The sequence below is a fragment of the Eretmochelys imbricata genome, chromosome 24 (genome assembly GCF_965152235.1).
Source record: "Eretmochelys imbricata isolate rEreImb1 chromosome 24, rEreImb1.hap1, whole genome shotgun sequence".
In the NCBI taxonomy this organism is placed as follows: Eukaryota; Metazoa; Chordata; order Testudines; family Cheloniidae; genus Eretmochelys; species Eretmochelys imbricata.
The window spans coordinates 6,150,323-6,207,043 of NC_135595.1; the positions used below are offsets into that span (position 1 = coordinate 6,150,323).

General features: G+C 48.6%; 2 protein-coding genes across 2 annotated transcripts; one reads left to right on the plus strand and one right to left on the minus strand.

Annotated features, from left to right (window-relative positions):
- Nucleotides 1–19,846: 19,846 nt before the first annotated feature.
- PEX11B (peroxisomal biogenesis factor 11 beta) lies at nucleotides 19,847–32,199 on the minus strand. The gene is made up of 4 exons (XM_077841303.1): nucleotides 32,019–32,199; nucleotides 23,394–23,509; nucleotides 22,907–23,108; nucleotides 19,847–21,447 (listed from the first exon to the last, which is right to left on the minus strand). The coding sequence occupies exons 1-4, from the start codon at nucleotides 32,072–32,074 to the stop codon at nucleotides 21,081–21,083; spliced, it is 741 nt and encodes a 246-aa protein (XP_077697429.1). The 5' UTR covers nucleotides 32,075–32,199; the 3' UTR covers nucleotides 19,847–21,080.
- A 4,445-nt stretch (nucleotides 32,200–36,644) lies between these two features.
- On the plus strand, nucleotides 36,645–55,753 carry LIX1L (limb and CNS expressed 1 like). Its single transcript, XM_077841151.1, has 6 exons — nucleotides 36,645–36,942; nucleotides 43,236–43,399; nucleotides 44,536–44,676; nucleotides 47,040–47,135; nucleotides 49,865–49,942; nucleotides 50,157–55,753. Exons 1-6 carry the CDS (start codon nucleotides 36,645–36,647, stop codon nucleotides 50,397–50,399), a joined length of 1,020 nt encoding a protein of 339 aa, XP_077697277.1. The 3' UTR covers nucleotides 50,400–55,753.
- The last annotated feature ends 968 nt before the right edge of the window (nucleotides 55,754–56,721 follow it).

Consider the following 56,721-nt stretch of genomic DNA (forward strand, 5'->3'; position numbering starts at 1 on the left):
CACACACTGACCCCTGATTCCACACACACACACACACGCCATACATTCTCCACACACTGACCCCTGATTCCACACACACACACACGCCATACATTCTCCACACACTGACCCCTGATTCCACACACACACACACGCCTGCCATACATTCTCCACACACTGACCCCTGATTCCACACACACACACACGCCTGCCATACATTCTCCACACACTGACCCCTGATTCCACACACACACACACCTGCCATACATTCTCCACACACTGACCCCTGATTCCACACACACACACACCTGCCATACATTCTCCACACACTGACCCCTGATTCCACACACACACACACACCTGCCATACATTCTCCACACCCTGACCCCTGATTCCACACACACACACACACCTGCCATACATTCTCCACACACTGACCCCTGATTCCACACACACACACACGCCATACATTCTCCACACACTGACCCCTGATTCCACACACACACACCTGCCATACATTCTCCACACACTGACCCCTGATTCCACACACACACACCTGCCATACATTCTCCACACACTGACCGCTGATTCCACACACACACACCTGCCATACATTCTCCACACACTGACCCCTGATTCCACACACACACACACGCCATACATTCTCCACACACTGACCCCTGATTCCACACACACACACCTGCCTGCAGGCTGGCTGACAGGCTGACACACACACAAAGCTCTGAAAACAGGCACATCAATGGTATATCCACAGAGCCACGGAAAATACCCACATGTGTGTTCAACGGCACCATTGCTAGAGGGTTAATCGTTAAGGATGGGCTGAGATTTGCAGTTATAGCTGTGCATGAATCCCCCCGACCAACTCACAGGTGTGCATTCACATGTATGTACACGCTCTCCCTTGCACAGACACGGTGACACACACGCGGACAGGTGGAAATACCCATTCCCCCCCCCCGCCCCCGCCCGTCCTTTCTGGCCGTCAGAGAGTCACAACAAAGCCAGCCTTTCTCCCAGCTCGGCAAGCCACGCCAATCTCACAACCCACTGTGCCAAATTACAGGCAGCGGGCTGCCGTCAAGAGCAGGAACATTACCTGTCATCATCGTGGCACATGGCAAGGCACGGGGCCCTGCCCCCACTCTCCTCCCCCGGCTCCTGGCAATGAGGGCCAGATCCCACCAAGCTGTGCCCCCTGCCGAGCCCCTGAACTTAACAAGGGTGGATCTTTGCTGTCACTTGATCACTGCCTTTCAAAGCGCCTTGCGCTCAGGAAAGGCTCCTGGAGGCGGTAGGGGGATGAAAGCTGCTCGGCTAATCCTTGAGGGGAAATTGCAGGGGAGAGGTATGAGATTCATTATTATTTTCAGGGCGGGGGGAGAAATACTATGTGCATTAAGTGTGAAGGGTCTGGGTTGAGACCCCTGTGGGCTGACATCCTTCATGCTTCATTTCTCGCCAGGGCAGGAAGGACGGTCCAGTGGTTAGGGCGCTAGCCTGCAAGTTTGGAGATCCGGGGGTCAATCCTGTCCTCTGACACAGGCTTCCTATGTGACCTTGGGCTAGTCAGTTAGCCGCTCTGGGCCTCGGCTCCCCATCTGTGCCATGAGGATAACAGCACTGGCCCATAAAGGGTGGGGTGAGAGGATAAATTCATTCAAGAGGGTGCTTACATATTAGAATGCTGGGGGGGCCAGACAAGGCCCGAAGATAGACAGCTAACTCAATCCACAGAGGCAGAGGCCCCCATACACCCATCATGTAGCACCCCACCTGGGCTGGATTGGAACCAGTGGCCAGGAGGACTGGGATCAGAGCTGTGGTCCCTCTCGCCCGCTCTCCTGAGCCCCGCAGCAGCCAGCATCAGCTGCTTCGGAGGCAGGTGCAAGATCCCCTACCGCTCTGGGCTAACATGACTCCAGGCAGGCGGAGAGGGGACTCGTGCCGAGAAGCCAGAGGGTTCACAACGCTGGCTGATATTTACGAGTCTCGCTCTGGGTGGTCTTGTGGATCTGGATATCCTAGTCCCAAGCTCTCAGGACGTCAGGTCTGCTTCATATGAAAGGTGGTCTAGTCCCTGGGCCAGATCCCCACCTAGTGTAAATCAGCCATAGCTCCAGTGGAATCCACCCGGAGGTCCTCTACCCTCATAGCAGGTACAGCATGGGCCGCAGCAGTGTAAGCTCCTCTCCAGCCACAATCGTACGCACTGATCCCTGAACAATCTACCTGCTTTTATGCCCCGCGCACCCCAGCGTCTGAGCACCTTACAGACACCGGCCAGGGAGCCAGGGTGAGGCCCGCCTGAGCCATGGTACGACTACTTTTAAGTGCCAGGTCGCAGCACTGCTCAGGTTTGGCCCGGCTGCTCTTCTGTCTTGACCACGGGAAGGGGGGGGGGGGGGAGTCGGGGCCAAATCTGAGCGAGTGGCGTTGCGACCTGGTGCATGGGGTCACAGCACTGCTCAGGTTTGGCCTGGCCGCTCCTGTCACCGTAGGCAGAATCTGTGGCCCCAGGCACCTGCCTAGTTTGCCTATAGCTAGACAGGCCACAGAGCGGGTACCTGAATAGATTCTCCCTCCCCGCCCCATTCGTCAGCTTTAAATGGCACCCCGCAGCCCCTGCTCACAGACATTAACGAATTCACCACCCCGGGAGCTACGGTGCATCATCCCCACTTTGCAGATGGGAAACTGAGGGAATATCAAGACAAATTCAGATCAGAACTAAGTCACAAATCGTTAGCCTGGAGGGTGAGTAACCACTGGAACCAAGTGCCAGGGAAGTGGTGGATTCCCAATCTCTAGGTGTTTTCAGATCCAGCCTGGATTCCTTTCTGGAAAGGATGCTTGGGTCACACATGAGTTCTTGGGCTCCCTAACTGGATGTAATTCTCTGCTCTGCGTTACACTGGGGGTCAGGCCAGGTGATCGGTCCCTGCTGGCTTTAAACATTGACGTAGCTATAAGTGACTCATGCAAGGTCAGCCAGGGGCAGACCCAGGAATTGAGCCAATCCAGCGCCCCCCACTACCCCCTTCTGCCCACAGCGTAACTCAGTCAGTCTGTGTCCCATTCACACCAGGGCCATTCTATGGTGGGAGGATCCCCCCCGGATCTGAGTCGAGAACCTGCAATCTCGTTTGCCCGCCTGCCAGAGGATGTGAAACAGCCAAGGAGCGTGGGGTGGATGAGACAAGGCCAACCTGCTTCTGTAAGTGCAGAATGTTCAAAGCCCCGCAGAGGAATGTACAGGAGCAGTTGGAATAACGGCAAGCGTCCTAGTGGGGCAGACAAAGGCTTGAAGGCCGATCAAATTGCATTCAGAAAGGGGTTCATTACAGCTCCTATAAATGCTCAACGGCATATTTCCCGCATTAGATCCCCCGGCGAGACGTGCAAGTAATAGCATTATATTCAGCCAGCCAGCCAGCGCTGCCTTGAAAGCCCGGCTGCGACAGGCCTGTTCCTCTCCCTAGCCCAATGCAAAGGCCTCCTCAGGGCTCGAAAGCACTTGAGATTGCAGGACTCAGGTTAGCTCATGCCGGACGCGGAGCAAAGAACCTGCCCCCCCAGATTCAAGCGATTTCTTTGTGAGCCCCTGGGCCAGAACAAGCAGTGTCTGCACAACTCCGACACATGGAACAAGTTGACAGTAGAGAAGCATTGGATTTTTTGGGGGACCTGGCACATTCAGGAGATTTGGTGCGGCCACAAAATTAGCCCCAGCAAACCCAGTGGCAGGGGCTGCGTTACATGAGCCGGGAAGGAGTCAAAGCCTGATTTTGTCAGACCAACGTTAGGAGCAATGAGATCCTGCGGCTGTCCAGCCACCCAGCTTCGTTAGCAGGCTCCGCGCTAATCCAAAGCAACACCCTGGCAGATGTGAAGGGACTGACCTGAAAGAGGTCTATAAAATCATGACTGGTGCAGAGAAAGTAAACAAGGAAGTGTTATTTACTCCTTCTCGTAACACAAGAACTAGGGGTCACCAAATGAAATTAATAGACAGCAGGTTTAAAATAAACAAAAAGAAGTATTTCTTCACACAAAGCACAGTCACCCTGTGGAACTCCTTGCCAGAGGATGTTGTGAAGGCCAAGTCTATAACAGCGTTCAAAAAAAGAGCTAGATAACTTCATGGAGGACAGGTCCATCAATGGCTATAAGCCAGGATTGGCAGGGATGGTGTCCCTAGCCTCTGTTTGCCAGAAGCTGGGAATGGGCGATAGGGGATGGATCACTTGATGATTCCCTGTTCTGTTCATTCCCTCTGGGGCACCTGGCATTGGCCACTGTTGGGAGACAGGATACTGGGCTAGATGGACCTTTGGTTTGACCCAGTCTGGCCGTTCTTATGTTCTTAAAGATTCAAAGGACTGGCTTTTCCCTCCTCTTCCTCATTCTCCAGTTGGGAACACCCCCTTCCCAATGCCAGAGGCTGCAAAGCCGCTTGGATCTCTTTCAGTTCCTCACCCCCACGCCCTGTATCTCGCTGACAGCAAGGCCAGAAACCTGCATCACAGCACCTGGAAGGCAGCCAGGCAAGTTGGGAAGGGCACTGAACTGGGAGACAGGAGACCTGCTGGGTGACCTTGGGCAAGCCCGTGTCGCTCTCCGTGCCTCGGTTTCCCTTTCCACCCTTTGTCTGTCTTGCCGACTATATGCCTGCACAGCACAGGGCTCCGGATCTCTAAGTGCAGCCATAAGACAAATACCCCTAGCTCCTCCATCAGAAGCCGAGAGGTTCCCAGGGGCCTGTTTTGCTAGCAGCTTGCTTGTTGGCTTTTGCTGGTCACGAACCTAACCCATTATGTTCAGCGCCACAGCAGATGAAGGGAAGCAGCACGAAAGGGGCCGTGGCAGAACTGGGGTTCCCGTGTGTCCTGCAGCCATTGGGGATCCCATAGCTAACCCTATGGAATAAATCCATACCATACCGTCACAGCAAACTCCAGTAGCTGGTTCAGGACCCGGCGCATCAAACTCCATAGTCTTTCTGCATACGACCACGCTCTCCGGTTTGCTCGCCTGGCCGAGGTAGCAATCACAAGCTGCAGCCGCCCTGCGAGGGTCCGCTCGCTTTCCAGTCTCTGCTTCATGCCTGTGAGGTTTGGCTCCTGCCTTCCTGTTTTGGGCGGGGAGGGGACACAGGGACAGATGATGGGACAGGAGGTGAGATTGGGTGGAGGGGGCTGGGCAAAAGTACCAAAAGAGGATTGTGCCCCTGAAAATGAGGTACCATCTGCGGGGGGAGGGGAGCATGTGCTCCACTGCCCTCTACTGTAAGGAATCAGAACTGCTCAACTGGGTGTCAGAGAGCTTCACATCTCATGAAGATTCTCCCATAGTTCAGGTGGCAGGGGCAGAAGAGGCTCAAGACAATCAGCCAGTCTAGGCAAAACTTCAGTATGCTTCCCCCAGATTTGGCCCACCTCCCCCATGGCGGAGGGGAGGCCATGATGGAGGTGGGGCAAACTCCTGATCCAACTGGAAGCTGCCTGTAACAGCTGGCCCTTCTGCCTACAAATCTAAATACTAGATCTAGATCCCCCTCCCAGTTTGTTAGGGCTGAAAGTCAGGCTCCAGATCCTGCTCCTCAAATCCCCAGCTTGAGCTAATCCCTAAATTGGGGTGACCCTTGAAGATCTGTCCTGCAAAGGCAGCAAGCAAGGGGTTTCAAAGGGACTGCTGAGATCCCTGTAGAAGCTTGAGCTGGGCTGCCAAGGGGCCTGGCTAACATGGGTTTGCTACACAGCACGGGGAGATTCTCTGATCCCCGTTTGAGACCTTAGCTCAAGGGCAGCGGGAGCTCACTGCAGAGCAACAGCAGGCTTAGGGGAGGCACCGGGCGGGAAGGCCCAGGGACGGGATGTTTAGACAGAGTCGAATGTTGGAGAAATGCTGCCAAGCAGAATTCTGCTCCAGGTCATTGAGCAGCAAAGGCCCAGGCGCGCTGGGGGAGCTCGCGGCAGCTAACAGCCTTTGTCTGCTCAAATCCCCGTGCAAAGCGCCGCAGGGTTTTGTAGAGGCTTTTGATCAGCGCAACGGCTGTAACAATCCCTGTGTGCAGCTCAGTGCTTGTGTGCAGCCCTGCATGGACAAAGCAGTGTGTGCAAAACAGTGCCCATGGGCAACCCTGCAACAATAAACCAGGGTGTGCAGCCTAGCCCCCACGGGCAACCCTACAATAACAAACCAGGGTTTGCAACCCTACAATAACAAACCAGGATGTGTAGCCTAGCCCGTATGGACAATTCTACAATAACAAGCCAAGGTGTGCAGCCTAGCCCCCATGGGCAACCCTACAATAGCAAATCAGGGTGTGCAAACTAGTCTCTATGGGCAACCTTACAATAACAAACCAGGGCGTGCAGCCTAATGCTTACGGACATCTCTGCAATAACAAAGGCTACACAGCCCACCATTCACAAGCAACCCTGGACCAACGAACCCTGTCACAGCGACCTCCTGTTAACAAGCCCGTGCATGCCGCCCAGCGTTCACCAGCCACCCAGCTCGTGCTTTTAGCTCTGGAGGTCCCCGGTTCAATCCCGGGTGCGCCACGCTCGCACAGAAGGCGTGAGGCCTGGCGGCTGGATTCCACCCCGAGGCCCGTGGTGGTGGCGGTGAGCTAAGGGATATCCACCTGCCCGCCAGCGCTCCACAGGTCACGCACGCCACGGGGCTGCTGCACAGACATTGCCAGAACACCAGGCCTGGCAGGCAGTCTACGTGCCAGAGCCCGGGTAGCCTCAGAGGGAGTGTCACTGGAGTGGGTGACACAGCAGCCAGGGGTGTTTGCAGAGCGTCACCAAGTCCAGGGGAAATTGGAAATGACAGCGGTTGAACAGACAGCAGCCCCCTGCCCTCCCCCAGCCGGCACATCAGCACAAGGGACAGCACCAGGGTCCCCTGCAGCTAGGGTGACCAGACAGCAAGTGTGAAAAATCGGGACAGGGGGTGGGGGGTAATAGGAGCCTATATAAGAAAAAGACCCAAAAATTGGGACTGTCCCTATAAAATCGGGACATCTGGTCACCCAACCTGCAGCTCAACAGACAGGCAGAAGGAGGCTGGGGTGCCTGCGGGGGAGGGTAGAGAGGTTAGAGCAGGGGGCTGGGAGTCAGGATGCCTGGGTTCCACGCCTAGCACCAGGAGAGGAGCGTGGGCTAGTGGTTAGCGCGCCAAGTCCCTCCTGAATTGGCTCCGTGTAAAGCCGAGCCGCACGCAGCAGGTGGGCTGCTGCTGGGAATCTGGGCTTTGCCATCCCCTCCCACTCCTGAACACTGGCAGAACCGTGAGTCATGCTGGCCAATGGGAAGTTTGCCAGCAGGCCCCCCTACTGCTGCTAGCGTCCACCTGGGACTGAGGTGGTGATGGGGGTGTGAGAGCGGGAGCAGGGCTGACATCATTCCTCTGGAGACCCCAGCCATGAAGCTGCCAGAGAAGGGAACGCCAATATCTCAGCTAAATGCCAAAGGAAGTCGCTCTATTTTGGCTCATCCCTTTCTGCCACTGCTTCAGTAAACTGTTGCTGTGTGGCTGTTCAAAATCTGCCATGCTTCACTCCAGAGCTGGCTGCATTTCAGCACCAGGTGAGAGATCCCCGTGCAAAGTGGCTAGGTAGCTGTTAACCAGCTGCCACGTTCCACCCCAGAGGTGGCTGCATGTTGGTGGCAAGCGAAGGAATTCCCTCTCATGCTTTGAGATGAGCGGCACTAAAGAAATGAGAGATACTACTATCTACACTCCTATTGAGGGAGTCAGAGTCAGGACTCCTGCGTTCTATTCCTCACTCTGCCACTGGCTCATGGGAGGACCTTAGGCAAGTCACTTTCCTGAGATCTGTGCCTCAGTTTCCCCAGCTGGGAAGTGGGGCTCGTGACACTGACCGCCCCAGGGTCTGCCTGGCATGGCCCTGCTGGCAGGCTGAGGGTATCGCTGTTACTCACTCATTTCTTCCTCTGTGGCAGGGAGATAGCGGTTCGCAATCTGCTCCATGCGGCTCAGAGCTGCCTTGGCCCCAGGCTCCAGCACTTGGCTGATGATGCTGGCATTCAGGACGATGTTCACCCCCAAGGCCACAATGCCCATCACGTCCTCCACCACCCCGCTGGCCCTCTCCGTCAGCCGGCCCACTCGCTCGGCGGTGCTGGACTGCAGCTGCTCCACGCCAGCAGCCAGGCTGTCTCGCAAATTCCCAAGGACCTGGGGGCGACAGGGACGAACTCACATCAAGAGCGGGGCCCACTGACACATCAGTTCTTCACTTGCAGGCAGAGTGCGGGGCAGCACCGTTCCCCAGGGAGGAGGGGGTGGGCAGGTACAAGGTTAAGTGTTGGGCCGTATAAGGAGAGGAGTCCATTCAAAGCCCCTGGTAACATGAGGGGGTACCAGGAAGAATAAGATTAAGGTGTGGGTAAGCGTGAGGGGAAGGTAAATTGTGCAGTAAGTTTGGGGGGCTGGTGGGGGTGCCGGTAAATTTAGGGTGTAAGTTTGGGGGGAGGATAAATTGTGCAGGTAAATTTGGAGGGTGGGGGTAGTTGGCAAGAGTTTCATGTGCAGGGAGGGATCTGAGGAGGGTGAATTCAAGAGCAGGGGGTGGTATGTGGGGCTAGGGGGGTCACAGGAGGGTCGGAGGAGGGGCACAGTGGAGGGCTTGGGGGCAGGGGGAGTTACCCTGCTTGGTGGGGGGGGACATGGCACATGGGCACAGCAGCCTGCTTAGGGGAACCAAGCGCTCTGCTCCGCCTGCAGGGCCAGGCATCTCCCTATCTCCCAGGGCAGCCAGGGGCCAGAGGGAGAGGAGATCTCTGACCGGTAACCCCATCCTTTGCCTCTGGGGTCCTGGAAATGGCTTTCAGCTGCAAAGAGCTGTCTGGTGGCACCCTCTGGTGGCAATGCCATGTATGGCAGGTGTGCATGCCACCAGGATACGTGCTTTTGGGAAAATACCCTGGCACAGTTATCTCCCCCAGAGCTTTATGCCAGAGACGGGGCCATTACAGTCAGGGCAGTCTGTATGGCAGCAGGCTGGCCCGATGCGTATCTGTAATGATGATGCCCACACACTCAAGTCTATCAATAACTTTTTTACGTACATCCAAACCAGGGGTGCAAACAAGAATGAAATTGGCAGCTTCTCCCACCGACTATTCGACAATAATAGGGGGGCCTGCTCTTGGAGCTCCAGAGTACTTTACAAGCAGGAATGAACTGAGGCTCATCAGCTCCCTACAGAGTGGCAAATTATCCCCCTTTTGCAGGTGGGAAAACTGAGTCACGGAGCTGGGACATGAGTCACCCAAGGCTACACAGCTGGGAATAGAAACCAGGAGTCCTGACTTTCAGCCCCACCATTCACTAACCACTAGACCCTACTCTCCGCTCCCAGAATAGAACCCACAAGTTATGACAAGGAAAACGGGATGGTTTTTCGGTTGTTTTCTCAGTCGCAGCATCCACAGCACCTCCGTCAGATCTCAAAGCCTAACCCCACCCCAGCAACGGGCCTTTTACCTCGTCTGCCGCCTGATCCAGAACGGGGAATCTTGCCTCCAGCTCATCCACGCCTCTCAGTGTGAAGCTATTAACCGCAGCTACTGGGCAAGAGAAAGCCATATGCATGTCACAAATGAGCACCCACATCTCAGACTCAGTCGGGTTCTGGCCTACAGGGGATGGGTTGGGGGTGTCTGTGAAGTCTGGATCCAAATCTGGGTTCAGGTTTCAAGTTAGGGCTGTTGAAAACTTTCCGCCAATGGAAACTTGAGTTATTAACTAAACTAAATTTTTCACAATAATTGTTTCTCTCTGTCAGAAAACTTAAATTCTCTGTCAAAAAACCAAATGCCCACAAGACAAAATATTGCAATTTTGAAATGCTGCCAGGGTTTCTCATGGGAGTTGTAGTCTAGGTGCTCCATGCTTCCATTCTCCTATAGGGGGTGGGCTCCCCTGTTGGACTTCATCTCCCATGATGCACTGCCTCTCCTCACCAAGAAGGGATGCTGTGGTGCATCCTGGGATCTGTAATCTGGCCAGGGAGCCCCACCTAAAAGGAGAATGGAGGCATGAGACATCCAAACATTCACTTAAAATGTACTGCTTCCATAAATATTCCTGCCACTAAAAGCTCATCCTGGAGAGGATGAGTGAACACAAAAGGGGCATGGGATCAGGGTAGCTGTGTTGACCTGAAGCACCCTACCTTGGTAGCAGGGTTCTAGTCTATTATGGAAGTGTTAGGAGGGTTTGCTGAGTTGCTGGTGCAGGTAGCTCATTACCCTACTTGGACAGAAGGGAGCTGGGAGCGGCTTTCTGGGGAAAGAGGATCTAGAGTGTGGGCTGAGTAGTCCTGTGGGAGGAACCTTAGGAGCAACCAAGCCTGGGCAGAAGATTTGAGCTGAACTTGATTATCTTGCTGCTGTTTGGTTAGTGAGAGAAGGCCAAGCGCTGGTGAGGGGGGTGGGTTTGGACGCCGTGTGGAGGGTAGACTTCCTTTGTAGAGCAGGTTAGGAATGGTGGCTGGACTCTTGCACCAATGCTTTGGTGCCATTCTGCCTTCGCTCCAGAAATGGAAATATTAAGAAAGGGCAAAGAAAGGGCCATTCCCATGCCATAGCCAGTCTGACCAGTCCTAGCAACGTCACTCATTAAGCCTCGCCCCCCCAGTCATACTCACGTGGCACCTCCAGCCTCTGCATGACCGGAGTGGCTGCCATCACGGCCACCCCCACCACGGTGCTCACGCTGCGCTCTGCCATGCCACAAAAGAAACCCACCACGGGGTGGGCACCCTTTATGTCCGCGTAGGCGAACACAGCGATCTGATAAGCCGAGTTGAACAGAGGGATACTGGCTAGGCGTGCCAAGGTGTTGCCCTAGGGAGGAGGGAAATGGGACTCGCGTGAGTCAGGCTTGCTGGCGAGCATCTTTCAGTGCCGTTGCCTTCCGGCCTGAACAGCAGCTACCTGACCGCATGATGTCACCTGCTAAGCGCAGCCCTTAAAGTCACCCTGCCGTCCTGGAACCCCTCCACTGGCTTCTAGTGCGTCAAGAACAAACCCCTTGTCCTCCCTTTCAAAGCCCGGTGCAGTCTCCCTCCCCACCCACCTAATACAACCTAACGTTCTGGGAGTCACTAGAGGTTTCAGGCAGTCTAACAAGTTCTATTTCACTGAACGTATCAGCGGTTCGATCCTGGATGCAGTTCTGTGTTGACAGTTGCGGTGCAGTTCTTTTTTGACCTCCACCTCCTGCCTAAGTCTCTAGGACTGACCCACATGCTCTACAAATGCCATTTCACTGAATGACTCAATTGTAGGTGCAGAGCCATGCCCGCAAGTTCCACCCACTCCAGCAACCAGGGCCGTCCCTAGCCATTTGGGTGTCCTACGGGGGGCTGTGTGGGGCCTCAGGCCTTCCCTCCACCAGGGTCTGGAAGGCAGGAGCTGTGGGGGGGCACTTTTGGGGGCCCACAGGCCCAGAGTGGCCCAGGGGATGAGCGGGGGGCCAGGAGCAGCCCGCTCCGCTTCCCTCGCCCCAGCCGTGTCACTCAGGGGAGGCGGCTTCGGGGAATGGACCCCCCCACACACACTCGGGTGACCAGATGTCCTGATTTTATAGGGACAGCCCTGATTCTGGGGTCTTTTTCTTATATAGGGTCCTATTATCCCCCACCCCCTGCCCTGATTTTTCACACTTGCTGTCTGGTCACCAGCAGCCCGGCACCAGGCCGCTCTACTCTGCCAGCTCCCAGCTGCAGTGCTCTGCTTCCTGCCACCAGCGAGCGAGCGCGGGGTCGCTGGGGGAAGAGGTGGGATGGGGGCGGGCCGGGGGCAGAGCAGCGGGGAAGGGTAAGAGGGGGGAGGAGGGAGTTATCCGGGACCTTCCCTCCCCAGGGATGGCCCTGCCCCTTGCAGTGGGTGCAGCCTGTGGGGGGCCAGCCGGGGGATAGGGCTGGTCGCCGGGGCTGGTACTTCAGTGTGTGCAGCATGCAAAATTGCCCCAAATTTCATGGTGCCCTACACAGCTGCGTATGCCTAAGGACGGCCCTGCCAGCAACCCCCCCGAAACTTACACACATTGTTGAATACATTCCTTGCACTGGTTTCCTCTCTGCTGCCTGCATTCTTCCCATTCCTTTCTCCTCGCTGCTCCACCTGGGGCAAGTGCCGAAGCCCTCAATCAGGAAAGATTCCCACTGACTTAGTACCTCAAATGATTAGGGCAAGGAGATAAAAATCACAGCCGCCACCCCAGCCTGCTCAAACTCCTGCTGCTCTGCAAGATTTTTGGCTCTTTTTGTTGTTTGCAGCCAGAGCCTCGTCCCCACCTGCCCTTCGGTGAAAGTCTTATCTGTGCCTACTGTGCATCAGCCCCCCTAACTCTGCACCTTCCAGGCCACTGCAGGCCCCGCTCCCTCTACAGTTTAACAAAAGACTCACACCAACCCCGGTGCCCTCAGAGCATTCCCTGTAGCATCCAGCCCCGATCCGGGGCCATGCGGACTATCCAGGCGTGCTGTGCCCAAAGGAACAAAGGATGATGCGGTGCAATCATAACATGTTTCCCAGACCCTAAACTTAACAGCGTAACCCCCCCGTCTAACGATGTTTCTCTGGCCCAGCGTCCTCTTCGGCATTTTCAACCCCGCCTGGCTGAGACCGCCTTTGCACCAAGCCAACTCACTGTCCACTTTCTTCTTCAGCGAAGGGTGCCAGGGGGTCTTCTCCCGCACCCTCCGAACACAGCACCGCAAATCTTTGAAGTGCACTCAAGGTAAGATTTCTCTTTCACGCCCCCCTCCCACCCCTGCTGTTTTTCTCTTCCTGAAGTTTTCACAGTCCTTCCTTTGCATTCAGTTCAGACTGGTGGCAGGTGACTTCTCGTGAACCAGACCATGCTCTGGTTACACAGACAGATGGCAGGATGAAGATCTCACCCTGGTTTTCAGCCACCTGCCCGCCCCAGACACAGATGATCCAAACACTTTTTGCAGTATAGAGACGTGACCTCTCCCCTCACACCCGGAGCCACATTTCACAAGGACACGGGTGACCTGCGTGACACCAGCTTTCATTTGAGACAGGCTCTGGTGAACCAGAACATACATGCCAGACTCAGGAGATTCCCCTAACCCGCCTGCAGGCCTCTGTGCCCGTTCCAGGTGGCACTGAGATGGTCCTGGGTCACACTGGTGTCGTTGATTCTTTCCATTAAAACAAAAGCCCAAAAGTGTCTCTTTCCCCTACCCCAAATAGAAATGGAAACAGGAAACGTGAAAGTTGGGAGATTTAACCCAGTCTTTGCGGTCAAACCCGGCTAGCTCCTTATCTAGGGCCCGATCCTGCCCATATAACTCCACTCACATGACTAATCCCCTTGCTTTTCATGGCACTACTCAGGGGAGTCAAGGATCAGGCCCCACGCTTGCAACTGTCTACCAGTTAAAAGCGATGTGATAACTGCTCTCTTTTTTCAAACCCGTCAGTAACACCGACCCTTCAAACCTTGGTGCAACCGCATGACTCCGTACAGCACTTTACGTGGCAAGAGGGATGTTAAAATCATACTGCAGCCTTTGTCCAGACTTGCACACCGCTATAGAAAGCCGTAGGGCCTATGTCAGGGGTGGCCAGCCTGTGGCTCCGGAGCTCCACGCGGCTCTTCAGAAGTTAACATGCGGCTCCTTGTATAGGCACCGACTCCGAGGCTGGAGCTACAGGTGCCAACTTTCCAATGGGCCGTGGGGTGCTCACTGCTCAACTCCTGGCTCTTCACAGGCCCTGCCCCCACTCCACCCCTTCCTGCCCTCTCCCCTGAGCCTGCCATACCCTCGCTCCTCCCCCTGCTCCAGAGCCTCCTGCATGCCATGAAACAGCTGATCAGGAGGTGCAGGGAGGGAGGAGGCGGCGCTGATTGGCGGGTGGAAGGTGCTGGGAGCAGGGGGAGCTGATGGGGGGCTGCAGACATATTACTGTGGCTCTTTGGCAATGTACATTGGTAAATTCTGTCTCGTTCTCAGGCTCAAGTTGGCCACCCCTGGCCTATGTCATGTGGGAAGTCTGACTCAGTTACAGTGGTTCCCTTGGGCTCTATAATCTACGAATGCAATGGCCGCACATTTGTGTGACTGAGTTGGTGCCTATTTTAATCACATGTTGTCATTATGGCTACTATTGAGCTTTCGCTCCTTACAGATTGTGGGCGGGGGAGAAATACACAAGACACATCTGTGGAGTATCTTCCTCTGCAAAGTTCTCAGAGCACTACAAACGGTGACCTTGCATGGTGGATCAAAGCCGGTGCGCAGCGTTGTCATAAGCTTGACACTCATTGCTCTTTGAGCTCCTGCAGCGGCTTTTGGGTGAGACCCCCAAAGCTTGGCAAATTCTGATTGACCAGGTCAAGTGGTGTGTACAGACAGAGCGAGCCAGATGCCCGGAATTTCTCCGAGTCAGTGTTGGAGCCAAGAATAAAAACCAGGAGTCCTGGCTCCCAGGCCTGTGCACAGACCACACCTGGCCTTATGACCGTTTCCTACTGCTAAAAGCTGGCATGGAAAATGACAGCAGGTCAGTGGCAGGCAGGTACAGAACCCAGGAATCCTGATTCCTGGCATCCTATGCTCCGTACGGCATATTTGTGACTGGCCTTGAAGAGTTGCTGACACCTTCTGAAAAGCTACCTAGCCACGTGTCTGTTGTTTCCAACAACACCCAACCAGGAGACGCAGCTCGGCTACATTTTGTCCTCACTTACACCTATCCCCAAGCCTAAATGCGGGCAAAACGTGCCCCTGTGACACTGAGTGTGTGTGTGTCGGTGGGAATAATGAGCAGCACGGATCTCAGTTTGTTGGCCAGTCTCCATGGAGATGCATCCAGGGGTCAGTACAGACTGTGAAGGATGTGATGGGCATAAAGGCAGAATGGGGTTGATCCTCAGCTGGTGGACACTGGCAGATCACCACCGAAGCCAATTCAGCTGTGGTCATTTATACCCGCTGAGATTCTGCCCCAAAGTCTTCTGAATAAATTGTTCTGCAGAACTTGGGGGCAGCTTTGGGCGTTGTTTGTATACAGCGCCTAGAACAACAGAGTCCTGGGCCTCCCGGGTACCTGCCCAAATGAACACAATGAAAGAGAATGAACACGACAAAATCTACTTACATTCTTTAAAGCCATGCTTCCTGCTCAGCAAGGAGGGGGGAATGGAGAATGCTGGAATCAGCTGTCCTGCAGTCTGAAGAGGCTGCTCTTCTCCCTAGAAACCAACCAGTGGGGAAAAGGTTTCCACTGAGCAGCCTTTATGTTGGAAAAGTCTCCACCCCTTCGCTTTTGATGGCTTTAATGGATTGTTGAGCAGAATTCCAGCCTCAACGAGGATTAATAGACTGGATCGGATTAGCCCAGGGCCACATTCATAGTTTTAAACAGCTTGGGGGGGAACCCAAGAGCCAGACTCAAGAGTTTTTTTTCAGGACCAAGTTCTCCGAGAAGAAAGCCACAAAAGGGGAATGCGGCCTCACGGGGAACGAACCCAGTGCCCAGGCATGTACTAAGCTTGAAACTCAACTTTTGTCAACGAGAAAATCTTGCAACTCCCATCAAAGCCCGGCTCCAAATGGATCCAGAGAGCAACGTGTGGCTTCTAGATGAAAACAAAGGGAGGTTGGCACAATTTCACTGAGAGTTTCTCTCGATACGAACACTGAGGTCACAGAAAGCTGCAATGTCAATCTACCCCGCGCTTAAGGCAATTGGTAGGTGTCACTGCAGCATGCCAAGACATACCCGGGCTAGCTTTCATCCAGCTAGCATGGCTAACAGTAATAAACATGGTAGCAGGGGCTAGAAACCTGTGTACAAACCCAGGCTCGCCAGCAAGCTTGGCGGCATGGATTAGTCACCCGAGTACATGTGCTACACCGCTATTGTTACCCGATGCCAGCTACATTAAAGCTGGCACGGGCATTCCTACAATCACTCCTCCCCTTGCAATGGGGACATACCCTGAGTGTGCAACAGGCTAGTGTGAGGTAAATTTACATCCTGCTTGCCATGAACTAAGTATTTGTATAGCCAAACTCTTTGAACCCCCAGGAGCAAAAGCCCTCCATAGCCCGAACCCTAGAGAAGAGCTTTTGCTCATTGAGAAATGTCTTGATTCTAGAACTAGGGATGGACCACAGGATTGTACGTAATCCTGATTTTGTAGAGTTCAGAGGTGGATCCGAACCGGCTCCTCTCTCTGTAAAAGGAGCAACTCAAAATTCTGTATCCGGTTCCACCAACTATTATAAACAGAGTTTCGCTCTCCCACATCCCCCACGTAACCAATGTTTAAGGAGCCAACTAGGTACTGCAGCATCCTTCTGAAGGAGCAATTTCTCTCTTGCTAAGCACCTGTAAAGCTAGCGCTTAGAACGGCTTGTTTGTTGCATCTCCTGGTATCACCCCTCCCCCCAGAACAAGCTGCCCTTTCTGACAAAAGAGGAGCAAAGCATCAGGCCTGGTCTACCCCTAAAACTTCAGTCGACGTAGCTCCATCGCTCTCAGCTGTGAAAAATGTCATTCCCTGTGCAACGCTGTTAGGTCGACCTAACCCACAGTGCAGATGCAGCTAGTTTGACAGACGAATTCTTCCATCAACCTAGCTATTGCCTCTTGGGGAGGTGGGTTACCTGCACCGATGGAAAAACCGTCAACGTAGGAAGCACCTGCAGCTCCATAGCTGGGTCGCTGTAGCATGCACGTAACCTCAAGCTGACATAAAAGAGCAGAGCACCAAATACATCTGAAGTGATACACGGTGTTAGATTTATATGCAGCCAGCTAACAGCTCATTAACGTTTTCTCTGCATAGTCAGCTATACAGGAGAGCAGGATAGAATTTGGGGTCAGAGTCCCCCTTGTCCATGGGGAGAACCCTTAAATGAGGTGGGGGGAGGGATAGGTTTCATTCCCACATGGCACAAAGCATAGCCAGATTACTGAGCCTTTTTGTGTTTGTTTGAAAAGGGAGATAAGCCCTGACACACGTTCATGTGAACTCGATGAGTTCCGGCGGTTAGCGCTCGCCCCCCGTGTCAAATCTCTCTCTGAGGTCATCTGCAGAGATGCCGATGCTACGGGAAGTCTGCAAAACAGCCTAATTAGGAATAGATTCAGGGTGATGCCCGGAGGGATGCTGGGAAGACCGGTTTGTTATTTTGCGGGCCCCTTTCACCTATCTGCCAATCGTTTTTGAACCATACCCTACTTATCTGGGGATAAAGCTCGACTGCTCTGGGTCCTGTTGACAACACATTGAGAAGACACGAACTAAAATCCAGTCAAGAGTCATACCCCTTCTCAGCTTGCCGGCCACTTGTGCAGCGCTGGTGCTCTAACCTCATGGATATCTACCCATGACTTAAGTATTGCGTCTGCCAAATGCAGTGTAGCAGCTTGGAGCTCCAGTCATCACTGTGGCCATGACCGGACCCAGACAACGTCAGTTTCCAACCTTCCACTCTCGACTGGTATAGATCTCCCCATGACTGGGCATGAAGGCAGGGCCACCTATCAGGACAGCTTACTTCACAAGGTCATCTTAAAGCCGCCTCAAAAATGCCGGCAAAAATCAAAACGCCCCTTTGCTGAAATAGTTGAGCTTCTCTGACAGTACATCAGACGTGACTTTTCTAAGGAACAGTGGCAACAGGTGGTGAATGCCACTCCCAGTTCAGTGCGCTACTTACTGGGTATGCTCTGCCACTGACTTGCTTTGTGAACAAGTTACTTCCCTTCTCTTTGCCTCGTTTTCCTCTCTCTAGTTCTCATGAGCTCCAGTTCAGTGGCCAATCTGCTGGACCATACCGGCTTTGCAACAGAAGTGCAAAGTCTGATCATCTCTGCCAGGGGAGGACTTTTATCCATTGCTCACATAAGATCTATGAATAGCCAATGTTTTACCTTTGGAATGCACTCAGCTGTATGTATGAGGAGAGATCAATAAGACTGGGACTTTTCAAAGAGAGGACTAAGGGGGAATATGATAGAGGTCTATAAAATTATGACTGGTGTGGAGAAAGTAAACAAGGAAGTGTTATTTACTCCTCAGAACACAAGAACTAGGGATCACCAAATGAAATTAATAGGCAGCAGGTTTAAAACAAACAAAAGGAAGTACTTTTTCACACAACACACAGTCAGTCTGTGGAACTCCTTGCCAGAGGATGTTGTGAAGGCCAAGACGATAACAGGGTTCAAAAAAGAAGTAGATAAATTCATGGAGGATAGGTCCATCAAGTGCTATTAGCCAGGATGGGCAGGGATGGTGTCCCTAGCCTCTGTTTGCCAGAATCTGGGAATGGGTGACAGGGGATGGATCACTTGATGATTACCTGTTCTATTCATTCCCTCTGGGGCACCTGGCACTGGCCACTGTCAGAAGACAGGATACTGGGCTAGATGGACCTTTGGTCTGGCCCAGTATGGCCATTCTTATGTCCAAACCGTGCTCCCAACTACAACCCCGCTTTAATGGCTCCAATCCTCCTTGCCCTTGTAAATTACTATGTGAATGCTGCCTCCCCCAAAATAAGGATCTGTCACAAATTAAGAGACACAAGATGACAGGAAAATAGCAGCAGCTTTGCTTTTTAATTCATTAGTTTGCAAACTGCCCTATGTTTTCTTAAACCTGAGGAAGAGCTCGGTGTAAGCACAAAAGCTTGTCTTTCACCAAAAGTTGGTCCAATAAAAGATATTACCTCTCCCACCTTGTCTCTCTTTTTAAACTATTAACAACTTAATTGTACAGTATTTACATCAAACTGACAACGTGATTGTTAGAGACACTTTGCGGCTGTCTATTGTACATTTTAAACTTCAAGGAACTTCACAATATTGCTCTAAGATGTCAAAACCTTCATGTTAACCGTATAAAGAAGCTGCTGGCAGCTGGGTTTGCTAGAGGCAGAAGAGCATGTTAATAAATAGACTGAAAACAATTTAGTGTGATATTTTTACTTAGCATCACCCCCACCCATTTAACTGATTTATGTTCGCTCTACTCCCTCCTTCACCAACATTACAAAGTGTCCGGGCTACATCTAACATTATGCAATAACACCACTTAACAGCTACGTTATTCTTATTGATATGTGATCTTCTACAGGCTCTGTACTCAGACGGAGATTAACACCTGCATACAAGGCACAGATATCCACAAAGACAACTGTACTTACATTTTACCTTGACAATTTAAAACATCTTCATTTGGCAGGCGGTGGCAGAGCTGTGACCCAACTGAAAGTCTGGAGCCCAGTTCCTCTTATAACCCCTTGCAATTTGGCTAACAAGCCATCAGTTTTCTCTTGCTATAGCTTATCACAGTTCAAGGCAGCTAAAATCAGAATTACCTGGGTGAATGAATATTTGTGTATGTACGTGCACAACCAGGGGTTTTCTTCACAAGGGCAGCAGTGATTCTGAGTCCTAATGCAGCAATAGACAGTGCTCTGGGATGCATGTAAGGAAGGGTGGGTGGATGCGGATGAGTCCTGAAGGCATGGAAGAAGAGCACTGATCGATAAGAGCATCCATGTGTACAGCCTGCGACAGGTTAAATGCAAGCGAGATCATTCTCATTACCCTACATACATAAGTAACAGGGATCACCGAAGAACGTAGTGGCTTTAGATATAAATGCAGTCCTTGGTCTGAGACTACCCATTGTTGGGTGATAAAAATCTCTCTGCAGCCAGATCAGCCAACAGTCTAGAGGGCTGCATTGATGTTCTGACTTTGCACAGAGAAACAGAACTTGATAGACTCCAGTAAAATGGTAATTTCAGATCAGCACGTACTTTTATTATGAAAACAATCTCAATACAGATTTCCATTCAAAGTTAGCATTGCACCATTTGTTTTCTCCTCCTCTCCAGTTTATTAAAGTACACCAAAGAAGCCATTAAAAAAACAGCTGGGTGAGTATTTGGCTAGCTGGGTGAACAGGAGGGTAGGTCTGTGTCATTTCTACTTTACAGACGGGGAAGTGAGGCACAGAGACATGAAGGTCCACAGTCATACAGGGCACAAGAAAAAAAAAAAACAGAACCAGGAGTCCTCAGTCCTGTCCCTGTGCTGAGATTACACCCCATCTTACGGTCTTTATGCATTGCTGCAAATTGGTGCACATCATGTCAGTTTCACTTACCCGCTTTCACAGGTCACCCTGCTCCACGCCTGAACATCCCTGCGTGCTTTATAAACAATGGAAAAACAGAGCAAGGCTGAAACACATAGGAGAGGCAGGAGGAGAGACTGAATATTGCTGTTTACCTTCGTTTTACTAGCATCAAACCTAACCTAATGTTACTGCCAGGGCAGCAGGAAAATCCACAGTTTCCAGGCATGGCGGAGGTGTCGGAACTGGGGACGGCATCCAAAGGAAACGGCTGGGAATGCTGCAGCCTGCACTCCACCAGCACACACTAGGACATACCATGTCATCACTGTTAAGTGCCACTACTCAGCAAGCTTCCCCAGCACCTTTCAAAGTTATCTGGCATGCCTAATAAACTGGGGCTTAGCAATTCGCCTCAGGAGTCTCTAGCCATGAACTCCAGGCACTTGTTACTCACAATACTTCAAGTGTTATATTTAAAAAAGGACTTCCACGTGAAAGGTGCCAGATGGACCAGCCGCAGAGACCGAAGTCCACTCTGTATCCATAGACCAGGTAGAACATGGGCAGCAGCAACAAAGGCCTCCCTACTCGCTACCTCCTGGCTTTACAGATGGGGAAACTGAGGCACGAAACTCCTGTAGGGATAAGAGCGGCGCTCAGTCTCCATGGTTCATCCAATCCCTGGCTAAGGCCGTGAATTAGTACCAATTCTGGTGACGGACCGTGAACGTTTGTTCTATCACAGGATCGAGCCCCCACCCCCAAAATTCAGTGTGTACCAGCCACTGGATGGTAGCAACCTTGGGCCCCTAACATCCTGAGCTGGCCTTGAACCAGCAACATAGAGGCAAAGGCTCCACATCTCTCTACCAACCAGCGAGTCCTCCCTATTAAGGTTTAAGTTTGAGCCAGGGGTGAACGATGGTGAGGATAGAGAGGATGGAGGAGGTAAGGCCGCACAGCCCCACAAAGCCCGGGTTGGTCTTGTACAGCCCCAGCTTGTCCAGCGGGATGAAGATATCGCAGGCATTTTTCACCACGTCCACAAGCAGAGGGGGGTTGCTCCTCAGCACGTGCACAAGAAGGTGCAGCTGAACTTTCAGCCTCAGCACCAACTGCTGGAGACTGCTGTCTGCTCGGAGCACGTGCCTGGTCTCGCTGCCCTTCGGACGCTTCCCGCACGCCTCCCGCTCCATCAGGAGCCGGATCTCGTAGGCGTCCCTGCTCAGGTTCAGGATCAGCGCAAAGAAGTAATATCTGACAGGCAGAAGGGGGAAGGAGAGAGGGTTTATCAGCCAATATTTACTGTCCACTAAAGGGACAAAACTCCCACGGACTCCAACAAGAGCGGGTGACCCCCTAAGGCTATGTTACTGCAGCTGATGGGGGGGACGACTGCAGCACATGCAGACATACCTGAGCTAGTTTTAACAGAGCTGGATCAAGGACCAATCGCCATGAAGCAGCAGCAGCAAGGGCGGTGATCGCTCGAGCACATGGCGAGCCTGTGCCGCTGCCCACGTCACCATCAGAACCTGACCTGGCTCTAGCCAAGCTACCTTGGGCCGGTGTGCACGTGCTCCAATCACACCTCCCGACGGCAGCTTGGACAGAACCGAAGGATCTTCATCAGAATATAAACGTAGAAGGACGTGTTATTCAGCGGCCGGTCTACAGGCTGAGACAACTGAGTTCTATTCCCAGCTCCTAGCAGGATGTGGGACTGAAGGCTAAAGCTGTGGATTGGGTTCGGCTGAAATGACCGTGGATGAATCCGTCATCTCTCTTGTGCTTTGCTTTAGCCAGCCATTGGACGGATGCAACACACCCTACCTCCTGAAAGGGGCAGGAGGCTTCATGTCTGTCAAGAGCTTTGGGATCTCTGGACAGATGCTAGGGAAGTGTTACTAGAATCCCTTCTGAGGTTCAGCTGCGTGACAGGACAGGTCACCTTATTAGAAGGCAACATGGCCAAGGCAGATTCTCCCCCCTCCCAGACATTCATGTGCACCCAGCCCGACATGTGGGGTGTTAAACTGACCTCACTGACCCTGCATGGATGTCAGAAGCAGCATGGTTCACTGCACAGGATGCAGCACCAGATCCCAGTTCTATTCCCAGCGCTGCTGTAACCTTGTTGTGTGCCTGGGACAGTGCGGGGGAAGGGTGAGCTGCTCTGTGGCTCAGTTTCCTCGCGTGTAAAAGCACGGCTAATGATACTTACCCATTTCTGGGCAGCCCTGAGATCTGCAGACGCAATCTGCTATGTTAAATATTATCACTGCTGCTAATAAAGAGCCTTGGCCATTTTTTCTTGCAAGCGTAGGGGTGCTAACTCCATTGCCTTATGCAAATTCAAAAGTAGGTCTTTATAGTCGACTAGCCACTTCCCAAGGAATTTCTATGGCTTTGCTTCAATGAGCTGCAGCCATAGAAATTGCTGCGGGCTATTGACCCGTTCCCATGGTCCACCCCAGAGGTGGCTGCAGTTCAGTGCTGGGCAAAGTGATTCCTGTATGTAAGGTTAGCCAGGTGCTTTGGGATGGAAAGTGACAGGGAGCAGGGAAAAGGGAAAAAGAGCCATGTTATTTCTGTAGCAACACCTGTAGTTAGCAAGATTTTGTCAGAAACTCTCCACCCCTGACACATGCACATGCATTTACCAGGCAGGATCATCCATTACCAGGAAAAGCAAATGGCATGAGCCCAGCCTCACCTGAAGGACCGCTGGCTCCACTTTTCCTGGTCCATGTGAGGGAGGAGGCCTGACTTCCCCGCCCACAGGATGTTGTCACAGGCGAAGTACATGGCTCTGTTCAGGTTGCTGACGGTGATGCAGAAGCGCAAGACCACATCTGAGAGGTGAATGGCTCGCTTCGCCGACTCCAGGGCATCCGCTGAGTTCCCCAGCCGGAACACTGGAACATCAAGCAGGTTGAATGAAGAGTCAGCCAGACACTCCCTGCTGTTGGCACAACCTACTAAGCAAGTCACTGATGCCAAATGGGTCAGTGATCTGGGATAACTGACATCCCTCCTGCCTTCCACGCCACGCTGTGGGGCCACCGACGACCCCCATTGAGCATTGTGGCACAAAATTACAACCAAAGGTAATTAGCAGGGTAAGAAAAACTGCGTTTCTCTTGTTCAGAGACCCGGGAAGCCTCCCATTACATCCCCTCTGAGAAGAAGGTTTCACTTACGCTTGCGCCCCAGGCTCATGTGAGCCTCAAGCTGTTTGATCCTGTTGAGGAAATCAGCACTCGCTCCATTCTTCTGCAGTGTGTAGCCGAGCAAAGTGCAGGCATACTGAGCGGCTCTGAAAGAGACAATAGGAACGAGTCTAGGAACCGCACCTAGCGAGACAGGATTTGCCTTAATGCATCAGTCCAACAAGCCCAGCCTCCTGCCTCCACCAGTGGAAGATGAAACACGCTCTTCTTCCAACCCCGCTTGGCCATCTATGGAGTGCTGCCCGTGGCAGGGAAGAGAGATTTCTTCCTGACCCCTGCAGTGATCATCATACTGAAGTATGAGATTCAATTACCAATATTATTACTGGCCAGGAAATTCCTACAGCAGGGAGTTCCACAAGTTGGCCACAGGCTGCTTTAGAAAGTGGTCTGTAAAGCTTACCATTTCTACCCCATGCCCAGTGACTAACCAATGAGGAGAATAACTCGCTTCTCAGCTCTACGAAACTCTCTCTCTCTCACACACACACACACACACACACACACACACACACACACACACACAGAGTCCAACTAGCTCATTTCATCTGAGGCTTGTTAGACCCTGAAGAGTTTAGGTTTAAAAATAAAAGCATAAAGGATCTGATGGCTAACTAAGCCGTCCTGGGGCATGACCTCCCCCATCCCTGCCATGCAGAATGGGCATACCCTGAAATATTTAGCACTTTCCCATTGCAGCTGCACATCTTTGGATAGCATTTACACATCTTTTCAAATGACCCAACATGGGCCAGTTTCTGGACCCAGCTGATGGCACCGGTTTCAATTCTGTTAAGAAGATAGTTCCTGGAGCAAAGCAGAACTCCCTCTAGACTCAATAGCTTCCAACTTATTTTCTTTCCTAGAGGAGAGGGGTAAATTCCCTCCCCTCCCTTGGTTTTCAACTTTGAGATCAAATTTTTCAAGTTTGGGTACCTAAGTTAGGCACCTAAATAAGACCCTGATTCAACAAGGTATTTAATGCATGGGAGTTGTTCCAGTGAAGCCAGTGTTTAAGTGCCTCGCTGCATCACGTCCTAAGTGGGCTGATTTTCACTGCAGCTGAGCTCTTGCAATGCAATGATTTCCATAGATTTTCAACACCTCTGGAAAGGAGGCCACTTATTTAGCGGGCTAACTAGGGATATAAAGACCTAATTTAGGAACACAGGACTAGGACCAAAAGGGACTCCTGGGTCATTGAGTCCAGTGCGTGCTATCACAGCCAACCCCCTCATCCCACCCCATTCAGAAACTGATCAAGCTCCATTTTCAAACTGCTTAGAGGTTGTTTGCCCCCACAACTCCTTCTGCGAGGCTATTCCAGAACTTTACTCTTCTGCTGGTGAGAAAGCTCATTCCCAGCCTATATTCCTGGCCAGTTTATCCCCATTTGTTCTTGTGCCGACACTGTCCTTTAGCTTAAATAGCTCTTCTTTCTTCCCACTATATTTAGAGAGCACAACCATATCCCCCTCTCAGCCTTGGTTTTGCTAAGCTAAAGACAAAGCCAAGCTCTTTTAGTCTTCTCTTGTAAGATTGGTTTTCCATTCTAGGGCCCAAATTACAGCTGTAACTGCTTCCCAAAGAGAGAATTATTATTATTTTTAGTCATTTCACAGTGGAACCTGGGGATCCAGATCAGGGCCCCATTATGCTAGCCCCTATATTATTATTAATTATCTGTATTACCCTTACATTAACAAGCTAAACATTTTGCATGAGCATTTGCTAAACATTTCATGGGTACTATCATGGGTACTTTAAGGCTTTTATATGTTCTTCCCCTACCCTTCTGGAAAGGGCACACAGAAATTAGAAAACAAATCATATGCCTTGACTTTTGGTATGTGGAAAAAATAGGAGATTCTTAGCAAACTTCAGAGCATGTGACCTCTTAATAAACAGCTCCCTGTTTGACCATGTGGCTTGGTATGAAATTGCAGATCTGACACGTTCATCTCAGCGTAAAGCCAAATACTTTTAACCTAACAGAGACAAAACTGTTTTTAAATTAAAAAAAAATCGAAGTAGGTTCTGAGACACACTGTAGACGCTGATAAAAATCTCAGCAGACTTCTACAGATTGTCTCCTCATAAAACGTTTGGCTAGAAAACGTTACCTCCCCCAGCCTACCTTTAAAACATTACTGTCTGATCTTGAACTGCTCTTTCAAATGAATTTAGTCCTCCCAGAATGCGTCACATCGATATCCATGATTTGATCTGCTGTTTATCCCCAGAAAAGGGACAGCCTAGTCAGCTTTCTCCCGCCAACGAGCTTCAATTCCACCCTGGGCAACAGTGTCTAGTCTCCATAACCAATGCAGTCCCCAGCCTCTCTGCTGAGAAGGGGGCCCAATTAGTGCCAGTTGTGGTCATGATTTGTCACTCCTAAGATGATCCTTGAAAGAGCCCAAACCCAGCCCTGTTCAGCAGGAAGGAATGCAGCTGCAACAGGTTTGAGGGAGCAAACCTAAACTGGGTTCGGGAGAGAAAATGAGAGGATTGCACCCCCACCCCCCATCTTCTGACAATGAGGTTTTTCCTGTTCAAATCATGTAATTCCAAGGGACTGCTTAAGGAAGAGGAACCAGATGAGGCTGGAGTTGGAGCGGGGGGGGAGGAGGGAGACAGAGCAATTGGAAACACTTCAAGCAGATAAACATCATCTGAATAAAAGCAAGCAAACCAAGGAAAAATATGTAACATGCCTGCTGATCATGCTTGCGTTAGATAGGGAAAAGAAGTGTATGTTCATGGAGAACTCAAGGGAGGAAGACAAAACATTACGGAAGCAATTCAACATTAGATCAAACTGAAATGAATGTGTCTCACAAATAATGGCCCCATTTGTGAGTACAGGAACCAGGTTTGATACGAAAAGGCGCTTGAGCACCCCAACTCTCAGCAACTTAAATGCTGCGTGTCTCAGAATCTGGCCCAAACCTGCAAAGACCAAGGACCCATGTGGGTCATGGAAACAGGACATCACTCTTTGTGGAAGGGCAGGATCGAGGCATGTTTGCAGAGGGAGGAGTGACCAGTGTTGCGAACTCTCGAGATTGTTTTGCCAGCCTCACGGTTTTTGCTATTTTCCTTCAAGTTCCAGCTCCAGGAGTTTTGGAATTACGGGAGAATCTCATCTTAAAATTTAAAATAAAAAGGAAGTTTCTAGCTCTAAAGGCTCAGAAAACTAGACAGCAAATACAAAGAACCAAGTTCTCTCCCTTAAATATCATGATTTCTATGACAATTTCATAATTTTGCAGGGACCAGACTCGTCATTTTTCAGCACTGTGGTTAGCAATACTGAAGACACTTCCTACTAAGATGTAGTCTACACTTTGACTGTGAGAACACCTGCCTTAGATTATTAAAACAAGACAACAAAAGTCACTTCATGTTAGATTTCTCCACTACCCCATTCTCCCATCACACCCCCTTTATCTGCTTCTTCCACAGCTGCATCTTGTCACAACCCTTGACTGTGCTCTCTGCAAGTCTTTACTTGTTTGTCTAGCACCCATCACAATGGAGCCCTGGTCTTAGGGTGGGGCATTTAAGGGCTGTGTGACACAGATAAGAAGTTTATTGGACAGTGAAACTAGTTTAACCTGTTCCACTGTGTTCCTCGTGAGCTAGCTCATTGTTCCTGTGTTGAGCACCCTACGTTGCAGCCTAGCTCAAACTGTCCAAGTTAGGAGCGGACACTCTATATACCACTGAGACCTGGTGTGGTTCAGTGGATAAAGTCCTGGGCTGGAAGCCAAAAGACCTGGGTTTTATTCCCAGCTTTTCCACTGACTCTGGGCAAACCACTTCCCGTCTCCTGCTCATTTCCCCTCCCACTCTGTGTCTTGTCTGCACGCACAAAGCTTGGCACTATGGAGTCCGGATCTTGGTTGGGGCTTGTAGGCACTACTCTAAAAGAAATAAATATTACTACCACCATCACTGGAAAGTTAAGAATCCCAGCTCTCCAGAAGAATACATCACTTTTAGACCCAATGGTTCATAATATATCATACCTTTACATCTGTCAGTGTCTCCTGGGTCTAGCAGTGATTTGTTACCCCAGCTCTGGGACCAAACACAGCAAATCAGGAATTATTTTGGGGAAGTTCTAAGGCCTGTATTATACAGGAGGTCAGATGAAATGATAACAGTGGTCCCTTCTGGCCTTGGAAACTATGAAATCCTGAAATCGATGAAATCAGAAATTTTAGGTTCTTGAACATCTGCTTCGTGCAGGAGTAACCTGCTTCTAGAAGGTTTCAGAGTAACAGCCGTGTTAGTCTGTCTTTGTATGGGGGTGGGGGGGTGAGAAAACCTGGATTTGTGCTGGAAATGGCCCACCTTGATTATCATGCACATTGTAGGGAGAGTGGTCACTTTTGATAAGCTATTACCAGCCCGAGAGTGAGTTTGTGTGTGTGGTTTTTGGAGGGGGGTGAGGGAGTGAGAGAACCTGGATTTGTGCTGGAAATGACCCACCTTGATTATCATACACATTGTGAAGATAGTGGTCACTTTGGATGGGCTATTACCAGCAGGAGAGTGAGTTTGTGTGGGGGGGGCAGAGGGTGAGAAAACCTGGATTTGTGCTGGAAATGGCCCAACTTGATGATCACTTTAGATAAGCTATTACCAGCAGGACAGTGGGGTGGGAGGGGGTATTGTTTCATGGTCTCTGTGTATATAATGTCTTCTGCAGTTTCCACGGTATGCATCCGAGGAAGTGAGCTGTAGCTCACGAAAGCTCAGGCTCAAATAAATTGGTTAGTCTCTAAGGTGCCACAAGTACTCCTTTTCTTTTTGCTTCTAGAAGGTATTTCCAATCGCGATCATGTGGCGCTGAAAACTCTGATGTCAGATCCTGCGCATCCCAGAAGCTGCCCATTAACTTCATAGCAAAGGGACAACAAGCGTTTCAATGCCTTGGTCTTAAGGGTTTATTAGTCATTTGTTCAGAGGGGATTATCAAACTGTCTTCTGCATGGTTTTCATTCCCACCCAGCAGTCAAAACAAATAATCTTTTTAAGATACTAGTTTGCACTAGCTAATTCTTTTCTTTTAAGAGCACCTTTCTATCCACCAATCCCAAAGCACTTTACAATAAAGCATTAAAACATCCTGATAGGTATTATCCCTATTTTACAAAAGGGAAAACTGAGGCACAACACAGTTAAGAAACTATACAAGAAATCACGGGTGCCAGAAATAAACCCAGGAGTCCTGGCACCCAGTCCTCAGTTCTAACTACTAGCCAATATTCCCTTATGGAGCTGTGAACAGAAATCAGGTGTCCTAATTCCCCATTCTATACTAATATTTATTAGACCACAAACACACTTTCCCCCAAAATGCCCATGCATGGCTTTTTCCTAATCTAGAGGCTTTTCTGACACAAACTGGAGTCCATCAAACTGTCTCTGTTCGATTTAGACAGAGAGGTTAGGCTTGTTTTTTCTCTTTGGTTGCCTAAGAAGTTTTCTATTGTTTATTGGGAGACTAAACTAGTCACAGAATTGGTGCTATTAATAATGTAAGAAAAGAATTTGTTTAAAACTACATAATTATGACTTGACAGCAGTTCCCCTACAGGGGTCTGATCCAGCACACACTGCTTTTTCTAGTGACTAATGGGGAACTTTGTTGAGTATTTTTCAAACTGTAATAAATATTATTTATTATTTGCAATGCAGTAGCACCTAGGAGCTCCAACCATCGACATTGATCCCAGGCTGCTAGGCATGTACAAACACAGAACAAAAAGACAGACTCTGCCCCAAATGCACCATAAAGCTTCACCCTCCTTTGATTCGCCACAGAATACAAGTAAAAACAAGCTACCAAGAAAACAAATTCATAAGAAGAATCTTTTAAACGTTTCTCATTTCTGGCTGGCTGAAAAAGCCTACATATGCCCAAACTTGCCTGCTCCATTGGGGAAAAAATGCTTATTAATGACCAGAATTTAAATCTAACCCCACAATGATTATGGAAACTTTTTTTAAAAAAATGGAAGCCCAGCTTTTCCAGAACATAGGGAAAAGCACGACTAGTGAATTGATTTCACAAGCAAAGAAATCCTCTAGGCAGTCAACCTCTCTCTAGGCTGGGACGAGGGTTTTCAAGGGGATATGCAAGACCAATGCCGCTTCCAGGCAGGAAAACACTAGCTTCTCGCTGCTTACCTACAGGGCTTGCTATACCCCGGCCTTCTCTATATATTGCTTAACCAGTTCATTGCAAGGTAATTCCAGCTCCACAGAAAAACAACATGACATTACAGAAGAATAGGATTTTTTGGCCTGTATAGGAGGGGAAATCTAACAGAGCTGCATTATATATAATAACTATTGCCCAGCAAAGGTATTTTTCAGGATTACAAGACCAAAGAGCCACTGAAAATTTAAAAGCAACACGTTTAAAATAGATAAACAGAAATATACATGGCATAAAAAAAGATCAACTAGTGGAACTCGATACTGTAGGGAAGTGTTTCTCAACCAGAAGAGAGATGAAAGACTATCAGGGAGATGGCGAGGCACTGAAAGTGTTATTTCAGTCTAAAGCAAAGCAAATCTCATTCCCCCACTCCCTTCCTCTTCAAGGTCAAATATTCTTTGTCAGCCTCTTAACACACACACACACATCATTACACAGACGTAACACCGTTATCACGGATACATTTCTTACTCTTATTTTTATTGTCAATATAAAGGGATTTCAAGGGGTCGCCAGCCTGAATAGGTTTAGAAACATTCCTATAGGTTTGGTGGTTTTGTTGCTTTTTCCCCCACCAGACAAATAGCTTAAGTCTCTTTTTTAAAATATTAGGTGCCGATCTCAAAGATTTGTAGCTATAATAAAATTTCATCTATTGAGTCTCATTCTTCAGGGTATGAGCTAGGAGTCAAGAAGGAAAGTCTTTCCCACAAGCCCAGAGGATAATCTGGCACATGACCATTCCCTGGGACATTAACCATAAGATGCCATGGGCATTGGGGAAACCAGACTTAGGCCTGGTCAACACATAGGTTGCTGTACCAGTATAACTGTTGGTTAGGAGTGTAGTTTTTAACAGAAAGTTATATCGGGACAATCCCCAGAGTGGATGCAGTTACACCGTTTTAAAGGTGCCTTAGGCTAGTATAGCTTATTTCCCTTCCCATAAGCTATACTGGTGTAACTGTGCCCACGCTACAGTGGTTGTACTTGTTTACCATACTAGGACAGTTAAAGTGGTAACAACTTTTTGTGCAGATAAGCCCTTAGATGGGACTATTGGTCTGGCCAAATTCCCAAGACACACGTTGATTATCATACAAGTTTGCCTCTGTCCTGCACAAACCTCAGCCCTGAAAATCCATGAAAATTACAAGGATTGGGGAAAGAAGGGAGAGGCCAAGCGTTCTTCTGGTGAGCCAACAAAAACAGCAAGTGATTAGGATTCCACAGGGACTGATGCCTTGTCTAGACTAGAAAGGGTTTGTTGTATAGCTATACCGGCTAAGCTTCCTACTAGAGACATAACTTATACTGGCAAAAAAGATCATTTGCTGGTACTGTATAGCTTATACTAGTTTCCTGAATGAAACAAGCTGTACTGACAAAGGGAACGTCTATGCGGCTTGCAACAGAGAGCTTCCCAGCCCAATCAACAGACTCAAGCTTGAGGAGTTCACGCCAGCATCCTCAAAATTGCTGTACAGACAGCATTTTGAAGTTGCAGCTCAGGCTGGAGCATGGGCTCGGAAGCCCACCCTCACCCCTCGGGTTCAGAGCCTGGGATGCAACTAACAAAGCATGGTCTACACAACTTTTTCAGAGTGCTAGCACACAAAGGTAACCTCAAGTCTGTTGATCCAGGCTGGGGGAGGCTCGCTGCTGCAGGCTGCATAGACGTACCCAAAAGGACTTTTTTGCCACTGTAACTAAATCTACACAAACAACAAGGAGTCCGGTGGCACCTTAAAGACTAACAGATTTATTTGGGCATAACCTTTTGTGGGTAAAAATCCAGTTCTTCAGATGCATGGAGTGAAAATTACAGATGGAGGCATATGTCAGTACATAATGCCTGCAGCTGTAATTTTCACTCCATGCATCTGAAGAAGTGGGTTTTTACCCACGAAAGCTTATGCCCAAATAAATCTGTTAGTCTTTAAGGTGCCACCGGACTCCTTGCTGTTTTTGTGGATACAGACTAACAGAGCTACCCCTGGATACTTAAATCTACACAGAGGCTTTTGCTGGCATAGCTAGTGGGTTCAGGGTGTGATTCCCCCCCACACTCCTGATACCGGTACGCCAGCAAAACCTTGACCTGCAGACCAGGCCTAACTCTCGTGGTGCATTTGCTGCAACATGTCACTGTTCTGACACTAATGTCACAACGGCATTTCACAGGGCCTGTCGATTGAATGCAGGCACCACTCCCGGGAGGATCCCACAAAGCCAGGACTCACCCCAGGGTCACCTCAATCCCTTCCCTCTGGCGCAGGGCCAACCCCGCTACTCACCGGCAACCCTTGGCTTGTTAGGCCCCAGACTTCCCCACACATTTTGAGGGGCTGATACCGCACCTGAAAACCCGCTCCTTGGCTTGGCTCTGGGCACTGAACTGCACCCAGAAATCCATGGTGCTGGTGGCCCTCCTCCAGGCACAGCCAGGCCCGAGGTCTTCGGGGCTTCCTAGGGGAGCTCCTCTCGCCCTCCTCCCCTGGGCCTCCCGGTGCAGCTCCGCCGGGGTGGCGCTCTGCCTGCGGGGGGGGCGGGGGGGGGGGGCCTCCGCCTAGGGCCTCCCGGTGCAGCTCCGCCGGGGGGGGGCGCTCTGCTTGCGGGGGGGGGGGGCTCCGCCTTGGGCCTCCCGGTGCAGCTCCGCCGGGGGGGGGGGCTCCGCCTAGGGCCTCCCGGTGCAGCTCCGCCTAGGACCTCTTGGTGCAGGAGTCTAAACCGGAGGAGGGCGGGTCGCTCCGTTCCCGGGGAGGGGGGTGTTGAAGTCCCCGCCGGTCACAGGCGAGACGGTTGCAGCCACTTCCGGGAACGAAACGGTGGCGCCCAGGGGTCAAATTTGGAGAAACCAAGGCGATATGGCTGCGCCCCCTAGAGCTCAGCAGAGGAAGCGCAGCAGCTGTTCTGCCCGTAGCCCCCGGCCCGCGCCCCTTCCCTGCCTGTTACAGAGACGATTCTCCAGCAGGCCTATCCCTGGGCTAGGACCAGAGTCCCCCTTCCTCCAGCTCCTATCTCCCAGTCCCCCAAATCAGCACCCCTTCATCCAGTCCACCCAATCCAGTATGCCAATCGCCTCATAACTCAGCCCCCTGCCTCCCCCCTGCACCCCTCAATGGCCAGGGATTTGTCTGTGTAACTCCCCTAACACAATGCACCTGCCTCCCCTTTACTTCTCTCCCAGAGGAAATCATAACAACTCTTAGTTAAATGTAAATAATTTACTCCCTTTATCTCCTGTCAGAGGGTCTCACAGCTCTATGAACATTAATGAATTAACATGCTCACAACCTCCCTGGAAAGTGGGTCAGTACCACTGTCCCTATTTCACAGAGGGGAAAAGTGAGGCACTGGAAGAGGGGAAGTGACTTGTTCAAAAGTCACACAGCAAAGTCAATGGCAGAGCTGGAAATAGAACCCAAGGAGTTCTGAGTCCCAGTCCCCTGCTCTCACAACTCCCCCCTCAAACTGGGAATAGGAACCCCGATTCACAGGCCCTTTGCTTTAACCCCTACACAATGTTCCCTACCAAAAGGAGTATGTTTTCAGGACTGTCTGTCCAGTTGCCACCTGTCTTCAGTCGTCATGTAAAGCCAACCATAATAAAATCTGTGTGCCACTCTACTGACTGTCTTCTGCCCCTTCATACAAAGCCTCTTTCTGTCACTTTCATGCTGCTGCTGAGGGGCTCGGATTTAAAAATGTGCTGAGTAACCATTCACAGTGGTGAGAACACAAGAGAGCCAGTGGGTACCCTCGCTTGCTTCAACTGTCAACTCCTGCCGAACAAAAGGGATATCCAGAGCATAGTGCAGAGGGACAACAATTCTTAATTCTTTCTGCTCACTCCACTGTACTATATCTAATTACAAGCCCTGAATAAAGTCTGTTTGTTCCAGACCCTATCTCTCTGCGACTCCAAAGGCCCCTAATAATACACTTCAATAAAAATCACTGTATTTTCTACAGTGTCTTTCATATAAATGGTATCCCAGGACGCTTCACAGAATTAAATAAATAACAGCAGAAAGGTGTGAGAAAAGAGACATTTTCAGCTGAGATCAGAAAGCAGAATCGATGAAGCAGAAAGATACGGGTGGGGCTGTTCCAGACTGCGGGAGCTGTAAAGGGGGAGGCTCTTGCCCAGCATTAGAGAGGACAGACATGGACACAGGTACTCAGATACTCAGGTGATGGGCATGGTGTAAAGATCTAGACCGATACATTTTAGATAGATTAAATACAATTTAGATTTGATTTGATTCTTAAATTCCTGTAAAATGTTCAGATACTTGATAGAGCAAACGTAACCCACACACCTCCTGCGTGTATGGTGCTCTGTCCCATCTAGTGGCACCAAGACAACTTAGAGAGAGAGATTAATGAGTTTGCTCTACAGCTTCAGCTAACAGCCAGCTGACTTTTAGCTCATGCAGTAGAGATTCATACACTAAGCTCCAGAAGTCCCAGGTTCGATCCGATCCTGCCTGCCAACGACCAGGGTCTGTTGGCATTACACAAATACAAACCTTATCCTAGCACATGCTTAACATATCATCACTACTTCTGTCACATACCCGAGGACTCTATCGTTGACGACACTTCTGTTAGCTTGTCCTGTGGATGACATATTTTAAACGGCATTAACAGAAAAAAAAGAGAGAGAGAGAGAGAGAGAGAGAGTGAGGCAGGGAACAGGGCCCCCCTGCTGATTCAGCAAAACCCAGTGACAAGTTTATCTGTAATAATAATTACATTAATAACATCTAGTGATACTGCATTCCCACTCAGCCCTGGCCTTAGGGGACCCATGGCTCGAGAGGGTTTGGATGCTTGTGAATGAGAAAGGAGTCATTTGCTGGGGATTGATCATGGGTGGGTCTAAATTAAGGGGGGAAGATGAGATGGCAGATAGCGAGAGAGGGTGAGTGGGAAGAAGGGAAGATCCAATGAGTGCTCCCTGCCATGATGTGATGGGGACCATCCTAATCATCCCCCCTCCACAACCAAAGACTGGAATAGAATCCAGGACTCCTGGCTCCTTGAACCCTTTGCCCTGTGCCACACTTTCCCAGAATCCGTTGCCACACTCCCAAAATTCTTAGCATTTGGCCAGACTCCCAGACTTCCTTGCACTTGGCCACACTCCCAGGATTCATTGCTGTGGAACATGACTGTCCTTCTCTCGCAGGAGATAGGCGGGTTCTGATTGGCTAAATTCCATAGTCCCTGCCCCCTGACAACACCAACTGGGCTGTGATTAGAATATTATCATGTTCCTCGTCTTTTTTTCAGGCTTCAGAATAGCAGCCATGTTAGTCTGTATTCACAAAAAGAAAAGGAGTACTTGTGGCACCTTCGAGACTAACAAATTTATTTGAGCATAAGCTTTCGTGAGCTACAGCTAACTTCATTGGATACATTCAGTGGAAAATACAGTGGGGAGATTTATATACATAGAGAACATGAAACAATGGGTGTTACCATACACACTGTAATTAGAGTAATCACTTAAGATGAGCTGTTACCAGCGGGGGGGGGGGGGGGTTGGGGGGACACCTTTTGTAGTGATAATCAAGGTGGGCCATTTCCAGCAGTTGACAAGAATGTCTGAGGAACTGTGGTAGGTGGGGGGATAAACAAGGGGAAATAGTTTTACTTTGTGTAATGACACATCCACTCCCAGTCTCTAGTCAAGCCTAAGTTAATTGTATCCAGTTTGCAAATTAATTCCAATTCAGCAGTCTCTTGTTGGAGTCTTTTTTTGAAGTTTTTTTGTTGAAGAATTGCAACTTTTAGGTCTGTAATTGAGTGACCAGAGAGATTTAAGTGTTCTCCAACTGGTTTATGAATGTTATAATTCTTGATAGGTTTCAGAGTAACAGCCGTGTTAGTCTGTATTCGCAAAAAGAAAAGGAGGACTTGTGGCACCTTAGAGACTAACCAATTTATTTGAGCATAAGCTTTCGTGAGCTACAGCTCACTTCATCGGATGTCTGATTTGTGTCCATTTATTCTTTTACGTAGAGACTGTCCAGTTTGGCCAACGTACATGGCAGAGGGGCATTGCTGGCACATGATGGCATAGATCACATTGGTAGACGTGCAGGTGAACGAGCCTCTGATAGTGCGGCTGATGCGACTAGGCCCTATGATGGTGTCCCCTGAATAGATATGTGGACATAGTTGGCAACAGGCTTTGTTGCAAGGACAGGCTCCTGGGTTAGCGGTTCTGTTGTGTGGTTGCTGGTGATTATTTGCTTCAGATTGGGGGGCCGCCTGTAGGCAAGGACCCGCCTGTCTCCCAAGGTCCGTGAGAGTGATGGGTGGTCCCTCAGGATAGGTTGTAGATCCCTGATGATGCCCAGGAGAGGGTCTGGTTGGGGGCTGAAGGTGAGGGCCAGTGGGGTTCTGTTACTTTCTTTGTTGGGCCTGTCCTGTAGTAGGTGACTTCTGGGAAACTCTCCTGGCTCTGTCAATCTTTTTTTCAGTGAGGCGTAATTTAATTGGCTAGATTTTTTCATTCCCCGCCCACTTTCATCCAGCCAGGCAGCTGGTTGGGCAACCAGAGAAGTCCCCGCCCCCTCAATTGATCATCTGCCTCTTGATTCGTTCCCTCCTCAGTCATCGTCAGCGATACGGGCGGTGATTGGGTATATCGCCTTCAAACCCCGCCCTCTCTTGGGAACACTCTTTTTTGATTCGGCCACCCTCTCTCCTTTTTCGTCCCCGGGCTGACGAGCTCTGATTGGACAGCTCACTTTCAGTCCCCGCCCACTCCCGTGGGACTCGGCTCTGTGATTGGGCAAATTGCCTCTAACCCTCCGCCTCTTCCCGGGGGTTCTGCGCTGCGATTGGCTTCTCCGTCCTGTAGGGCCCGCCCACCCCTCACCCCGCCTGGTGAGTGGCAGCCCTGAGGCGGCGCCCCCCCCCCCCTCAGCTCAGTCGGGGCAGGGTACGGAGGCCGACCGGCGGCGGCGATGATGATGGAGGCGGTGCGCGCCCAGCGGCTGCAGCCCGGGGTGGGGACGCTGCGCTCCCTGCGCCCCGGCGTGACCGGGGCCCCCGCGGTGGCCGCCTCGGCCCCTCCGCCCCCCGCTCCGCCCCCGCTGCCGGCGGCGCCTCCGGGGCTGGGGCTGGGGCTGCCGCCGCCGCCGCCTCTGGGGCTGCCGGGCCCGGGGCCCTCGCCGGGCGGAGCGGGGCCCCCGGCCGTGCTGCGCGAGGCGGTGGAGGCGGTGGTGCGCAGCTTCGCCAAGCACACGCAGGGCTACGGCCGAGGTGAGTGAGGGGAGCCGGGGGGGCCGGCACCCGCCGTGCGAGACCCCCCCCCCCACCCCACAGCCCGGGCGGGCAGGGCCCTGGCACGTAGCGCTACCGCCGGGCGGGGGGGCTGGGACACCCCCTCCCCCCCCCCCCCACCGGCCATGGAGACCCTGCCTCAGGGCTCAGCTGGGGCGGGGAGGTCTCTGCTGCGGCGTGTGGGACTCCCCATCTGAGATCTCCCCCAATCCTGGGGGGCTGGGACCGCTCCCGCCCCCCCCCACTGGCGGATCCCTAGTCCCATCACAGGGATCGGGGAAGTGGATCCCCTGCCCCACATTGCAGGGCCCCCTTGTCTGTGGGGACTGGGTCCCCCCCAAGCAGTGTGACTGTTGGAGTGAGAGGGGGGAGCTGGGAGACCCCCCCACTCCGCTGTCCTTTCCGATTGGGGACTCCCTGTACTCGGGGGTATAGTAAAGGTGAGGACGGAGACCTGCTACTCCATCCTGACTTCTAACTGGGGGCTCCTGGGGATCCCCTTACACTCAGGGATGTATGTGGCAGAGGCAAACCAGGGGATTGGGAGTGACCAGAAGACATTGCTAATGTGTCGGCTCTTCTCTTATAGTGTCTCTCTTTTAAAAAAAAACTTTCTCGTGTTACCCTGATCTTAGGGGTCACTTGTAAGGGACAGCTCTGGTGGCAAACCGCCGATCGTTCTGTTTCACCTCCTGTAGCTGATAGTACTTCGCATCATGTCAGTTGCACACTTTCCCCCTGCTTGGTCCTCGGTTTTCATCTGGGGTTTGCCTGGGTGCCCAAGCTGAGACACCTAAAAGGGCCTATGTTTCACACCGTGCTGAGCCGTCTGCTGTCTGAACATCAAGTCTCTTTAATGTGTGTCAGGTTGGTCAATTGAAATCACCAGTCTTTGAAAACTTAGGCTCGGAAAACATAGGTAAATGTCAATATAAGACTGGCGGGGGGCAGGAGTGTGGGAGGTGTGGGGGTGTTGTGTTAGGTGTAGGATCTGAAACAATTCTTTACTGTGTTTGAAGATAAGTAGGTTTCAGACTCATGGTGCTTCTGTAACTGGCCTGCGTAAATGTACACCAGTTACTAATCTCCCTGTCAGAGGAGAAAGGTTTTGTTTGACAGCTGTGTGTGTGTGTGTGTGTGTGTTGGGTTCTGAGCATGTGTATGAGACCTTTACTCCCTGGTTAGTGCCCAACAAAAGGCTCTTTCACACCCACAGGCAGCTATGAAGGGTGTTTTGCTGGGCATACCGATGGTTTCCTTTCTTCCCACCCCCACACATGCATTCTAAGTGACTGTATTTTCCATGAGATCCCTCTCCCTGCTCAGCTTACCTGCAGCTGCAGGTGATGCTGTTCACCACAACAGTGAGTGGAAGAAGTGACTAGCTCCTCGGACTGTGTGTCTGCGCTAGAGTGGGCTGCTTTGGAAGTGTTAACTACACCACACCCCATCCTGAGGTCTCCAAGTATTGCCTCAGATGCTCCCAATTCATATGAGAGCACTTCAGGGAAGCCTCAGATCTGAGTGTCCTGCACATCCCATCTGATCCTCTTAAGACACGTGGAAGCAGTAAAGATGATTAAACTTCAGTCTTTACTGGCACAAAGGTGGAAAGTATCCGTCTCCCCACCCATCTGGAGATGCTCTGCAACTGTTTTGAGTTCCCGAGTTCCGGTTATGACGGCAGGCCCAGTAGATGCAGTTGTACACATCCTAAATGCTTGGCAGACGTTATTTGACTTGAATGCAATGGAACTGCTGCTCTTCTGGCTCAGAAGCATTTCAGCACCATGTGGAATCACTTACTCTTCCTTATTTAATATGCGAGTCAGATGTGCTATCATGTACACAATACAGGGACCAGGGTCTACGCTCCAAGGCAATAAACAATTGATGTGACTGATGGCCAAAGCACTCTGTCTACGTGTGACGGGGCTACATCTCTTCGTATCCTGGCTCGAAGTAGCAAAGCTAAGTGGGAACTGCTGCTTTTCTACTGGTTAGGTTTGGAAAAGGGAGAAACGCTTTTGCTCCCTGCAGTGTTCTGTAGATTCAGTGCTTTTATCTGGATGGGGTGCATGTGTGCTTGGCATTTCCCGTTCCCCCATGGACGACGGTCATAAATGCTGAAAAGTGTTTTGATTGGACTTCTTGCTGCTGGTGTCCGTGTTAGAGCTTGTTGACCCAGTGTCTGCTGTTCTCAAATATGTTAAAATTCCTTTGGCTAAATACTGGTGTCTTGTATGCAAGATGGAAGTTGATACATCATCTGCCTCACAGCCCCTCTGTTCTCTCAAATCCTTTCTCAAATCCCAACAATCTTCTTCCTTTTTCATTTCAAGACTCTTGTATCTGCTCAAACCCCAAGTGCTCTGCTTTGCTTCACATTCTCATTTACACTGTAAACTCTTCTGGGTGTGGGAACATGTCCTGAGGATGTAAAGAGCCATGTGTGTGCTCTATCACTACTAGTGCAATAGACTGTTAGGGCACTTTAAATACTAAAATAAACCTGGCAACCTCCTGGTGACATCCCTGGTTAGAGATAGGGAAACTGAGGCATAGATCGAAAACAGCCCTCCAGGGTCCTACAGCAAGTCCTAACTTGTTCCCTTGCTCTAATCACTACATGTCATTTCCACAGTAAATTAATGTACCATTTGATTCAGTTGGCCCTTTCTCCCAGTCAAGCAGAGTCTCAAATGACTACTTTTCCTGTAGTATTCTGGCTGCCACTAGGAATCTTCAAAAAGCTGATCTTAATTACACTTTTCAGTGGTGAACCTACTCATCAGATGTTATGAGCAGGGCTGGACCTGCTCAAAACAGTTTTAATGTTTTAATGGAAAATTGGACAACTCAGTATTCAACAACTTCAGTTGTTTCTCAAAGGGTCACAGCCAAAATACACATCCAGCTTCTGGCTTGCAACACAGATGTTATTTTACATCCTCTTTGGATCAGAACCTCCAGCCCTCTTTCCTTGTGGCTTCTGATTTTTCCCATCTCCCCACTTCTACCGTTAATTCACATGTCAGCAGCAGAACTCTGAACGCTAGGAATCCACCCGTTTCAAGCACGGCCTCTTTGGGAGGATGGGAGTGAATCCGTGATACATTTTGAGAGCTCTAGTCAGGCAAAGAGCTGACGCTTGCTACCCAGAACAAATACAAGATGGAAGTTGTCTCCCTGCAGAATCTGTATGCAGCTGTGAACAAATGCCCTTTGCCTCTGACTGACTGAAAGATCACTCCACTGGCTAAGCACTTATTACCTGATAAATATGCATGGTGGGGTGGCCTTTATAGCGCTATTCAGCCGTAACTATGCTGAAAGGGAAAAGACAGATAGGAATATTCTCTATGCATATTCAAGAAATACCATAAGTCTCCTAATTTGCTCTGATATGATTCTTTAATGTCTTTTTTCCCTATTCACAGCAACCAGGCTTGCTGGGTTTCTCTTTCAGTTTTTTCTTGTTTAACTCTCTCTTCTCTCTTTTTAAATTGACCCCATTCTCTGTTGGGCTGGAAGCATTAATTTCAGTCCTTGAGAGAGAACCTCTTGGATACTCCTCAGTTGCCAGACCTAATGCTCCAGTTGCTAACAAAGTACCCTGCAAAACAAATAAGCAGTGTGCAACATAGAAAGGAGCTTGTCTCACACTGAAAACTTAAGCCCCATGCACTAGCTAAACAGTGTCTCCTTGTTACCTCCACTTAAGTGCTTGGCATCCAGTTCCTTGTCTTAACTAAATTAACAAACTTTTTATTGTTTTGAATGTTCATAATAACAAGGGGGGGGGGTGATTTCAGCCTTTTCATGCTGCTTGATGTAGCTTAGTTTCAGTTTTTCATTTGTGAAGTTGCTGGTATTTGGTCAGAGCTGCAAAGATTCAGTTGCCCTATGCCAAATGGGGTGTCAAACTGTTTGTTGAATAAGGCATATAGGCTCTGGCTCCCCGTGGGGGATTATATGCACAATTTATCTTGTCAATAGAAAGGGAATCTGCTTGCCTATGTTTGAATTCCATGCTCAGGCTGGTGTGCTGTAGCGCTGGCCAGGAACCACATAGATTGTGCACGTTTCCCTGTGAATCTCGAGTTTAAAACTACCCCCATGTTGTGTGTTTAAGGAAAAATCCATACCCCAACCTTGAAAGTGATCCAAGCCAAGTGCTCGTTATTAACTAACTCCCTGAAACATTGCATCTGAGGCAGGCGGGTAAAATGTTCTAGTGAGAAACTTGTGGTAACTATCTTGTTGGTTCCATTCTACAGGGAGCTAATGAAACTAATAACCTTAGAGGCAATAAGATAAAGCTAGTTCTCTTATCCTGAAAACTGCACGGATGAAAACCTAAAGTGTTACTTACAGTACAGTGTGTGGGCTAATAAAAAGTTTAGCAGGATAGCTTGAAGTACCTAGCGTGCTACTCTTGTGTGTCATCAAACTGATCTTCCGTCGTGTCGCTTTCTGTAAGCAGGGGAGTCATCTTGCTGGTTTTGTCTTTCTGTAAAAGAAACTGGAATAACTCTCTAGCAGGATTCCGCATGGAAGGGCATATTGTGTTCTAACTCTTCTTTCCAGTAGCATTCTTTTGTTCGCAAAATGTTACTCTAATTCATTTTGTACATTGCTTCATTTCAAAGTGATAACTGAGGTTGGAAAAGGCCCAGAGAAGGGTAATGAAGATGGGTTAGGAGAGGATTTTCCTAGAACTATATATCGCAAAAACCTAGAATTATTTAGTGCAGAAAGTAGCTTAGAGGGAACTTTCAAATTTAAGATTTTGATGGAAGCTGTGGGATACCTCCAGTGGCAGGAGGAATTGCTCTAATGTTAAGGTCAGATAAATTTAGAACAAATAAAAGGAAATGCTTCTTCCCTCACAGCACATGAAATTCAGAGCTGCAGGGAATCCTGGATAATGTTGATGACTAATGTTTGTAATTCCTGCATGTATACAAAGATAAGAGTAATTGAATCTCATGCTTCCTAACCTCTGTGGTGATGAGCTTGTGGCCAGGAGCAATCTTTCTGTCATGTGCATCCCTGCACAGTTAGTTGGGTGCATAGTGGGATTTTTGCCTTCTCTGAAGCATTGGGGTATTGTCCTCAGGTACAGACAGGATATCTGCTTGAATGTAGTATGGCAAATGTTCTACTTGTTTAAGGAACATCTAGAAGACTGTTAAAGACTGGCTCTTATCCTGAAAGGACCATAATTGCCAAAGTAAGCCAGGGTTAAAGCTTTGGATTCTGGTTTCCTGACATGAATGGAAAAAAAAAAACACTTCTACTAAAAATGATATTCCTGGCTTTAGTATGTGATTCACCATTCAATTATACCTCCTCCCATTCAGAAAGACAGTCATGATTTTTAAATGAGGCCTCTCCATTCTGCTCTGTGGTAGCAGACAGTTGATATAGCAGCAAAATGTTCCCACGCAAATGTCAGTGGAATTAGGTAAGGATTGATTTGGGCAGCCCACACCTTCTCTGAATGAGCCTTCTGTGCAGCTCCATAAAACAGTGACCTTCTCAAACTGGACATTAAATGTCTGACTTAAAGGCAGGTGATTTTTATTGGGCATCTTAGTGCCAGGGCAGGTCAGTCAGGTTATTATTGGCTCTCATTAGCCCTGCCACCTGCCGCACAGTGCCACTTGAACACTACAGAATCTTTTGTGGTCTTAAATGTCTGAAGAATCACATCCAGTCTGATTCCTGACACTGAGAGCCCAGCTGATCGGCCCAAGCAAGGGACAAACACATCACTCCCAATGCAGACTGCCTTTAGGAAAAAGACATTTCTGATTTCTTCCCTCATTAACTCTGATCCCTTCTTTAAAATACTCTTCCAAGAGCTTTTCGGTCTTCCCACCCTCCCACCCCACCAGCTCTGTCTGGGTGTGAGTGAGAGGAAAATTTCACTACCTAAAGTCTTGCCTTTTAACTCACTGTATGTTTAGATTGTTGTGTCTCAAGATTAGAACCTGGGTCTAGCGGTGCTGAGCACCTACAATTCTCAGAATTGGACTGTTAGCTCCATGGGGAGGGACACTGCTGTCGTATTGGTACAGCGCAATGTGTGTGAATGTGCAAATGACTCTCCATTTCTGTAGACCAGCAGTCACAAGTGGTGAGCAGTAAAACCAGTTTCTCAGGCTCAGTTTCCTGCGCTCGATTTTTGCGGTATGAAAAGACCATTTCTCTCTCTGATATCCGTCCTTAACTTTTTTTTTTTCCCCTGACTTCTATATCTTCAGTGAACGTTGTGGAAGCTCTTCAGGAGTTCTGGCAGATGAAGCAGTCACGTGGTGCTGATCTGAAAAACGGAGCCCTGGTGGTGTATGAGATGGTCCCTTCCAACAGCCCCCCTTATGTCTGCTATGTCACCTTGCCTGGGGGGAGCTGCTTTGGCAGCTTCCAGGTAGGACCACCTGGCTACAGAGACTTGAGTGGCTCTAGCTACACAGCTCATTCTCTGTAGAGCTGACTGGGGGGAGTCTATCAATTTCCTCAAATCCCCATTCTTAATGGAATCAAAATTCCTCAATGTGAGGGGTGGGTGCTGGAGGCTTTCTGGAAGCCCCAAAACACAGATGGATCCAGACCCATAGTAGAGGGATAAATCCAACCCAACTTAGTTCTGCATGGTAAGTGCAGTGGTTGTCTGTCTTTAGCTTGAGATTTGCTGTAGATACGTTACCCCAGGATTACATAGTCCCTACACTCACTGCAGGGAATTAATAGGGTTTCTGCAAATAGTGAGGTTGCATACATGGCATCTAAGGCAATTGGCAAGTATTAGTGTAACTTTTGTTTAGCAATATTTGCTTTAAGTTAAATGCCTTATTCGTCATAGGGTTAAGTAGCTGAGTACAGTTACAGGGTGAATTCTAGAGACAACGAACTTCAATAGAGTTGCAGTCCCTATTACAGCTCTGATTTCGACCCAGTGTCTCTTCCCAAGATGCTCAGAAAAGTTTGGCAGCCAAACTAATAAGGCTTGATCAATAACCGCTGCCTTTCCTTTGTTACAAGGGAAAAGGTCCAATCCAAATTCTTAACCAGAAAGATTAAAGTCCAAAAATCACACAGGGTCCTGATTGCATTTCGGGTTCCTTTACTGCAGTGGCTTAAGGCAGAGTTATGCTCTAGTCTTGGTTTGAGGAAGGCATCCAAAAGAAACAAATTCCAGCAGCTGAGCTGCCTCCCCATCCTGCAGAGCAGCCCTCGTGTTTAGAGAAGGATGGCTGTGTTTGGGTTTTAAGATAATTAATTTTGTTGGCAATCCAGTTGGTGGTATTTCCATGTCCACATAGTATGTGCTGACTTCAGTTTCCAGTTGAATTTTTGCATTCAGTATGGCTGGGCTTGCTGTGGTTTAAAACACACTCCTAATGACTTCAGGATGTCTGAGGAAAATAGTTTTCCAGCACTCCACAACAACTGCCACCTAACAGCCATTTCGTATATGCGGGGAGAACTTTGGAGTGTGTCGGCCTTAACTGATCTAAGCCGTCTCTGCTTTTCTGTTCTGATGACTTGTACGTCTGTCCCCAGTTCTGTCCGACCAAGGCGGAAGCCAGGAGGAGCGCTGCGAAGATTGCACTAATGAATTCTGTCTTTAATGAGCACCCCTCCCGGAGGATCACAGATGAGTTCATTGAGAAGAGTGTCTCGGAAGCCTTGGCGTCTTTCAACGTAAGGGCTTTGAATGTCTTGACTGTTGCAGTTGGTAGGGACAGGCTGATTGGAAAGTTTCATAAATCTATGGGAAGGGAAATTTCTTTTGCATCTGGAAACCCTTATGGCAGGCTTTCCAGTGATTCTTGGAATGATATAGAAATACTAAAAATAAAAATAAACTCTTACTCTAATTCTTGTTTTCTCTCAAACTGGATTCAAACTCCCTTCTCCATCTATCCTCTCAGCCCTGCACTTGGGGTCAAATCTGCACCCAGTTAGATCAGCAGACTTACTTTGGACTGGTATATCGGAGAGCAGCATTTAGCCCTTAATGTTTTCAGCATGCCCACTGTTGAGGACCTGTTAACTCCAAACTTCTTCCACTTCCAGGAGAAGCACTTCACACCTTTTCCTAGAATTCCGGCCAAGTTTCTTTTAAATATAAAAATGTCTCTCTTGTATAGAACTGCTTTTATGTGAGCTAAAATGAAAGACTGGCTTGCTTCAATGCCTGCCCATGTCTGGTACTACCAGTAACCCAAGAAAGGTTGGCTAGATAGTCTCATTTTTTTCTTGCAGAAGATATAGGTATAACAACTTGCTGGAGTGTAGTGGTTCCATGTGGTATTACTTGGAATGCCTGCAGGATGAGATTGTCAAAGGATCCTAAGGGAACAAGGCACCAACTCCATTGACTTTCAAGGGAATTGGTGCTCTAAATCCCTTAGAGCTTTTGAAAATCTTCCCCTATAATTCATGGTAATAGGGCTTGATGAGACAAAAATGGAGTATGCGATTTAAAAACCAGGAGCATTTTATTACATGGTGACTTCTCTGCCATAGATGTTCTAATCAATGTAACGTTTCCACCTATCTGGGATCCTGTGTACTTTTATAGGGGTAGTCTCTGAAAAACAAGACTAACTAGGCCAGAAAGCATCAAAAACGTTTCTCTAAGTGCATCCGGGGGCGGGGAAATATTGATAGGATTTTACAAGGCACTGCCTCCTTCAAAATGTAATAGTTAATCGCACCTTGCTGTTTCAAAAACGGTGTCTGGCTTCCTGGTGCCCACTGGGCCTGGAACAAGATCAGCTCCTTTCCGTTACTGAGCCTACAGTGTTCAAGCCTGATGAACTCTTGGGGTGTGGAGCTTCTCTGATCAGCCTGTTATTGTGTGCAGCCTCATTATTTGAGCCAGATGCATTACAAAGCTGTACCTGTTTAAATACTTGGTGGTAGGCATGTTAAACTTCCTAGTGCCAAAATCATACTTTGTCAGAATGAGTTTTTACTGTGTATTCAGACAGCACCTAATGGAACCCAAACTACTGTGTGAACCTTGAAACAATCTTACAATCCTAAATGTTATTGAAAGATAGCATCTGATCATATAAATGTAGGACTGGAAGGGACTTGGGAGTCAAATTCAGCCTCCTGTCTTGTGCCAAGAGCATGAAACAGTTTGCATTGAAATCCAGGTCAAAATTTGCAGAGATCCTGTAGGGGGCTGGCTAATATGCTAGTCAACAAGTACAAGATACAACAGGCATGCAAGTGTGTGACCTCTGATACCTTATCAACTACTGAAGCTAGGAAAATATTGCCGTGAATTTCTTGGAAAGCTGGTATTGCCGGACTTCAGTGATGATCCTGGTGGTCCAAAAGACGTTGAAATGGTCACTGGTTCCTCACACTAGATAAAATTGGAGGCTTTTGAGAACGGGTTGGAGAAGGGATGGTCTAGATCTACTTAATCCTGCCTCAGCACAAGGGCATGGACTAAATGGCCTTTTGAGTTCTCTTCCACCCCTACGTTTCTATGATTCATGAAAATATAAGCCATCATAGTTCACACACTAGACAGAAGTCTGTGGAAGTATGCATGAGGAAATCTGCCCAGAGCATCAGGTCACAGATATTAGATTTTCTGGATATTCCTTGATTCCCTGCTCAAATCTCAGGTTTCATGTTGTGTCCACCTGAATCCAGTTAATTCCAAAGCACCTCTGAGCACTTGTCATCTAGATATGGCTGCTGTAAAGTATCATAATGTTTCTCCAAGATGGAGACAAGTGATCGGCTTTTGTCTTGTCCTGATAGCTTCTGTCTTGGGACATTTCCTCGCAAGAGCACACTGTTTAGTGGAAGTTGGAGGCATTCAAAATCTCTTCCATGTTTGTAGAATCTGTGAAACATTCAAGGTGGTTAAAGTTTGCCTCATCAGAGTACAAACAAACAGTCTGTGGAGCCTGAAAATGTCTCTTGACTAATAGCAGCAGAGCCATGTGGGAACACCGCTTAGCAGCATGCCAAGCTGGGTGGTTGCCCTTTTCTGTTTAGGGGTTGTAATTCTTTAATATTACTCTTTGTTGCAGGGTAATAGAGAAGAAGCCGATAACCCGAACACTGGAATTGGTGCTTTCCGTTTCATGCTGGAATCCAACAAGGGAAAATCAATGTTAGAGTTTCAGGTACTATCCATAACTTGATTCCCCACTCCAGTCTTGATTAAAGTGGGTTTTTAAAAAAAATCTTCTAGTTACATCATTCAGTGCTACAGAATGTACTAGGTCTGTGCATTCAGAAGGCACGTGCTGCTATGTTTTTTGTGTTGCTATACGCTTACTGCTAGATAGGAGCTCCAGCCACAGAATCCAGACCAGGATTTTTCAAGCCTTCGAAAGTTCAAGGATATTTGGATTATGCAGGGTTCTGTTTTGGGCTCCCTTCTGATTAAAACATCTCTTGAGATGCTCGCATAGACCAGTATTATGGAAGGGGTTGTGCATGCATCATGTGATCTAGTGCCTTCAGTACTGGAATATGTGGGTAATGCAAGAAGCAACATGGTCTAGTGGTTCGAGGACTAGGAGTTCTGGGTTCTATTCCCAGCTCTTCCACTGATTTGCTGTGTGACCTTGGGCAAGTCATTTTACCTGTTATCATTTTCCCCTCTCTGTGAAAGTAAGTGGGCTAGCTATTCCCATTTTAAAGCATCTGAAGGTATTTGGATGACAGGCACTATAAGCGTATAGAACTAGGCATTCTGAAGTCTTGAAATCATTGAGATCATCTTAGTTGGTTACCTTAGGTACATCTGCACTGGCAGGTGGAATCTCCAGCTCCGGTAGATGTGTGTGCATGCTAGCTGCGATTGACTCAACATGCTAAGAATAGCTGTGTAGCCACAGTGGCACTGGTTGGTCAGGCTAGCTGCCTGAGTACATACCTAGGGTCTCTGTCGGGACTGTAGCTTGTCCCACTGTCGTGGCTACGCTGCTATGTGCTAGCTCAGTCGGAGCTAGTATAACGTACATCGCCTGAGCTGGGAATTACGTCTCCAGCTCCAGTGCAGACATCCCCTCACCTCATAGTTAGACCTTTACACTGCAGTTCGGAGTGACAACTGATTAGACGGTGCTTTGGGAGCCAGGGTTTTATTCCCTGCCATTGGGAGGGAGGCTTGTCTAATGGCTAGAGCATCGGGCACACAGAATTCAGACTCTGTTCCCAATTCCGCATCTGACTTGCTTCCACATGTACCCTTCTCTGTTTGATGGGGGCATCTGCTTCTCGGGTATTCCGAGGTTTCATTGTTTTTCAAGTGCTTTGAGATCCTTGGGGGGAAGGCCCTTTATGGAAGTACAGATATTACTGTCACCGGAAACTTGAAACAGGGACTTTGCACTAGTAGCTGATTTGTCCAGATTCAGGAATTTGATTCTCAGAAGGGGAGAAATAGACCCTACTTTCAGTTGCCAGATGCTCAGAGGAGCTTGGCTGCTTCATGCATGTAGGCAGGCGCCTTAAGCTCGTAACTTAGTTTTTTATTTGGAACTCTCTGCTGTAGGCAAACTTTCTTGACACTGACTTTTTGCCCTGCTGCTCTCCCTTCAACGGTAACATTCCGTAGGCGCGGAGGTTAGAAGTGTTTATATTAATAGCCCTGTTTACAGAAACTGACGCCACATCCTGTATATTCCTCTGGTTGCATTGTCTGTGGGAAGTCTGTTTTTTTTTTGTGGGAGTTTATGGAATGAGGTTTGTGTGGCCATCAGAGAAACGTTTGCCCGGTTTCCATTACAACCGAGATCTGCTCTATCACCAACCAGCGTCTGGTGCAATAGCTCCGGGGATGAAAACCGGCATAGAGAAGCACAAACAACGGATGTTACGGCACAAGAGGTATCCCAAAGGATCAGCAGTCTGAAGGATCTTTCCCATCCCATCATTGGGAGTGGTCTTCTGTCTAGCTATGCAAGGCATGGGCATTGCCCTTGGCTGATATCCCGTACAATAACATATGTCCTTTTTAAATAGTTGTTCTATGAATGGCCCTTTTCATCTCTCTGTACTGTAGGACTTTATCAGCATGGCCTCAACTTTAAGTAAGCCAGCTGTGATCACTAATTTATTTATATTGCCGTAGCGCTGAAGGGTCCTATCAGAGTCTAGAGTCCAAGTGGTAGGTGCTCTACAAACCCATAACACAGTCCCTGCCCTGTGAAGCTTATAATCTAAGTAACGGTAATGGCTTCTAGCCTGTTTCGCTCAAGGAGCTCAAAGCACTTCACAAACTTTTCCTGAAGCTTCAGTTCCCTGTGAGGTGATTAACTTATGGATGAGGGAAAAGATCTAGAAAGATGAAGCCACTTGCCCAAGGTTGCAGATAAGAGAATAGAACCAGTCTGTAAATACCACATGGTGAGCTGGAAATATAACCCTGGAATCCTGGCTCCCAGTCCTCTGCTCTAACCACTAAGCCCTCCCTGCTGTGGGCTTAGTAACTAGATGAGCAAAAATGTAAGTGGAAGGAAGGAGTAATTCACTCCTATGTATCTTCCCCACCTTGGTCTGTCTTCTAATAATAGTCCGTACCTCTTACCAGCTGTAGCCCTAGCACTTCTTAGCTGCTGATCTCTAAGCACTTTACAGAGGAGGTCAGTATCATTATCCTTATTTTACAGAGGGGGAAACTGAGGCACCAGGAGGTGAAATGACTTGCCCAAGGTTTCAGTAGATCTCCTGTGTCCCAGTCCAGTGCCCTCCCCACTAGGCAACACTGCCTCCTGAGGGCTCTATGTTACAGAAAGCTGGCTTTCAGCTGTATGCGAGAGAAGCCTTTTGCCTGTGTACATTCATTGCCGTCCTTCTGTTGACACTCTTGCCCTTCGAAGCTGACTGCCATTTCCCCTTGCAGGAGCTGATGACCGTCTTCCAGCTGTTGCATTGGAATGGCAGCCTCAAAGCCATGCGAGAGAGGCAATGCTCACGACAGGTAAGGCCGGCCTGGGCAGTGGTTGAGTGCTGCTTTGGCAACAGCACTGGAGATGCCTAAGGGATTCTTGGACCTTTTGCTTCGGTGCTCATCCAGACCCGTCATTCATTTCCCATCATGCTGTTGTGTGCAGCGGAGCCAGATGCTACTAACCAATGCGCGTGTTCTTAGTGACTCGCCATTCATAAGCTCCCGTCATATTTCTTCCCCCTAGGAGGTGCTGGCTCACTATTCGCACCGTGCTCTGGATGACGACATAAGGAACCAGATGGCCATGGACTGGGTGAACAGGGAGCAGAACACCCCAGGAGCCCTTTCCAGAGAGCTGTCCTCGACAGAGAGGGAGCTGGATGAAGCCCGACTGGCTGGGAAAGAGCTGCGTTTCCACAAGGAGAAGAAAGACATCCTGATGCTGGCAGCTGGCCAGCTGGGGAGCATGCACTCCTCCAACTGCTAGACTCTGCACGCAGACTGTCCAGCTTCCCCATGCATACTAACAATTCCACATTGAAGGGATCTGTACCGTATCACTTAGGGCATGTAGCTGCCTCTTCTTCCAGAGTCGTGGCCCATTTGCACATTTTTTTAAGAAGATGTTTTTAAAAGTTTCTGTACAAATTTTTACACTTAGTACTAGCCTTTCGATTACTTTTCAGCTTTCTATCTGCTAAAGAATTCCTTCTCTTTAAAAGTGCATTTAAAAAAAAAAAATGCAGCCTTTCAGTGTTAAGACCTCCGTCCGACCCAGGTACCGTACAGATGACCGTATTCAATGGAAATGTAGCAATTCCCCAGGGAGATCTGGATTTGAAGAGATCCAGAAGGCATGTTACGCAGAACTGCCTTTTCTCCTGCTTCTGGTCAAACCCCTCTGCCTTTTGAAAAGCACAGCATCTAGCAATATGTTCTGCTCTTTGTGCTAGAATTCATGCTCCAGTGGAGAACACCTCAAAGCACATGCATGGAGTTTCGGATCTGGGATTTTGATTTGCGCCATTATAGAAATGTGGGGTCAGTCTTCAAGAGTGCCATCTGCATCTGAGATCAGATTTAAAACTCCACAAAGTGTTACGGGATGGGGTGTTTGTATCTGTTCTTTGCTTCGGTCTTTTCTCTCTTGTACAGAAAGAGTCAGCTGGTGACGTACGTTCAAACTGCTTCCTTAATACCAAATTAGAAGACGCTGGTGGTGGTTAAGGGATTGGCTTTGGTATTAAGGAATTGGGCTCAGCTTTTTAATTAAATCTGTACTAGAGAGAGCTCCGAGCCATAAGAGCTCTGTAGTCCCCCTCTTGAATCCCCTTTGAACTTTTATGGGACGTGACCCTAGCCTGCGTGGGTGGATAAGCTTGGAATGACGTTCCATGGGCTGATTAGTAGGTGGTGCTGTGAAGCGGACAGTACACTTTCCTAGAAGTCAAGCATCTTCATAAGTTAGTCTCATCTCGGTTGGCTGGGGACGCCAGAGTTCTGAGGCTATCCTACTGCTGTCTGGTGTCATGCTGTTTGTCTCCATGCTAGCAACCTGGCTCTGGGTTGCTTTTGAACAGGATGTTGAACTAAACCTTTTTCAGGAAGACCTAAATAAACAGCTTGCCAGATATTTAGAACTGGCTAACAGAAACACTGGGGGAACTGTTCCAGGCATATCACCAAAGGCCCTGTGTTTACTACCTTGTTAACCAGAACTGTATTAACTTCTTGAAGCAGAACCTGGATCCAGCTGGTCCCCAGCAGTGGAAGGTCAGATCTGGATCCAAACCCTATGGTTCAGTCTCAACTACACTGTCTTTCTTTTGGCCAGCATAGAGAGATCTGAACCAAATTATAAACAGGGCTGCACCTAGTCTATAGCACACTAACTAGTTTATAATATAGGTCAGATCTGTCTTCAGGTTGCTAAGAACAGTCTCCCTACATGGTTTTACTCCCTAAAATGTTTAGATTACCCATGCAAAATAGATAACAGTAGGCTGCAAAGGGCTGCATTTAATCTCCACTTTGGAACTGCTCTGTTTGTTATAATGTTGCTTGAACAAAAGATTCCTGAAATGTAAATCTATATATGCACTATTTTTTTAAAACTGATAGAGCCCTGCACTTAGTATAAATATTAGCCCTGTAGTGCAAGTAGCTTAAAATCATCCTTTCAAATACCCAGATGTTTATATCGTTCAGATTTATGGCAGGGGGTGGGGGAATTGCTGGCTTCAGAACAGCAGCACAAAAGGGAAACCCAATCAAGAGACAAAAACTGCATTCCCAACTCCTCTCTAGGGTCTGCTTGTCCCAGTGATTGACATTGAGCTTTCCTAACAGGCTAGGCACTCAGTTGTGAACTGTTTCTTAGTTACCTAATTGCCCTAAGAGGGTTGAAAGAAATCTACGGGGGTTTATCCAATCTGCCCAAGTAGAAACCTCATGTTCAGAAATAGTTTGTGTATGTCTGTGTCATGGACAGAAAAACTGCAGCTTTGTGGAGATGGGGCAGCTGCAAGCACTGTTTTTATCAGGCCATATTTACCGAAGATGTAGTCAAAGCACAACCATACAACTATCTGATCGTTGGCTTCTACACAATTGTTGAGGGGACAGGGGGAAGGAAGGGGTTGTTAACACCTTGGGCACCTCTTCTTATCAGCCCTCAAATGATTCCAGTCTGATAAATTCTCCTGTGCACATAAATGCCACTGCAATGCAAGCCAGGGATTAATTGCTCTGGTCACAAACTGAAAACATTTCATTGCTTGCACCAGGGAAAAATGGAAAGTCATTCCAGCCCAGACCATCCAAGTCCCTGGATTTCTGATCTTTGTGCATCTCTGTGACAAATCTAATGGGCATTAGGGAGCCCATGTTTCATATTTTGCTGTGGGGCCTTAGCCCAAACTTGCACTTTGATCAAAGATCCAGATCCATTTGATTCTGTTGAGTTAAAACTGAATATTAATGCACAAAAACAAAATCGTAGTTTGTAATATTCCCAGTAGGAAGTCCTACTCTGTAGTGTTTCCTGTTCATGGCAATAACTCTTTGGTCTGATCTCTCAGATCATAACTACCAAACCTTTTTACCTTTTATCTAGTGACTTGTAGATTTTGTAAGCCTGCTGTGCAAGGCATTTATTTGAAAGGATGTGGAACTCTTTAATCTCACATCCTGCTTTGAGGGGGCTTGCTAGTGTCTGATTAGTTTTGTAAAGGAAAAGTTACAATATTGGGCCATTACTAGCAAAGTCTGAATCTATTTTTGTGGTGACATAAATGACACAGGGATTGATGGAGCTGGAAGCCATGGTACAGAAAGTATCTGTTAGCTACGCCTACACTGTAATGGTACCAGTTTTAAGCTTGATCGTAGGCCAGTCATCCAAGGCCTTTGTCATTTTAGAGTCTTCCTTTACAAAGTAGGATGTTTTTTAAAACATCCACATGGTACATTTTCTATACTATTTGATTTGCAACATGTAGTGTGCAATGCAATAGATTTGCTTGTAATTCACACAAAATGTCAATCACTATCTCTTGGCTTATGAGCCTTTTCCTCTAGTCAGCATTGAAGAGGCAGGAGGCCTCAGGTGGTGGGGAGGGAAGGGGGGTAACAGTTGAGCACTTTGTACAGTATTTCATATCCTCGATTCACTAGTGTAGTTCAAGTTAAACAGCCAGCTAGAGCACAAGTCTCCTAGCCAATGCAGTCTAACAAAGCAATGATTTGCTGGTGCACAAAATAATCTTCCTCATAACCTGTGAAAGCCTTTTCAGTGTATAATCCAGAAGAGTTGATAGGATCTCTTGTGGGATCTTCAGTCGAAGGCTGTCTTTTAAAAAAAATATATTCTGCCGCTTTGGGATCTTTGTGGATCTCTTCTCATGTTGGCTCTTGGTGTCTCACTAACTGAGGCTAGTCTTTGAGGTCCCACTCCGAGAGCAGGAGTCTGCCACCTCTCAACCCCGCTCCATCTTTCGAAAGAAGCCTCTTGCAGAGGATGTTTCAACTAGTAGAATATGGATATTGAAGCAATGTTATCACAAGAGGGAGCTCAAGAAGAAACTGCATTATTCTTAGGCCTTCTAGTGCTGTAGTCCAGTCCTAACAAGCCTATGTTTGATGGTTTTATATGTGTATATATATTTTTATATGCAGCCTTTTTACCTGATAGTATTAATGTTTAATGCATTTATAAACTTGATTTGTAAATGGTATTTTTAGTTCTTGGGGTGGTTTTTTTTTGCAGGTTGGTTTCTTGGTTTCTGGACCGTTACTGAGACACTTCATGCTGTTTCTAGAGAAAGGAAATGATTGAGTCTTTACTTTCTTCTAACATTTCCACTTGTGTGTAGAGTTAAAGTAAGTAATGTGACACTGACTTGTCTAAGAACCTAATCCTGCAAATGCTTAAGGCCTCGAGAGAGGTGGTGTTCACAGCATTGGAACCCGAAGTGTGTATCTCCAGAAATGTTACTTCCAGGGATGCTCCCTGAGTTGGACTCCTTCCTCCCACATTGCTTGGTGCAGGGCAGAATCTGGACCTAGACTTCAGTTCATCTGTTTTGGATTTATTTTTTTTAAATGGCTTACCTGAATTAGTGTTAACCTTACTGTCTGACACAGGGTGGTGCTGCAGAAGTCAAATCGCATTAGAAATTTCCTCACTTATCCAGACATAGGCTGTGTTCCCTTTGACAGCTGAATAATCACTCTTCCCCTTCTGAAGTCTGGTACTTCAGCTCCCAGCAAGCACAGGAAGCTTCTTAGGGTCTGTCTGCTCCCCATTTCAGTGCTAATTTTGGACCTTTTCAAGATGTATTTATTTGCTTATGTGAGACCTTAATGGTTCTCCACTAAAACCAGAAACCCTTACTCTACTCAAATCATCAGCACAGTGTTATACTCTGAATAATAAGGGATACGTTTCAGATGCTTTTTGGTGCCATTAAAAAATTGCAAGCAACCCTTTGAAACAAACATAAGGATTACATGGTTTCTGTGCTCAAAGGCTAATTCTCTTTAATGGGATTTCTTTGCAGTAGGAGAGGCATATAAAGACTTCATACATAGTACTTTGTTTAAAGGATGATATGTTCGCGTATATCAGCCTTGTCAAATTCTACTCATCCATTCACATGGTGAATCTTCTTCCAGGCGAGTTAAACATCCCTAGTTTAACCAAGGTAAGGAGTTTGGGAAGGTCTGGGCAGGCTCTCACTTTCATGACCGTTGTGGAGGCAGTTTTTTATATTTATATAATAAAATCTGTCTTTATAAGTAGAGCCACACCAGAGGATTTACCTGTTTCTGCTAAGCTAGCAGTCTGTCTAATACTGTGACCTAGCTAGAGCTCTGGCATCTCATTTGTAGACACTCCAAGAACTGATGCAGAGCTATGGGATGTTGCCTCATGCCTTTTTCTACTGGGGTTAGAGAAGAGGGTTTCCTGGGCAGGACCCAGTATAGCTTTATTATAAATAGCAACAAGTGTCTGTGAGTGTCTTTCCTGTGTCCCTACTCCCGCTCCCCGCCTTCTAATCACAAGTTGTCTTGAAATCTCTATCCCCCATGAGCTTCAAGGGGGAATTTGGCTTTTGATTTGATCCATAGTACCAGCATTATTAATATCCTGGCTTCCTAAGCATCCAGTGTCTCTTCTTTCCTGCCTTCATGCTGTATATTCCAAATCAAACACTACAGTAAGATAAATCACCTTTCACATGTTGTCTCTGCCTTTGTTCCATTGTATCATATAATGTTTAGTACTTCACGTGTTTTGTATGTATAATTTTATACAATAAAATTGATTTTTTTTGAGGAGCTGGTTTCTCTCTTTCCTAGGGAGGGATGGTGGATTGACATTCTCTTCAGTGAGAATTTGGTCTAGATTTCCCTCCCCCCCTGCCCCCCCATCAGATGCACCATTTGCAGCTGCAGTGCATGCATATGAAAGATAGCTTGAGTGTCTGCCATTTCCACCCCAAAGTGTACAAAGATCTGCGGACTGCTGGCTTCTTAACCGGCATTTCCCCTGCTCCACTTTAGTAACCAACTAAAGACAGACTAGCCATGGGGGTAGGAAAGACTAAATATTCCAGTCTTCCTTCTGCCTGGTTTACGGGCTGTTACTCTGGGGTCTAAGCCAGGCTGGCTTGAGCTGGAACAATTGTCAGCAGAAGCACCTGAACTGCTGGGCTTTCGTTTAAAACACTAAATGTTACAGAAGGAATGGCTTTCCTGCAGCCAAAGGGGGACAGTGATGGAGAGAACACCTGTCAGCCCTGTGCTACCTCCAGCCGCCCTGAGCACCTTTCCTGCTGCTGTTTATGCTCCCTGCTGGGTGCTCAGGGCATCTGAAGCCTCTTGGAATAACTCCCTTGTCCCCCTTGGCTGCTTGCTAATGAGTCCCTGCTGGCTGGAGTATCTGCAGGGTGTCTGATTGTATCAATTCAAACAGCATTTCTTCTGACCCATCTTTCCTGGTGCAGAGCCTCTGAGCCCTGTTAATGTCACACAGGCTCTGCCTTGCCATTACATTGCTAGCTGGCAGGCGCAGGCCAGATCCCGCAGCTGCCATGTCGCACCTTCTTTACAGAAGGGCCTTTCCACAATGGGGAGTCGGATGGCTGCAGTAAATCCACCCCCTCAAGGCACTCACTGTAGGTAGGCTGACAGAAGAATTCTGCTGTCACCCTATCTTGTCTACACCAGGGTTTAGGATGGCTTAACTATGCTTAACCCCCTAAGCAATGTACACCTATGCTTTCAGATGTAGACCAGACCTAAGT

Coding starts and splice junctions, on each gene's coding strand:
- PEX11B (XM_077841303.1), bottom strand. CDS start 32,074: ATGGATTTCTGGGTGCAGTTCAGTGCCCAGAGCCAAGCCAAGGAGCGG. Junction 23,510..32,018: donor GCCAAGGAGCGGGTTTTCAG/GTGCGGTATCAG, acceptor TGTCTCTTTCAG/AGCCGCTCAGTATGCCTGCA. Junction 23,109..23,393: donor CATGAGCCTGGGGCGCAAGC/GTAAGTGAAACC, acceptor TTGATGTTCCAG/TGTTCCGGCTGGGGAACTCA.
- LIX1L (XM_077841151.1), top strand. CDS start 36,645: ATGATGATGGAGGCGGTGCGCGCCCAGCGGCTGCAGCCCGGGGTGGGG. Junction 43,400..44,535: donor GCTGCTTTGGCAGCTTCCAG/GTAGGACCACCT, acceptor GTCTGTCCCCAG/TTCTGTCCGACCAAGGCGGA. Junction 44,677..47,039: donor AAGCCTTGGCGTCTTTCAAC/GTAAGGGCTTTG, acceptor TCTTTGTTGCAG/GGTAATAGAGAAGAAGCCGA.